Below are 70,734 nucleotides of genomic sequence, written 5' to 3' on the forward strand. Positions count from 1 at the left end.
GTGGCTTTGTCCATGGGGAGATTTCATTTCAGATGGCAGTGGGACCTTGGGCAAGTCACCTGTCCTTGCCACGACAACCCCACCATCTCCCTGTTCAGGCCAGACCCGCTTTCAATAGGGCTTTTATCCCATTTGCCTCCTGCCACTTGCCCCCTTCCAGTCCTTCCTTCTGCTGATGCAAACACACTATAGCTTATCACATCTGTCCTTCAGGTAACTGCCTCTCCCTACCTCCCCGTTTCTGGCACTCTGAGAGAGAGAATGCAAAACCCCTAACCAAGGCTGCCAGGCTGGGTGCTCTGGTTCTTGTGGACCTCTCTAGGCTTGCCTCATGTTTCCCTCCAGCCACACTGGCCTTTAACCAGCTATGTGCCTTGGACAAGCCCCTCACCCTCTCGGAACCTCTGAACCTCATCTGTTAGATAGATAACATGAGAATCCCAATTGTTCTGTTTGTTAAGAGAAGAACAACCATTCTGAAATGACTCTCAACTCCTCAGGGCCCTACTTCTCCAAAAGAAGTCACAGATTCCAAAGATCTTATTCTCAATAACCCTTTTCTTCTGCAAAAGAACAGCCTGCTTTTATTCTAAGCTCAGTTATTCCCAAAGAATGCTTTTTCTCTCAGTTATGTCTTGTTGTGTGTCACCTAGGCCAACCGTGTCTACAGGTGGAGAATGCATTTATTTATGCCAATTCCTGAATAAGGATTGTGTTGTCAGACCCATTGTCAATTGACATGTTTGTGGAATTAGAAGTATCACGCTTTGTCTCTGTCATTGTTTTCTCTCAGGAAGAATGGCCCATGTGTATGAATGACATGCTCCCTCACATAAAACCCTCCTGTAGCCAGATTTCCACAGAAATAATATTCTTGGAAGCAAGAGTCTGAGCCCAGTGATTAATTTACTGGGAGATGTTCTTGGGGAATCCATTAATCATTTTCTCAACACATTTAATGATAGGTATGTACAACAGGAAAGGTGATGGGTAAATATATTCCATTGGGGGCGCTTAGGGAAAACCCCTCCTCATCCCACTAAGGAGCGGGGCAGATGTGTTTTACGTCCTAGAATTAGGTTCTCAGATGGCATAGATCATCAAATTCCAGAAAACCAGAAGGATGAGATCTCAGAGAGTAGGTGATCTTGACCAGGCCTCTAATTTTACATATGGGGAGACCGAGATCCAGGGAGAAAGTCAGGATCACTTAATCCTCACCTGAGTAGTTTGTAACTTTAATCTGTAATTTGTGACAGAGACTGTTAATTAATGTTAAAAACAAGACAACAGACCTGCAAAATGGAGTTGTTTATGCAAAGCCCCATATCACCCAACCAAGGTTCAGTTCCAGCTCGCCCAGGGATGAAGTTTCAAACCTGTCAATCAGAAACCCCCTGATCAGCACTAGGGACTATCTGCTTAGTAGGCCCCTGCCATTCCCTGTAGGGAAAGTAACCTGGCAATAATCAGTCACTCTGTTGCTGAGCATGACTTGCGTGTTCTGGGGCTTCCTTCTGCCTCTAAAAATCTTTCATTTTTGAAGCTCCTTGGAGCTCCTTTTTATCTAGTAGATGGGATACTGCTCGATTCATGAATTGCTGAATAAAGCCAGTGAGATCTTTAAATTTTATTCATTTGAATTTTAACAATATTATGATGCAACTCCCAAGGGCAAGAAAAAGACAACTTCCAACTCTTCCCAATGTTGTCAGAATTCCCAGGCGTACCCTGAGACGTTCACTCAACTAGAACCCTGGGACCCGGACCGAGTGATGGTCTGTCCCTAGGATGTCCTGGCACAGGGCTGTAATTGTCGACTCAGGAAACGCAGTCCTTGGCTAACTCAATTCTCTCCACATAATTAAAAAAGGGAGAAAGGAAATGTCAGGAGGAAGAATGCATTTAAATTTTAAACAGCCTTGTTCATTTTTGAATCCTCACTTTTTTTTTTTTCTGGTTTAATTCTTGGCCTCTGTGAATCACTAAAAAATAAAAAATAAATAGCCCTGATTTTAGGATAGAAAAGGAGTTAGGAGTCAGAAGCAGCTGTCTTTAACATTTCATCTTCCTTTGGCATCATGTAGGATTTTAATTTCCAAGCACGCAAAGAGGCAGAAATGGCTTCTGGCCACAGACGAACAGAATCACTTTAAAATGAAGATGGATTTTTTTTGTTCTTTCTTGTCTTTTCTTGAGATCTTTCCCTAAAACTACCTAAAGAATAGGCCTCTGCCAGTGCTGGTTAGAACAGAAGGCATTTCTCATCCCTCCGGAATGGGAATAGGCACAAAAGTACTCCAAAGCAAGCATTTACTTGAATTCACTGCTAAATCCAGTTTATCAAGCTCCTGGGAGGGAAGAATAGACTCTGAAATTGACCTGATATTTGGGAAACGTCAGTTAAATGCTTTTGCAACTTCATCACCCTCTTCTCAGGGGGGAAAACACCGCTATTCAAGCCTCCCACTTGCCCGAGAGTGGAGCTTCTAAACCAAGAAAGGAAGAAACCAAGCGGGTTATTTACGAGCTCCTTCCCTCTCGCAGCTTCAAGCCGCCGTGAGTGAAATAAGGCTGCTGGTTAGGCTCTGGGGCGAACGTCCAGGCTGGCCCGGGTCTGGGGGTCGCGGGGCGGGCCCTCGGCGCCTCCCAGTGGCCCCGTGGGGCGGTGCAGGCCGGGCCCCGGGCTGCAGAGAAGCGCGCCCCAGCAGACCGCGCCGCATCCCGCCGCCGCCGGCCGCGCTCCCCGCTCGCCTCCTGTCCCCATCCAGGGGCCGGGTTAGCAGCGGGCGAGGGATTGCAGCCGAGGCCTCCCCCCCATAGGGTCAGCCCGGGTGCCGCCGGCAGCCATCCCAACCCGGGCCGGGACCGCGCGAGGCTTTGGAGCTGTCCGCGGCGGCGCAGCTTCCCCAGGGAGCCAACTTCGGGCGAGCTCGAGGAGCGGGTGCAGGTAGCTGGGTCTCGCGCACCGGCAGGCGGGCTGGCGGGGGCCGGTGGAGCCGCTGGACCCCGAGTGCGGGGGTGAGGCACGCTCCGGGTCAGGATGCACAGCCCGTAACTGTCGAGGGCCGGGACCGCGTGGGCTTCCAGGGGCCGCTGGGCTGCGGAGGATCCCCACGGGAGGGGTCCCCGGGAGCGGCAGCTGGGCGCCCTGGGGCTAGGAGGAACCGCGGGGTTGGGGTGGCGATGCCCCCGCGAGGGGATGGCCAACGTCCTAGAGATCGGAGGTTGAGGGGGATGGTGCTGAGCGGGGGATTCCCAAGCAAGTGGCTGTTTGGGGCAATCGCCGGGGGAAGGAACCCGAGTAAGGACCGATGGCTGTTGGGGCGTCTTGCGGAAGACCGACGTGCCGAGGCTCGGAGGGGGGCAGGCGGGTCGCCAGTTTCGGGATCTCCGGCTGAGGGGGCCTGATCAGGAGGCCCGGTCCCGGGGCGGGGGGGAGTGTTCCATTGGAATCCGCCCCCTCCCTCGGTGCAGGTGCCCCAGCATCTTAGGGAGGGAGCTGTCAGTCTGGTAGATTCCGGGGGCTCGGAGGAGATACCCCCAACGGGGATTTCGGGGGGGGGGCGCGGCTGAACAGCCTGAACAGCACCCCCGGGAGGCGACGGCGCCCCTAGTCCCAAAGAACTTGGGGTTCCTGGGGCGGGGACACCTGTACCGCGCGCGCGCCTCGGGAGGTGAGCGCTCGGTCTTCTCACGGCCGCGCTCTGGATCCGTTCCAGGTCGGGACCAGCAGATCGGCCGCCTCGGAGTCTCCGGGAGCGGACCCCCCGCCGCGCCGCCTCCTCCGAAGGGCTTGGGGGCCGGGGGCGCGGCCATGGAGCGCGCGCTGGCGGCCAACTGGAGCGCGGAGGCGGGCAACGGCAGCGAGGCGGCCCCGGCGGCGCAGGGCAACCGCACGGCCGGGCCCCCGCAGCGCAACGAGGCCCTGGCGCGCGTGGAGGTGGCCGTGCTGTGCCTCATCCTCTTCCTGGCGCTGAGCGGCAACGCGTGCGTGCTCCTGGCGCTGCGCACCACGCGCCACAAGCACTCGCGCCTCTTCTTCTTCATGAAGCACCTGAGCATAGCCGACCTGGTGGTGGCGGTGTTCCAGGTGCTGCCGCAGCTGCTGTGGGACATCACCTTCCGCTTCTACGGGCCCGACCTGCTGTGCCGCCTGGTCAAGTACCTGCAGGTGGTGGGCATGTTCGCCTCCACCTACCTGCTGCTGCTCATGTCCCTGGACCGCTGCCTGGCCATCTGCCAGCCGCTGAGGGCGCTGCGCCGCCGCGCGGACCGCCTGGCCGTGCTCGCCACGTGGCTGGGCTGCCTGGTGGCCAGCGCGCCGCAGGTGCACATCTTCTCGCTGCGCGAGGTGGCCGACGGCGTCTTCGACTGCTGGGCCGTCTTCATCCAGCCCTGGGGGCCCAAGGCCTACGTCACGTGGATCACGCTCTCCGTCTACATCGTGCCCGTCATCGTGCTCGCCGCCTGCTACGGCCTCATCAGCTTCAAAATTTGGCAGAACCTGCGACTCAAGACGGCGGCGGCGGCGGCCGCGGAGGGGCGGGAGGGCGCGGGGCGCGCGGCCCTGGCTCGGGTCAGCAGCGTCAAGCTCATCTCCAAGGCCAAGATCCGCACCGTGAAGATGACCTTCATTATCGTGCTGGCCTTCATCGTGTGCTGGACGCCGTTCTTCTTCGTGCAGATGTGGAGCGTCTGGGACGCCGATGCGCCCAAGGAAGGTAGCGAGCGGGGCGGGGACCTCGGAGGAGGGAGCAGGAGGGCGGGGGTGGGGGCACGGGGGTCCTCGTCCTGCCTGCGCTGCACCGACCGCGCTCTGGGGATCCCGAGCGGCTGGGTGGGGCGTGGGGGGAGTGGGTTTGGGAATCCTGCAGAGCTGGGGGTGAGTCGGGGCTCCATGGGTCCATTGGCCCAGGGACTTGGGGCTTAGCTTCCCTGAGCCTTGACTTCATCTTCTGTAAAATGGCACAATGAGGAAAGCATCTCACCAGGCAGTAGGGGAGTGAGAGGAGGAGATGGCGCCCGCACGTCCTTAGGTAGCACAGTCCTTGCGCTCCTTGTGGGGCATAACCTGGTTAGTGAGTGGTGGGAGAAACTTTCCAACCCGGGTACAAGCTCAAGCTCCCACCCCTCTACGTGTACTCAGTGTTGAAGTTCCCTTTTAAGTTCAAGTCGGCCCCGAACACTCCGGGCCTGGTTTGGATGCGGGCAGCAGCAGGTGGGCTGTTTGATTTGTCCAGCTCCTTCCGGGCGGAGGACATACAGGGCAGGGCCTCCTGGGGATGTAGGGTCCAGTCCCTGAAGCCCTCGCCTGTTGGAGGTGGTGAGTCTTGTAAGGTAGAAAGGTGAGTGCCACAGGGGGCAAGTGGGGAGAGGGGTGTTGGGGGGTGCCCAGGGCCAGAGATCTTGCTTGTGTTGCTTGTGCTGGAGGATGGGAAGGGGTGGGTGGAAAAAGGGAGGGAGCCCCTACACAAAAATTTCAATTTGACCTGGGAGGCTGGGTGATTTCTGTAGGGAAGGAATGTGCTCTCCTCATGGGAGGACTGGGGAGGTCTGGGCTGAGGGTGGCCTGTGTGGGGAAGACCAGGGGAAGAGAGAGGGAATGGGATGGTCTGTGGGGTGGGAGCTTGGGGGGAGCAGAGAGTGTCGTGGGTCCCGGGGCTTGTGGCCAGCCCTGGGCTGCCGTAAGCTTCAGGCAGCTCAGCCTTCATCACACACAATTCCAGTAGCTCCACACCTTTTTGTTTGGGGGTAAGCACATAGCACTGCACTGGGATGCAGGCGACTCTAATGCTTATAAGGGTAGATCAGGGGGTTTACTTTTACCCTTTTTGCAGAAATGCCCCATTTCTAGATGTGATCACTCCTGTTCCCAAAGGTCTAAAATACAACCATGCCTTGGAAGCTGAAATCTCCCTTCATTCAGCCGGATAACTTTGCTTTGCTCTCTTCCAGAAACCACAGAGTCCTGGCTTTACCCAGCCCTCCCTATTAACCTAGCGTTTTTTCTTAGTGGCCAGGGCAATTATCCTTTCAGTTCAGCACTCACTGATCACCTGGGGTGCAGCGGACTGGGGTAGTGTGGGGGGAGGACTGCTGTGCAGACCCAGCAAAGCCAGCCTGGTTCCATGGTGCAGCCTCTGGTCACATCTTTTTTTTTTTTTTTTTTTTTTTAATTTTTATTTATTTATGATAGTCACAGAGAGAGAGAGAGAGAGGCAGAGACACAGGCAGAGGGAGAAGCAGGCTCCATGCACTGGGAGCCCGATGTGGGATTCGATCCTGGGTCTCCAGAATCGCGCCCTGGGCCAAAGGCAGGCGCCAAACCGCTGCGCCACCCAGGGATCCCCCTCTGGTCACATCTTGTGGAAAGGGTTCAGGGGTCCAGCGTGGGGAAGGTGCTTGCTCCTGGTCATACAACCAATTGGAGACAGACTAGAGCTGGGGGTTCCTGCTCCCACCCCAGCTGTTTCCTCCTGTGCCAAGCTTCTGATGAAGGACACAGAGCTAGGGAGTTGGGTTGGGCATAAGTCAGCAGTGGGTATTTCTAATTAAGGCATCAGGCTACACCAATTTTCTGGGTGGAAAATACCAGACCCAGGGCTTGAGGAGTTCAAACACCAGTCCTTGAGGAAATGAGACCGATCCTGAGTAGATACTGGGGAGACATACTGGGGAGCCCTCCCTCTAGCCCTTACTAGTGTGGGACTTTGGGTGAGGGGTCGGTCCCCTTCTCTCCTTTGACCATTAGCATCTTGCTTTTAGAATAAGGACATTTCAGTGTTCAGTGCATTTTTTCAGCAGATACTCTGATTCTTCTGTCTTTCCCTCCCCTGGCCTCTCCCATTCACTTTTCCCCCTCCTTCTTTCCCCCACCCCCTCTTCACAGGACTCTCTTGTCCACCCCCCTCACCTGCTCTCCTTTTCCAGTTTTCCTCCCTAAAGAATGAGAGTATATGGTCAACACATATCATCATCGAGTGAGGTATAGATCTTTCCTACACTTTTATTACTTTTTCTTTCTTTCCTACACTTTAAAAGGCCACCAGAAAAAAAAAAAAAATAAAAGGCCACCAGACAATCCACGTCTCTGTCTTGAAAATACAGGAAGAGAGAGAGTGAGAGAGCGCCTCCAGCTAGAGTGGGGACCAGAGGCCTTTTAGGTGCACAGGGTCCCCTGAGGATTTCCCCGGTGGGCCTTCAGTACGGCCAGGCTCCTGCTCTCAGGCTCCAGGAGCAGGGAGAGAAACAGATTCTAAGAACCTCAGGTCTTCCATCTGTTCCTCTGCTTCTTTCCCAGCTCAGAGGAAAGGGTGGGTGCCACATGGAAAGCCCAGGTCCCCCTTGTCCTCCTCAGCACTCTGTCCTGAGTGCTCTGAGAAGGGAACAGATGCAGCCAGCAGGGGATTCATGATGCTGCTGCTGCTGCCAGTGGCAGGCACCCAGTCCCCGTGTGACAGGCCTATCAAGCCCTGAGGATTCGGGCTCTGGTCACCAGCCCAGCCAAGTGATGCCTCGGCCTCAGGGCTGCAGTGAGGGTCTGAGTGGACGTGGGCTCTGGGCCCAATTGGCATGAATTGGGATAATTGCAAGTAGCAGGCTGGACCATAGAAATAATGGTGTTTACGGTCACTTTGGAGATACGACTCCGCCTGGAGGCCATTGGCAAGTGGTAAAGAATAAAACAAATAGACTTGAGCTACTCAAGAGATTGGTCAGCACTGTGGAAGGAATGCACAGCCCTCACTTTCCAGGAGGAAGGGCATTTAGAAGCGATGCAAACTATCCAGATCAGGGCCCCTTGCTCCGCTCATCTCCTGGGGAGTGGAGACTGGAAGTTCAGGACTCACTTTGAGAGCAGCCTGACGTTCTTCAGGGAAGCCTGGTGGTGGAGGGTGGGTATAGATAGAGGTGAAGGGAATGGGGCAAATGTGGGATCTGTTCCTGCCAGTAGCCTCATCATGAAAGCCTCCGAGGGAGTGAGAAGCTCCTTACCACTGGCTACAGATCATGGGCTACCAGCGCAGCTGGAGAAGTCATGCTTGCCTTGGCAGCTGGCCTCCAGGCCCTTCGCAGTCCTCAAAGTCCCTGCCTCCATTGGGGTTTGTGTGCTCTGGCATTCTCTCCAAACCCAGGTGCTCCTTTCACACCTGTCTCCTTTGATGGACTTCTTTCCCTCCTACATCTTAGTTCACACTGAGTGCTGTCTTTACAGGACAAGCTCACCTTGTCCAAAAGTCATAAGAGGTTGGCCACAAAGATTTGGGTACTGTGGGGATCCCTGGGTGGCGCAGCGGTTTGGCGCCTGCCTTTGGCCCAGGGCGCGATCCTGGAGACCCGGGATCGAATCCCACATCGGGCTCCCGGTGCATGGAGCCTGCTTCTCCCTCTGCCTGTGTCTCTGCCTCTCTCTCTCTCTCTGTGACTATCATAAATAAATAAAAATTTAAAAAAAAAAAAAAAAGATTTGGGTACTGTGGCAAGGCAAAGTAGATACAAGGAAACTTGGATGAAGGGGAGAAAAGGATAGGAAAATTATAATATAATAATAGTAATAATAATAAAGGCTCTGTGTGTAGAGGTGAGCCACAGAAGGCTTCCTTTTTCTAAGAGCCAAAGCAAAGAAGAAAACTCTCAATTTCAATATTTCCATTGTTTAGAAGCAGAAACAGTGAGAGGAGAGAAAAGGAAGAGGAGCAGCATGGTAATAATTGAGCTCCTCCCCACCCAAAGCAACCACCTGCTGTTGGAGCCCTGCTTTAGAGAGGCTGGGGAGACTGCAGGAGGAAGGGTGAGACCAGACACCCACGGCAGGTTTGGACCAGCCCCCTATGTATCCTTCACAAGCACTTTCTGTTCCTAGAGGAGAAGCTTTTGAATTAAAAAACAAACAAACAAACAAAACAATCTCACACTTCATAGATGAGCCCTGTGCATCTTTCAGAATAGTCACCTTTTCTCTCAAACCCACTGATTTCCACGGGAGCAAGAAGATGCCCAGAGAACAGGGTGGGGACCTCCACTGCGTAGAGACTGCACAAGGACCAAGGGACCTGTTTGATGGACCAGGACAGGGGGCAGACCCTGTGGAACTGCATCGTTTGTGCAGGGAAAGAACCACGTGGTTGGCCTGTGTTTGGAGCTCGCTCTGCCTTTTTCTCCTGTGTGTCCTTGAGCAAGCTGTTAGACCTCTCTGGGCCTCCACTTCCTTCTCTGTATAATCAAGGAAGGGAAGCCTGCTTTTGGGGCTGTTATGAGAGTGACATAGTGCACCTTGTGGCACTTGGGGGCCATGTGATCTTCTCCTCCTCTTCCCCCATCCTACTTGTTACAAGTTTTGTTTGCATTCTTGAGATTGAGTCTGAGAATCTTGGCAGGTATTCCTGAGGGAGGAGATGGGTGTATTTCTCCTGAGAGCCGGGGCGGAGGAGGATAAGGGTGGAAACAGAGCGTGTCCAGGGAGGTTGGTATGTGAAGGAAACTTGTTAAGGCTGGACTGTGAGCTTTGTCACAGCAGGGACACTTTCTGTCAGGAAGGTGTGGGTCCAATGCCTGGCATAGGGCTGGACACTCATCGGGAGCTCAGCCTGTGGTGGTTGCACAAATATGAGGGATATGGGAGGAGAAAGGTACTGGAGACGGCCGGGATGGGTGTGTGGTATTGGACTCCAGAGAAATAAGGCTCTTCTAAGCAGCGCTCCAACCCTGGAACTGGCTGCCTGGGGAAGAAGTGAGCACCCCCGTCACTTGGAGGCAACCAAATATCTGACAGGAGTGTTGTACTAGGAGAAAGGTGGACATGCACAGGGGGCCTGGCTTTAAGTGTCTCTCTGTCTGAAAATGAACTTCCCAGCTCCTCCCTTTCTCTGGGGCCCTCTGGTCCCTCCGGCGTAGCCTATCCACCTCACCTTCTCAGGGATGTCGTGCCCCAGTTTTGGGTGGGCTGGGCACCTAGGAGAGCCTGCTTTTCAGGTGACCCACTGATAGTGGGGGAGGGAGGGCAGGAGGAGATTGATTGGACAGATCATTCTCTGTCTTGAAGAGCTCTTAAACTTGGCCCTTCTGGGTATAAATTGCAATTAGATGGACAGTTAACAACCACGCTCTTGTCATGAGGCAGTTGTGAGTTATGTTCTTGGCTGATGCTAATGTCAATGCTCTCCCTTCGGGTTTCTGTCCCAGATGACTTCACTGTTTTCCCCCAGAGGTTTGATTAATCACAGCAAAGAAACAAAACAAAACAAAACAAAACAAAACAAAACAAAACAAAACTCTGTTGGGTGAGGCGTTGCTGCACACGCTTTCCATCTACTGGATATTTGAGGGGGTTGGGAAAAGCTGTGGGGGGCTGTGTGTCAAGAGGTCAGCTGCTGGAGCAGGCCTGCCCCCAGCTGGAGGGCCTCTCTGGAGAGGCTGGGCTGGCTGATCAGCTGCTGGAGGGCTTGGCCCACCAGACGACCCCACCGCTTTGTGCCCTAGCAACTGTTGGAAGCAGAGGGAACCCCACAGGGCTCACCCCTAAGGGCAGGGCCTGGGGCCTGCTGGGGGCTGAACTGTGCTCCTCCAGACCCCATTGCATCAGTCCCAGGGGGCAGCTCTGGGCAGTGGTGAGAGTCCCCCTCAGAGACCTGGTCTTGTCGTCTCTGTGATTTGGGGCCCATCTCTGTGTGATCTCTGGGCCTCTGTCACTCCCATATGAAACGGTGGGGGTGGAACATGACACCCTCTCTGGGCATCTGCTTTGGTGACATAAGGAGTTAGAGTAGTTGGTAACAGTAGCCACCACTTGTTGAGTACCCAGCCCCACGTCTCATCCTCACCTGCACGTGGCAAGGTAAGGGGGGCTTTGACCCCCAAACCGAGGCTCAGAGAGGCAAGACCTGCTCCATGTCCTCTTACACCAAAGACTGCCCCACTGCAGGGCCCCTCCTTGTGGGGCCAGCATTTGCACGGTGGTCCACCACGCTTGGCCTTGGGATCTCCCGTAGAGAGTTGATTCCTGGCCTGGCCCCAGAGCCCTGCTCTCTCTTTGTGGCCTCACCATCCCTACACTTCTGGGCTCTCTTTGCCAACACACACACACACACACACACACACACACACACGCATGGACACACATGCACACACCCAGCTGCCTGTCCCCTCATGGCACCACCTTCTCACACTCCGGTTCAAAGCCTGCGCTTCTCAACGCCCCCCCCCACCCCCCCGCCCCACGCTCCCTGAGGAGCCCTCCATCTCAGCCGGACCACACCTCTGTGGGGCCACTTTCCTTTGCATCAGCAGCTTTCTGGTTGAGAGCAGAGTGTCTGGACTTGGGCACTACTGGCGTTCGAGGCCAGATGACCTGTGTTGGGAGGGCGGCCGCCCAGGGCACTGTGAGACGTTTAGCAGCATCCCTGGCCCTACCCACTGAATATGGCTGGCACCTTCCCCTCAGTTGTGACCACCAAAAGTGTATCCAGACAATTCTGAAAGTCCCCTAAGGGGCAGTCATCCCTGGATGAGAAGCGCTGGTTCCCACCCACTGTGTAGGTGTGGCCCAAGCTAACATCTGTCGAACAAGGGCACCCACCCTCGTCACCTCTGCCCCAGGCTCTGGCCAGTCTGCCTCGTGTACCTCCAGCCAGGCCTGACGACTTGCCAGTTCCCACAGGGTCCTTTTGCTTTGCACCCATGGTGATTCTGTTCCCACCACAGGCATGCCCACTCTAGGCTCTTCTCTGGAGACCCATCCTTCAAAGGCCAAATCCAAGTGCGGGTGCTTTGTGGCACTGTTCTAGGACGTGCCATTTACCTCATGGGCTGTGAGCATGATGCTCCCAGGAGCCGGGCAGGACACAGCTTGAACAGCTGGACATGGCAGCCTCAGCCAGCGTTCCCTTTCATGAAACCCCCAGTTCCCCCCAGTTAGGGGTCTCCTCCCTCTGCAGGCCAATGCATTCATTCTATAGTCATTACTACCTCCCAGGGGTCCTGTCCCCACAACCTCTGCTTTGATACCTCAGTTCTCCAGTGAGGAGAGTTTGCATGGAGCCATCCTCAGTCCCTCACTCCGGAACCCCAACCGTGGGATTTACGTAAACATGAGACAGTCAGGCCAAGGTGGGTTACAGAGCTCTGGGAGCAACAGCCCATTTTCTGTCTGGCTGCCGTCAGGCTCTTCGGTCCTGATATGTAGCACAATGGAGCAGCAGCAGTGACCTTGGGCAGTTGACAAACCTGCCTGGAGCCCAGTTTTCTGGAATTAAGATAGGGTTTAGGCGTGTGCAGGATGGGCTGTGGCTGCCAGTAGCACAGTGCCTGGCACATAGTAAGTGCTCAATCAATGTCTGCTTTAAAAAGCAGAGCAATTCCAAGACTCTCAGGTCCTGGGCTGGGTCGGTGCAGTTGGGTGGGAGCTGCTGTGAGCTCAGGAGCACCGCTCCTCTTAGCAGAGGGGCTGCAGTTGCAGGAGAGGACTGGTAGCAAGCCTGTGGGTACTTCGAACCAGTGTTAAGAGGTAAAGAGAGGGGGCGCCTGGGTGGCTCAGTCAGTTAGGTGTCTGCCTTCATTTCAGATCTTGAGCCCCACGTCGGGGTCCCCACTCACGGGGAGTCTGTTTCTTCCTATTCCTCTCCCTATTTGCGCTCTCTCTAATTCTCTCTCCAATAAATAAAATTAAAAAAAAAAAAAGGTAAAGAGAATCTAAAGCCTTACCTGGAGGAGGCAGCAGGAGGGGTGGTAGGAAGGTTCTAGTTCTGGGTTTTAGAAATCTCGGGGACCCTTGCATAAGGGGTGGGTAGGAAGGGGGTGTAATCAGGCCTTCGAGAGTCCCAGCCCCTCCTTCCTGCCATCCTGATTCCTGGCCACGGAGGGGCATCCTCTGCCAGAGTCTGCCGTCCTGCTCTGCAGGGAGCTGGCACTTCCTGCCTGTTGCCAGATGCTCCAGTACCACGGGCCTCTGCCCTCTGTGGCCCACACCTCACCCCATAATGATCACTCTTGCTTATTCCATTTCTCTCCACCAGAACTTGGTATCTGAGTGTGAGCCTGGTTTTCCTAGAGGGAATTGCATCAGAGTCCACTCACAGTGGTAGAGCCACCTCCTATTGTCAAGCAGGGAGATGGCCCTTTTGCCTGTCAGCCTGCCAGCGGCAGTTATATCAGGACTTCCTGTCTGCTAATTTCATGCTTCAGTTCAGTCCCTTATAGAATTTTTCCTATTTTCCATACATGACACGCAGTCCCCAGCCACAAGTCTGAAAACCTAAGTAATGACAACATGGAGGGATGATGAAGGAGAGAGGTCTTTACTATCGATATTTGTCACCCCCAGGTGTCACCCTCAGGAGGCATTAGTTGATTCTGTCTCCCTGGAGGAAAAAAATCAAGAGGGTTTCAGAGAGGAAGCAACATTTGAAAAGGGTTTCCAAGGATGAGTAGGAGCTGTCTGTGCAAAGTAGCACATCCCATGTTGAGATCATCCAGCAGTTACTTTATTATTATCTTTCTCCCTCCTGGAGGGATACTTTTAAAACTGCACTGAGCACACAAATCACCTGGGGGGATTTTGTTAAAATGCAGATTCTAGGGACGCCCTGGGTGGCTCAGTGGTTGAGCATCTGCCTTTGGCTCAGGGCGTGATCCCGGGGTCCTGGGATCGAGTCCTGCATTGGGCTCCCCGCGGGGAGCCTGCATCTCCCTCTGCCTGTGTCTCTGCCTCTTTCTGCATCTCTTGTGAATAAATAAATAAATAAAATCTTTTTTTAAAAATGCAGTTTCTGATTAAGGAGGTCTGGGAGGGAGCCCAAGAGTCTGCATTTTTACCAAGCATCCAGGTGATGCCTCTGCAGGTGGCCTGTTGACTACATACTGAGTAGGAGGTCTTTTATAGTTTACCTCTTTTTAAAAGTTTTTTTTTTTATTTTTTAAGATTTTATTTATTTATTCATGAGAGACACACACACACAGAAGGGCGGCGCTAAACCGCTGAGCCACCCAGGCTGCCCTATAGTTTACCTCTTTTATCAAAATGGCTGAAGTTGGCTGCAGGGCCTGTCATTCCCTGCAGAGTAGAGAAGGGCTGGTTGTTTTCCAAAAGGCCCCAGCTCTTCTGCATCTAGAATGTGGTCGGTTTTATTCTTTACATCCAGCCCAGTGAGCCCAGATTTGGGCAGGACATACTAGAAGCTCACCTAAAGCTCTGTAGCCCACAAATTTGGCTCTGAATCCTGGCTTTATGATACATGGGGCCATCAGACATCTGTGAATTTTTAAACAATTCCAATGTTGTAAAATGGTGGTCTTTTCAAAGAAGGCACTCTGTGATACATACTAGTATTCGATCTTTATATAAGTGCACTTTCAAAAAGTCATTAAACAAAAAGTCTTCTGTAGACTATAGTTTTCAAATTCTTACACAGCCCCTATAGGAATAAGGTACTTAGACCCAAATTCCCAATCCCCTGGTAGGGGGTTCTTGAACCGAGCAATTGGTTTCTGGAGTGAGGGCCTCTTCCAAAAGTTAATAGGCTTGATTCGATTCAGATGAGAGATGTTAGCTAAGCCATAGGTCTTTGAAGTGTATGTGAAATGCATTGGTTGCCTCAGGCACGACGTAGCTGAGAGGCCGTGGCCGGCTGCCCTGCCCGTCAGCTGTTCGGGCTAATTTGGGCCTGGGTGACACGGTGGAGGGGGTGCCGGGAAATCCGGACATGGGAGTTCTTGGGGCCTGAGTAAAGCCAGGCTCGTAGGCGGGTGGAACGCTTTGGGGCATGCCGTCCTCGTCCTCAAGTGGCCCTCTGCCCCCCACCCCTCCATGAATCACAGCGCTGAGTGGAAATACCGACTTGGTCCTGTCTCCTGGGGGTGACACTTGCCCAGCAGGGGATTTGGCTTTGGGCGGGTGGCCATATCTGCTCACATCTCTTGCTTGGAGCCTAGGAGATCTTGAAGATCAACCCTTGAAGATCTTGAAGACCGTGGTCCCCAGCCTTGGGCCCACCAGCCTATTCCCCAGTGCTGCACCTCTTTAATAGAGTGCCTGTCTTTTTTTTTTTTTTTTTTTTTTAAGATTTTATGTATTTATTCATGAGAGTCAGAGAGAGAGAGAGAGAGAGGCAGAGGCAGAAACAGGCTCCATGCAGGAGCCCGATGCGGGACTTGATCCCGAGACTCCAGGATCATGCCCTGGGCCATAGGCAGGCGCCAAACCGCTGAGCCACCCAGGGATCCCCCGAGTGCCCGTCTTATACGTCTGTTTCTCCCTCGAGGGCAGGTCCCCAGGGCTGGTGCTGTGGTAGCGGGCCCAGGGCATGAAAGGATGCTGGAATATCTGACCTCCTCTTCCTCTTCCTCCGAGAAAAGCCCTAAGCTGGTGGCCATGCAGGTGTGAGGACCAGTCCCTGGACCAGTGCCTCCCACCAGCCCTCACTTTTTGGCAAGGACCAGAGAGAGCAGTTTGCACCACTCAGGGCTCTGTGCTGGGGAGGGATGTTATTTTTATGGGGAGCACAGGGTGGAATAGATAGGGTCCCAGCAGAGACCCTGAAATCCTGCTCTCCATAGGTTGTGGCCACCTTCCCTTTTGGGTTTCTTAGTCACTGGCTGGGAAAGCTTTTCCAAATGGACCATCAGGAGTTCCTTTGGGGGTCACATCATCCAACCCCAGGGCTTTGATTTTTTTTAAGATTTTATTTATTTATTCATGAGAGACACACACAGAGAGGCAGAGACACAGGCAGAGGGAGAAGCAGGCTGCACGCAGGGGGCCCGACGTGGGACTGCATCCGAGGACCCTAGGATCACAACCTGAACCTGAAGGCAGACGCTCAACCACTGAGCCACCCAGGCGTCCCGGTTTTGTTTTTGTTTTTTTCTTTTTTAAATCTTGGAAGTCATGGAAAAAGGGGCAAAAGACAATTTCTTTAGTAGACTTGGGATCAGGAGCCTCCAAACTTTGGGCTCTAAAAAATGATGCAGTCGGTCATATCTCATATCTGTGAATAATGATACCAATCACGTGAGTAAACACTGCCATTCACAAAGCCCTTTTCACTTTTTCCTCCCAGTTTTCTCAGAGTCCTTGCAAGAGTCACCTCCAATTCACAGATAAGGATGTTAAGGCTCATAGGGTAGATGTGGCTCAGAGAAGGGTTAGGTGGAGGATTCAGACCCCAAGGGTTTGTATCTGAATCCCATGTCCCTGGTTCCTCCCTCCCATCTTTGGGGCGCCCCTGGGGCCCCTCTCTGCCATCCTCCTGGCCCAGAGGAGGTGCGGGCTGCAGACCACACCTTTGGAGGTATCCGTGGATTCTGACTTCCAGCTCCTCCTTTAATGAGTTCTGACTTCATTGCTCTGCTTCGTCCAAAGTGTGGGCAGGGACCAGTGTTGGAGCTTGGTCCAGGGACGGCCCTTCAGAGAAGGAAGCCTCAATTAAGGCAAAGGGGGTGGACCTTTGTACGTTTGCATGGACTGGTCATCGGATGTAGGCTGCTCCTGGGACAGGGTGTTCCTCTCTGGCCAAAGGCAGTGCCCTGAAAGGAACTCGGCGAGGAGCCTCACTGGCCAGCTCCCTGGCAGCTGGGGAATGAGCCCCTGGGTCCTAAGGCGGGACCTGGGATCCGGGCACCAGGGCATCCGCTGAGAACCTGCAAGACCCAACTGGAGGCAGCACCACTGAGTCACCTTTTTAATCAGTGCCTCACCAGCAGCTACCCCGTGGGCAGTGTGTTTTGAAAGAAGACAGTCCTGGGGCAACCGGGTGGCTCAGTCGGTCGAGTGGCTGACTCTTGATTTCGGCTCAGGTCCTGATCTCAGGGTCGTGAGATCGAGTCCTGCGTCAGGCTCTGCGCTCAGCAGGGAGCCTGCTTGAGATTTCTCCCCCTCCATCTCCCTGTACCTGGCCCCCCTGCTCACCCCCACCCCGCTTTCAAATCAATTAATTAAAAAAAAGGAAGAAAGAAGACAGTCCCCACGGTAAGGATTTCAGTATAGAAGAACCCCCAGAGGGCGGCATGACCCAAAGGCTGGAGCCAGAAGGCAGTGAGCAGCGAGGAGAGGGCAGAGACAGCAGCTTTCCCCAGCTGCGGATGTTTGAACAGATCTTGGCACTGGAATCTACAGGGCAGGATCTGGCATTCCCAGGACCCCAAGCAAGACGGAATAAGGCAAGAGCATTCTCTATCGCTAGTCCATTGTTTTAGGACACCTTTGACTTTGCGGAGTCCAGAAGCCCTCCCTGAAGATGCCCATTATTTCAGTCTGTTTAAATCCGTCAGGAAATCACAAGCTAGCTGAATAGGGCAGATAAGCTTGTTGGTGACACTGTGGTGCGGGCCTTTAGAGCCAGGAAACGAATCTACGCATGAGCTGACCTTCTTGGCCCCGCAGTCTAGCCCGAGAGCTACGCCGGACAGGCACTGCCATGTGGCAGTGCAGCTTCCAGAAGCTCAGCCTATGGGCCCTGTGTCCTGTGCCCCACCCTGGGCTATCTCAGATTCCAAGACACAGCCCAGCCCCGGGAGCAGCCTCTCCCCATTGTTTTGCGCAGGTTGTTATCCTTACTGGGCTGGGCGTGTACACGTCATGGTGTAGTGACAATAGCACTGGCTAAGTTTATGAAGTTTTTACTTTTATTGAGCACCAGGAATCATGATGAGTACTTGGCGTCCTGTCTAATGGACCTGGGGAGTGATTCTGGAAAGAAGTTCTTTTTATTACTCCCATTTCACAGATGGAGACACTGAGGTTAAGAGAGGTTAGGTGACTCCTCACCCTAGAACACACAGGTGCAAAGTGACAGAGCCAGGATTTGTGCCGTGCCTGGGTAACTTGAAAGCAAAGCCACCACCCAGTTCGTCTCGTGGTAGCATGTGGAGAAGTGGGCTGGGCTTGCTCTGTGGGTTTCCCCCTGACCTTCTGAGCCCCTCTCAATGGTTTTTAACATCTGACCTCCTACAGGCATCAGGGATTGGCTAATGTCCTGTAAAGGCCCAGGCAGTAATTGTTTGAGGCTTGTGGGTACAAGGTCTCAGTAGCGGGTACTCAGCTTTGTCCTTTTTGTACAGAAGCTGCCATAGACGAGGTATGATTGAATGGGTGTGGGCTGTGTTCCAGTAGAACTTTATTTAGAAAAATAAGCATCAGGTGGGAGCTGGCCCCCATAGGCCAAGCTATGTATTTTGCTGGTCCCTGGTCTAGAACAGGGGTCATTTCTGACAGGAATGAATGGTGGGGATCTGAAAGGAGGTAGTGTGTTTCCCATCCTAGATGTACTTAGATTATAAAAGAGCATCACTGGGAACAGCCAGTACCTAGTCTCCATGGACAATCATGTCTGTGTGGAAGAAAGGGTAGTTGCTCTCTGTCCTTCAAATCATAGCAGAAGAGCCATTGCCTGGCAAGCCTGTGTCTTTGCTTTGGGACTGAGAGGATTCATTAACTGGTACCAACCTGACATGTGTGAATGCTGATCTCGTTCGAAAAGGATTGACCTCATTAATTTCAGGTAGGAACACACAGGGGAACTTGTGTGTCCCTGGGGAAGTCACTTCCCTTCTGAGCTTCTGTCTCCTCACAGATAAAATGGGGATGAGGGGATCCCTGGGTGGCTCAGTGGTTTAGCGCCGCCTTCAGCCCAGGGTGTGATCCTGGAGTCCCAGGATCGAGTCCCACATCGGGATCCCTGCACAGAGCCTGCTTCTCCCTCTGCCTGTGCCTCTGCCTCTCTCTCTCTCTCTCTCTCTCTGTGTCTCTCATGAATAAATAAATAAAATCTTAAAAAAAATGGGGATGAGTCTGCTTTAAAAACCACAGGGTAGGGACACCTGGGTGGCTCAGAGGTTAAGTATCTGCCTTCAGCTCAGGGAGTGATCCTGGAGTCCCAGGATCGAGTCCCGCATCAGGCTCCCTGCAGGGAGCCTGCTTCTCTCTCTGCCTATGTCTCTGCCTCTCTCTCTCTATGTCTCTTATGAATAAGTAAATAAAATATTAAAACAAAAACAAAACCACAGGGTCCTGTGCAAGCTTGAGCGGTGATTTCAATGGTCAGCATTTTCATGTGCTTTCTTGAAAACGACACTGTGAATCGTGAGGACGATATGTTCCATGCTTTGTTCTGTTCCTGTTCTTCTGCAGCCTTGTGAAGCCTTTCTAGCCACCAGAAAGGGCAGCAGTGTGGTCTAAACAGGGTTCAGCAAGTGCAAAGAGCTGGTGAGGTGCAATCAATCATCTGCTCAGAAATAGTCAATGGCTCCCCGTTGTATATAGATTAAATCTCAGCCTGGATTCAAGATCCTCCTCAGCCTGGCTCTTTGCCGTTTCTTTTCTCGTGAAACTCTCCTACTCCATCTCTGGCAGCCCCTGAAAGTTCTTGGACATCCTCACTGGTGTGCCTTCGTTTCTATTGCTTCCTTCCTTTGAGATGTCCTCTCCAGTTTTTGATCCCCAGATAGCTGTCCTCCCTGCTGATGGTTGCATTTCCACCACGGGGGACGCATGGCCCTTGGATGCCTAGGATATTGCCAAATTTTTAAAAGTCCGGTTGTACCCTTAGCATTTGGTAGCCTGACTGGAGCAGGTTCAGCTTAGGGTGATGCATCCCCCAAGGAGCCGAGCCAGGTCGTCCTTCCGGTCTGCGGCCACCAGGTGGGGGCAGAGGCGCTGGCGCTGCTCCCGACTCCTCCCACTCAGGCTGGCCTCCTGGAGGTAGGAAATCTCCCCTGGCTCCTCAGCCTTTTTTTGCTGCTGATGTTTCTGCATGTTTTTTTTTTTTTGTTTTGTTTTGTTTTGTTTTGTTTTGTTTTTGATAGGTTAAGTAAGTTAAATGATCCAAACGTAAAGTCAGGCAATAGCTTAAGAGAAAAGATATGATTTTAACTACATGCAGTTAGGTGAAAGGTGATGCCTTCCTGTCCAAGTGTGAACTTCATTCCTACTATGTCCTTCTACTTTGTTTCATATCCTTAAACACCTTCATTCTTGCCCATGTGTCTGATACCTTACTCCTCAATGCCCTGTTAAAATTTTAACTTTTTATGTGTTGATTTTGCCTCCTTTATTTTACACATTTAATTACAATTTTGAGGACTTTCTGGGTTTTTTTTAGTCTTGGTGATTTCTCAGAAAAAAATTTCTACATTTTTTTAAAAAGATTTTGTTTATTTATTCATGAGAGACACACACACACACACAGAGGCAGAGACACAGGCAGAGAGAGGCAGGCTCCATGCAGGGAGCCTGACGTGGGACTTGATCCCGGGTCTCCAGGATCACACCCTGGGCTGAAGGTAGCCCTAAACTGCTGAGCCACCCAGGCTGCTTGAATTGCTACATTTAAATTCATCTTCTTAGCCATCCAAATCATATATATATATATATTTTTTTTTCTTCTCTTCTATAGAAAGTGAGTAGAACAGGCCTTTTTTTTTCCCCTCCAGTTTCCCACTTTCCTATTTTTTTTTAAAAAAAGATTTTATTTATTTATTTCATGAGAGAGGCAGAGACATAGGCAGAGGGAGACGCAGGCTCCTTGTGGGAAGTTCGATGTGAGACTCAATTCCCACATCCCGGGATCATGCCCTGGGCCAAAGGCAGATGCTCAACCACTGAGACACCCAGGCGTCCCTCCACTCTCTTGTTCTTTACTATTTTAGTTCAAGGATTAGATGCTCCTCCTTTGCTTTCCTAAATATTCTCTTTTGCAAGACTTTTGGTTTTATCCATTGTGGTTTGCTTTTGTGCCAGTAGGTGCACCAAATAATTAGACCAGTGGTTCTCACACTTCTGTGTGTGTCAGAACCCTCTGGATGGCTGTTTACAACACACTGGTGAACCTCACCCCCAGGGGTCTGGTCCAGTAGGTCTAGGGCAGGGCCTGAGAATTTACATTTCTAACAAGTCCCCAGGTGATCCAAGGATCCCACTTTGAGAACCAAACGTTTGTCTTGCAAACCAACATCGTTCTCCCTTTGGTGCTTGGTGACTTTACTGACAAATATCTCCATGCCTTCATCTGTGGTGGCTTCTAGATCTTGTGGCTCCACTGTCCCTGTGAAAAATCCTTTCTTGGATTTAGCTCTTGAATTCTGGAGTTATTTGTTAATTTTTAAGTTTTTATTTGTTAATTTAAGTAATCTCTGCACCCGATGTTGGGCTCAAAAATCAAGTCACATGCCACTCCAAGCCAGCCAGACACCCCAGAATTCTGGAGTTATTTTTTGAAAACTTTTTGTAGACAAGACCAAAGACTAGAAGATTTTTCAAGCCTTCTTGCAGGTGCCTTCACTCATAAGGATGTGGCTGAGAGCAGCTGTCTCGGGTACATTGTTTTCCTTGCGGATTTTTAGAGGGATTCCTCATTCTCTTCCATGGTAGGAGATGGCTACAGTTGGTCAGATTGAAGTCCATTGCAAGGAACTTAGATTTTTTTCCCTCCTTCTGAAACCCGGAGGTATATAGAATTAGGAGTTTTTCTTTGCTTGCTTGCTTTTTTTTTTTTTTTAAAGTAAGGTTGACACCCAGTGTGAGGCTTGAACTCATGACACCACGATCAAGAGTCATGTGCTCTACCGACTGAGCCAGCCAGGCACCCCAGGATTTGAAATTTTTCTTTCCTTTTGAAGCTTGAACTCGTGACAAGCAAAGTCTTGAAGTTGATCTTTAATTTTGCCTGAAACACAATAAATGCTCAGTGTAATAGCTTTTGCACGGTTCCTCAAATAATTTCAAGGTAAACTTTTTTTTTCCTGTGTAAGTCTTATTTGTCGTGCTCTTGAAGCAGTGCTCTTAGGGGTACAGAACTGTCAGTGTTCTCAACTGCGAAAATAGCAGCTCTTTCTTGCCACCGTGCCTTTTCCTGTGCAATTCCTTCTGCCTCGAGCACCCTTCCTCCCTCTCTGCCTGGAAAACTCATAAGCATCCTTCAGGGATCAACTCAAATGCCGGTGTCTGTGGGGCTGGCCATGATTTGCTCAGATTTGCACTCCTCCTTGGTGTTCCCTACCCCACGGTGCCCGCACAGTGCCCACCTCATGGAGCTACTCATTTTATTTTTGTGTCCCTGGTGCCTTGCCGGGTGTGTGGCACACAGTCACGATAGCAGCCACCATGTACTGAGCACTTACCGAGTGCCAGGCATTTTTAAAAAAATCCTTGCAGTATTCTCGTGAGGTTTGGATAGCCTTGTTATCCCTGCTGAAAGATTAGCAAACAGCAGTCTCTTGGGGAACTAAAGTAATTTGTTGCTGGCAGAACTAGGCTACAAACCAGGCCTGGCAGCTTCCGGACTCTGTGCTCTTGGGCACTCCAAGGCATAGGCACTGGATCCTTGCTGAGTGAGTTATGAATGAACAGGTGGCCGGGACGAGTGCAGCCCCTGCTGATGGAAGCTCTCGGCGGGTATGCTTTTGATGACAGACGGGATGGGGAGCATTCTAGGGCTAGGCTGAGCCTGGCAAGGCTGGGAGGTGGGCGGGGGGGGGGCGGGGGCAGGCTGAGTGCACGCCCAGAGCCACAATATGGAAGGCAGACAGACTTTGTCTCTCTAGTTCTCCATCTTGTGACTCAGCCCCTGGTACCTGGGAAAGGCCATTCTCAGGAAATGAGGGTGACTCCTCCAGTAGTGATGGCCTGTTCTCCTTTCTCCTTGCACCCCTACCCTCCCTTCAGCCTCGGCTTTCATCATAGCCATGCTCCTGGCCAGCCTCAACAGCTGCTGTAACCCTTGGATCTACATGCTCTTCACGGGCCACCTCTTCCATGAACTTGTACAGCGCTTCCTCTGCTGCTCCTCCAGCTACCTGAAGGGGAACCGTCCAGGGGAGACCAGCGTCAGCAAAAAGAGCAACTCATCCACCTTTGTCCTGAGCCACCACAGCTCCAGCCAGAGGAGTTCCTCGCAGCCATCCACAGTGTGACCAGGCTGGGCCAGGACTGCCTCCAAGGGCTTAGGTTGTGCCAACCTAGACAGTCCGCCCCTTGGTGGCTGTGTGCATGTGTGTGTGTATAAGGTACCTTTCAGTTTGCACTCTTCTGCACCTTGGGGTAGCTTGAGTGGGATAAAATCCTGACCCGGGTAGGAAAATAGTCTCCATGGTAGAAGATGATGGGGGACTCAGCCATCAGACAACCCCTGGATCTCCTCTGGCGTCCTATAGATGTTTATTTACCCTGCCCCTACTGCTGTCCCTGGCTGGTAGATGTTTTTGTTTTTGTTTTTGTTTTTTTTCTTCTTTTTTTCTCCTGGACCTATCATTTCACTCCAGTATCTTTTTACTCCTTTATTTTGGGATCTTGTGAAAAGTGGTAAGTAAAGGATTGGTAACACCCTGGGTGTGGAAGCCTAGTGTTCTAAGCTCAGAATAAGGAGCAGGAATGGGACCTCAGATGTGGAGGGTGGTGCTAATATCCTCCTGCCTGACTTCAGAGTGCTTTTACTTTTGCATGGACCCATTCTAGCATCCTTGGGCACCAGCATGTCAGAAGGTGGCCCTGGGAACAGAGGATTCCTTTATGAAACCATTTGGCATAGGCAGCCAATTAAAACTTGTGTTAAAAATGTTTAAGAAGCTAATATTTACATGAAGCAGTTAGGAAAGAAAAAGAAACAAAAGGCATCCAAATTGGAAAAGAGGAAGTAAAACCCTTTGCAGATGGCATGATTTTGTATGTAGACAATTCTAAGGAGTTCATGCATATATACAAACCTGTTAGAAGTAATAAATGAATTCATTGAGGTTGCAGGGTACAAAGTCAATTTGCAAAAAAACAGTTGTATTTCTTTATACTAACAATTAACAATATGAAAATGAAATTAAGGAATCTTCCCATTTATACTGGTATAAGAAAGAATAAAATAAGAATAAATTTAACAGAAGTATAAGACTTATACCCTGATAACTACAAAATATCATTGAAAGAAATTGAAGAAGACTTAAATAAATGGAAAGATATCCTATGTTCGTGGATCAGAGACTTAAATTGTTAAGAAGACAATACTATCCAAAATGATCTACAGGTTCAATGCAGTCTCTTATCAAACTCCTAGTTGGCCTCTTTGCACAAATTGATAACCTAAAATTCACACAGAAATGCAAGGGCCCCAGAATAGCCAAATGATCTTTTGAAAAAGAACAAAGTTGGTGGATTCATACTTCCTGGTTTCAAAATTTACTACAAATCCATGATAATCAAAAGAGTGTGGTACTGGCGTAAGGATAGACATAAAGATCAATGGGATGGGCCAGTGGAATAGAATGGAAAGTGCAGTTATAAACTCTCATGTTTATGGCCAATTGATTTTTGACAAGTGTGGCAAGAGAATTCAATAGGGGAGACAGTCCGCTCAACAAATGGTGCTGGGAAAACTGGATATCCACATGCCAAAGGATGAAGTTGGTGAAGGGAATTAAGAGGTACAAACTTCCAATTATAAGACAAATAAGTCACAGTGATAAAAAGTATAGCACAAGAAATATAGTCAATGATATTGTGATAACGTTGTTATGTGACTGCAGTTACCATGGTGAGCATTGAGCAATGTATGGGATTGTTGGAATTCTATGTTGTACATCTGAAACTAATATAACATTGTATGTCAACTATACTTCAATAAAAAAAAAAAGAATGAAGTTGGACTCCTACCTCACGCTGTATAAAAACTAACTCAAAATGCTTCGAGCCCTAAATGTAAGAGCTAAAACTATAAAACTGTTAGAAGAAAACATAGGCATAAATCGTTGTGACCTTGGATTAGGCAGTGATTTCTCACATATGATTCCCAAAAGCATAAGCAAAGGAAAAGTAGGTAAATTAACCTCATCAAAATGGGGTACAGAACTTCTGTGCTTCAAAGGCCACTGTCAAGAAAGTGAAAAGACACCTCACAGAATGGAAGAAAATATTTGTGAATCACGTACTCAGATCCAGAATATATCAAGAACTCTTAACACTTAAGAATAAAAAGCCGATTTTTAAAGGGGCAAAATATTTGAATAAACAAATAAATAGACCTATTTTTATATCCTCTCCAAGGAAGACATAAAAACGGCCAATAAGCCCATGAAAAGATGCTCAATGTTATTGTTCATTAGGAAAATGCATATTAAAGCCACAGCGAAATGCCACTTTGCGCCCACTAAGATGGCCGTAATCAAAAAGATGGGCAATAACAGGTGCTGGCAAGGATGTAGAGTAACTGGAACTCTCATACACTGCTTGTGGGAATAGAAAATGGTCCAGCCACTTGGAAAATACTTTGGCTGTTCTTCAAAAAGTTAAACATAGAATTACCATATGAGCCAGAAATGCCTCTCCTAGGTATTTACTCAAGAGAAGCGAGAGCCTATACAAATACAAAAAAATTGCACATAAATGTTCATAGCACCTTCATTTATAATAGCCTCCGATGGAAATAACCCAGATGTCTATCAACAGATGAATGGACAAATATGGTCTCTCTGTATGGTGACATATTATTTGGCTATAAAGGAATGAGTCCTGTCACTCTCTACAACACGGATGAACCTTGAAAACATTTTGCCGAGTGAAAGAAGCCATTGCAGAAAGCCACATACTGGATGGGTCCGTTTTTGTGAACTGTCCAGAACAGGCAAATCTATAGGGCAGGTTAGAGGACCATGGTTGCCAGGGGCTGGAAGTTGGGCTGAATGGAGAGGGAATGCTAATAAATGCTGGATTTCTTGGGGGAGGTGATGACAATTTTCTAGAATTAGTGATGATGGTATGTGAGTGTTTAGAATATGTGAAAACCACCGAATTGAACATTTAAAAGAAGTTCACAAAAACAAATGTTTACCAACCAAATTCGGAGACGACCGGCTGGAAGGATGAATTCCTTAGAATCTCCCTGAGCTTCTTCTATTTCTGTGACTTACCATGTAGGAGGAACAGTTACTCAGTTTTTCTGCAAGAGATGGTGTTTCCAGTTTGGCCAAAGCTACCAGCAGTGGTAATACTCCCATCCTGCTCTAGTACCGGCACAAGTGATGTCTTGGGCTGCAGACTGTTGTGTTTTATTTAGAAGGGCATTTCACCGAAGGTCTCAAAGGTTTTACTCACCTGGTAAACACATTCTCAAGTGTCCTGTCAGCCCTGAGGAAGGATATGACTGTGCCCAAGAAATACCTTTGGTTGTTTAATACACGATGTTCTAGATCAGAGGTTTTTCGATGGGGAGTGGCCAACTCATTGGTTCTTTAGTGCACTTAAAAAAAAAATGTCTATACATATTTTTGTGACTCACTGTGTTACAAGCAAAAGCACTTCCCAAAAGCCACAGATTCACTTTCTATATGCTCTGTCCTCTTCTCCCTCCACACTGCGTGTGCACACAACACAACACAACATTCTTGCACATAGTAGAAGAAGCTAGCATGGTTTAGATGTTCAGGGAGCAGAGAGGCATGCCCTGGAATGCCAGTATTCAGACTCGTACCATTTAATACAAGATCTTCAGTACTAACTGGACACTGTGAATACCAGGTAGTCCTCGCTCTTTGGGAGGCTAACAGGATGCTGATTTGGGGTCTTCGTGACCATGTATAGGACCACGGGGGCACTCTGGGTGCAGATGCAGCCATGATGGGGTCTGTTGGCAGTTGAGCCTCCCTGCTCACCAGCCAGAGTTGCCCTAGTCTCTGCTGTTCCCGGGGAAGTTGCTGCCCTAGCAGCTAACAGAAGCCACTGGGGGCCACGGGCACAGCAGATCAGTGGCATTCGGTTTCAGCAGCACCCATGGTTCTGCACCCCTCCCCTCCCAATCTTGTGCTAGAGACTATCTTCACCCTCTCAGTCTTTCTCGAACCGAGTCCTGAGCTCGGTTGTCTCTGCCCTCCTTCCCCAGACACCCCACCCCGAGGTCTGCATACACCTTCTCCCACCGCGTCAGACCCGTCTGCAAACCAAACACATGGCTGGAGCTGCCAATAAATTGGAGCATGTAGGTTTTCTTCTGCAATGTTTCATTATTCTGATGGTCAAAAGTGAAATGTGAACACTCGAAGGCTCTGAGCCTCATTTCCTTAGGCCCTGAAAGACATAATCTGTCATACAATCTGTGCTCCTTTTTGGATGGATCTGTGGGCTACAGCTGCACAAGGTCACCCTTTACAAATATCCTGGTTTCGAAAGTGCTTAACCTTTTCTATTCGAGTGCAGTGAAACACCACTAGATGCAAAATGTGAATTCCTCAGTTTTGTCCTACTGCAGTGACTTTCTCTGGTACCCTCATGGACTGTGCTAGCCGGTGCCTGATGTGGCCAAGAGCAAGATGTCTGCTTCATTAACTGCTTTATAAAAGGTGCACTGTATAAACATTTTTCCCCCCATACATTGCTTTGCCCTCTTTCTCCCTCCCTAAAATGGTGATCATGCCTGGTGGCTGGTGGGCTTGGATTCCCCTGCAGGGCTGCAGAGTTCTCTGCCTATGACAGAAGGACCCCAGCCGTGTGGCTGGGGTGGGGGTAGGGGGACCCGGTCCCATTGTTTGCGGTCATGATTTGTCAAGAGTTTTGTCGGAAGATGCTGTAAGTCCCAGGCACAGACCTCTTGTGTGATATACCACACCCACTGTGTGCCACTGTCTAACTCTGGAGAGAATAGGATTTTAGATCATCACCTCCAAGGGACCCTACCACTTATTTCTTCCAGTGAGATAAGGGGGCCACCTGCAGAACCACAAATGGGTTCGTGTTTTTCCTGGGCTCCACTGACTCACACTTTGGAGCTGGGACCTTCAACCTGCCTTTTGAGCAAGAATCCCTGATAAGCTGAATGTAGCATGTGAGAGAGAGAGAGAGAGAGAGAGAGAGAGAGAGAGAGAGACACTCCACCTCCTTGCTCTGGCCTCTTCCCATTATGCCCTCAGCATGCTGTTCTGCTATTTCTCAAGGAGATTCCTGGAAGACACAGAACTCCTTATGCATCTTAAATGTGTGTCCTTTCTCCAGTTCTGGGAACTTCATGGGTAAATGAGTACCTGCTGTAATCTGCCCCTCAAGAAAGAGAACAAGCTTGGAAAATTGGAGTTTAAGTCAAATCAGGTTATAGAAAGTGCCAAAGTGGTGAAAAATCTCTGCAGAACCCAAGATTCCAAGTCTTGGGACCTATTGACCTCAAGAGATGTTTGAAGGGCAGCCCCTTCGAGGAGGATGTAAATAATGCCGCCTCCAAACCTTTCCAGCAGGAGGAGCCCGGGCCCACAGGGTCCACCTGAGAATGTACAGAGCCCCAGCACAGAACAGAGACAGGTGGGCTGGAGCTGCTGTGCTCTAGTGATGGCTAGACCTCCCTGGGCTAAGCTAAAGGATGACAGCTGCAGTGTTTAGTAGCAAAAATATGGGTATCTGCAGCTTATTTTAAAATGCATAAAAAATAAAAGTGTGTAAAGAAAGCTGAGGTTGGTGGATGGAGAGAGATGTGACAAAGCAGGAGCAGTAAAATGGGCAATGTCGAGCCTGGATGGTGTGCATTCAGGTGTTCACGGCCGACCCTTCCAACTTCCTTCCTGTGTTTGAAAATTGCATAATAAGATACTAGAAAAAACAAAAATGAGTAAATTTTAAGGCTGAGATGGACATTAGAGATCGTTTTATGGATGGTAAAATTGAGGCCAGAGAAGGCAACTAGGAGGAGAGACAGGACCAGAACTGAGGCTGCCTGTGCCCTATCTCCCAATCTGCTCCACGACACTGCCCCCCAGTACTCCTTGGGTTCATGGCCAGGCACCAATGAGGCGATGCCTCTGAAAACCTGCTGCGGAACCATAATTTTATGAGACGAAAGTAAGTATTACATGGGGGGAAAAAAAGGTCAAGTGGGATTGGAAGACGTTGCCCTGAACAGTTTTCTTTCCTGCAGAACTTGTCAGAATCTTTAATGTACTGCTGTCTATTGAAAATCTCTGAGAGAAATATAGAGCATTTTCCAAACAAATTTAATCACAAAAGCCACCCCTCTTTTTTTCTGAGGACTAAGTTCTGGATAACACTCTTGGGAAAGTATCTGTAAAGAATGTAAGATTGCTGGTTCTTGTCTCCCCAGTGGGGTTAGGTGAAGAAGAGGTGGGACATGCCCTTGCTATTGTTTTTTATGTAGTGAGTCCACACCTGCACAGATTGGGCCATATGCCCTCATCACATCTCTGAAGGCTGAAGGTGTACACATACCAAGCAGCAGTGTCAGGGCCTTGGTATCTGTGGAGTCAAAGGGGAGGTTCAGAGAGTTTTGAACCCAGGCCCTGCCCTCGCTGGTGCCCAGGGAGGGACTCTTTTTTATTTTTTTTTTATTTTTTTTTATTTTTTTATTTTTAAATATTTTATTTTATTTATTTATGATAGGCACACAGTGAGAGAGAGAGGCAGAGACACAGGCAGAGGGAGAAGCAGGCTCCATGCACTGGGAGCCCGACGTGGGATTCGATCCCGGGTCTCCAGGATCACGCCCTGGGCCAAAGGCAGGCGCTAAACCACTGCACCACCCAGGGATCCCCAGGGAGGGACTCTTGCCCCTTCTGGCCCACGGGCCACTTTCTCCTGTTGGTGACTGCTGGCCAGCCCAGGGAACTAATCCCCTAAGTAACATGGGGGAGCAGATACCCAGCAAAGAAGAAGCCCAAGAGAAACCGAACTCTGTTCTGATTCTTGAATTTGGCCCAGAGGAGGGCCAACCAGCTTGCTCCACTTGTTTCTTAGGGCAGCAAACTGTATTTTTGAAGCTCATCAGGGCATGCACCTACCTTATGGACACACAGAAAACACAGCATTCCCGAAATGCAACCGAAACCGTTTATTGGAGCCACCCTTCTAATGCCAAGAGTCACTGGTAGCTTTCCCGGGCGGCATGCACGGATGGGTTGACCCCAGGTGGGAACCGAGTGCTGGTTTATGCTGTTACAGTACAAGTGAATGCAAAGACTTGCAGTAGCTGCCTCTTAGCAAATTATCGTTCCTCATGCCCGGTCACGGAGGCATCTAGGTGGGGTAGGGGGCAGAGTGAAGGGCCACTGTGCTTCTGTGGCAGGGCTCTTTTCTTGCTTGCTTCCCTAAACTGTGTGTCTTGGGGGGGAAATAGCAGTCCCTAAAGAGCAAGCGCTCACCAGCAGGCCCATGGAGCAGTGCCGTGGGGGGCCAGCCTGGCCTGACTCCCCCTGCCCGGCCACCCCCCTCGCCCCCACCTGGCTTTACACTTCCTTCCGCAGCATCACCTTGATGTTGCTGCAGATCTGGCCCAGGGCGGCAAAGAGCGGGTTGCAGAAGGTACGGATGCAGAGGGAGTAGATGTGGCTGATGCACTGGATCTCAATCAGGTAGCTCTTAATGCATGGCACCACCGCCCAGATGTGGCAGAAAGAGATGCAGGCGAACAGGAAGCCCCAGAGCAGGGCCAGCGGGACCCCCAGCAGCGTGGACAGCAGGCGGTAGCACCAGTACTTGGAGACGGTGAAGGTGGTGTAGCTCACTTTCCACACGCCGTCAAAACTGTACGTGCCCACAGGCTCTGCGATCACGTCTTCGAAATCCACCTGCGGGGGCGGGAAGGACAAGGCCTTAGGTCACAACATCCACCCACTTCTGCGCTTCTGTGGGCCAGCATCACCCTCTGGGCGGGGAGTGGGGGGGCTTGTCTCACCCAACGGCTGGGCCCCACCGCCAGGGATTCTGACCCAGCCCAGCCGGGGTGAGGCCCAAGACTGCATCCCTGACAAGCTCCAGGGTGATGCCAGGGCTGCCCTAGAGCAGTGAGGCACACGAGCTGGTCCATCCCCTTGTCCTGTGGGTGGAGAAACAGGCCTCGGGATGTTGAGTGACTTGCTTAAAGCCAAAGTAAGAGGCAGGCCTAGAGGCATGGTTCTTAAATTCTGTTCTTTTACGATCCGGTCCTAGTCATCCTGGGGGTAAGAAAGAGGCCTCTAGCTAGGCTGATCCTGAAGATAGCCAGGTGGAGGGAGGCCCGTGGCTGAAGAAGCATACTGGGCACTCCTAGGACCCAATGGGATGGACAGTGTGTGCCCTCTGCCAATGCAGGTGCTTCTGGAAGGCCAAGTGCAAGCCCAGAGTGGCCAGAGTGAGGCCAGAGAGGCCTGGCCAGACAGTCACTGGGAGGAGCAGTCTCTGAAGGCTTTTGCACACTGGATTGACCAGATCTGAGCTGATTTTTTTTAGAGGTTATTTATTTATTTATTATGAGAGACACACAGAGAGAGGCAGAGACACAGGCAGATGGAGAAGCAGGCTCCTTGCAGGGAGCCTGATGCGGGACTTGATCCCAGGACCCCAGGATCACACCCTGGGCCGAAGGCAGATGCTCAACCACTAAGCCACCCAGGTGCCCTGATTTTTTTTTTTATTGAAGTATAATTGATAATATAACATCATATCATTTTCAATATAATGATTGTCTGTATATTTGGGAGGTGATCACCCACTAAGTGTAGTTACCGTCCGTCACCACACATAGGTGACAAAATTGTGTGTGTGATGAAAACTTTTGAGTTCTGCTCTCTTAGCACCTTTCACATGTGTCACACAGTATTATTGTGAAGTATAGTCACTGTGCTGGAACCTACGTCCCTGTGACTTATTTATTTTATAACTGGAGGTTGGTTCCTTCTGACCCCCTTCACTCACCACCCACCCCCGCCTCTGGCAACCACCATTCTGTTCTCTGCTCTCTCCTCTGAATTTTGAGCAGCTGATTGGGCCGGTGGAGGCCGGGAGAGAGGACGCAGGTGGGGTCCAGTAGGGAGCTGCGGCAATAGTCCAGGTGGGACGTGGTGCCAAGCTGGTTTGGGGTGCTGGTGGCGGGTTAGAGAGGTGCGCAGGGCTGGGAGCTGTTGTGGGATCTGGCATGAGGCAAAGTGAGGGCCGTGCTGTCCTGGCTAGTAAAGGTGTCTGGTACCGAAGAAGGCTGAGCAGGCCCCAAGCACCCTAGTCCTGCGGCGATCTCAGACTTTCCTCTCTCTGTTCCCCCACCGGCCCACCTTGCAGCTGGAGGGAGCATGGGCGCTCACAGAATCCGGTTCACACGTTCCACTGCAAAGGTGGCTGAGGCCTCATTTGGGAAGTGGGAAAAAATAATCAGTAAACTCGAAAAAAAAAAAAGGTTACTCTCAGCCAAGTCATTTAACTGACCTTTCTTGAGCCCCCACTATGCATTAAACAGCATCATAGCTGCTTTCTTGTCTGCAACGTCCTTTAGCACCACTAAGCCTTAGTTGTCATGTCTGTAAAATGGGAACATGACCATCTTCCGTGCTCCTGGGCCATTTTAATAAAAGCTGGCTGAATGAAGGCTCAAAATCATCAGACTGTGGTGGGAGGGGTCACCTGTGGGGCCTGGTGGGGCCAGATCTTAAACACCACTCTTTCAGGGGCAGCCCCTTCCCTGCTTTTGTTGGGGGAAGGAGGTCCTCTCAATTGGCCACAGAATTACTTTTCAGATTACTTTTCATTATAAAATGACAGCCACGTTGCAGAAAATTCAGGAAATAGTAAAAATAAAACAAAAGTATCTCCAATTTATATTTCTCTAATACTAACAGTGTCATTGCTTTGGTGCTTTTCTTTCCAGGGTAACTTTTTTGAGGGGGAGAGAGTGGACCTAATCATGTTGTAGGTACAATGGGGCGTCCTGTTTTCGTCCCATGACTAGACTGAGCTCCTGCCCCATGCCCCAGATCCCTGGATCCTCCTGGAGGCAGCAGGGGATGAGGTCTCCCCCAGGGGGTGATATGTTTATGGGAAGCAAAGTTGACAACCTGGGATTTTGGGTGATGTGAAAAGCTGACTCAGGGAGTCAGGAGCGCCTTCCAGGACTCCTGTAAATCTCGGCCTCCAGCTTTCTCCGCTGGGGTTCAGCAGAGGTCATTTAACCTCTTAAAGTTCCCCTGGATGGAAGGCCAGGGCTGGAGGGAAGAATATAAATATGGTCCTCATCTCAGAAAGATGGTATTTATTCCTAGAGGGCTTCCAGGAGGCGGTGATGGGCTGGGAATTCGGTGGACAGTGAGGTTTGGAAGCAGAAATGGAAAACTGGTGTGCTGGACATTTGGAAAAGAAGGCCCAGGTTGGTTGAGGAACATCTCATGGCTGTGGACAGTGGATGGAAAGGGCTGGTATCTTCTCTATTTGGTTTAGATGGGGCAAAAATTCAGAGTTGCCGTTTCTTGGGGGAGCTTTCAAATTGAAGAAGCTGGAGAGGATAGGGCTGGGGAACCATCCTGACCCTGACCTGGGTACACCCGTAGTGGTTCCTGAGGTTCAGTTAGATCCCTAGGGCCTGGGTCCTGTCGATGGAGGAGTTCTGACCTCTGCAGCCTGCCCCTCCTCCACCACGGCCGCACCCCAGCCTGATTGATGCCTCTTAGCACCCAGGCTGGCTTCTGGAGCATGGTGCAGCCCCAGGAACTCTGCCAGCAGAAGGAGCTATTAGGGCAGAGGCGTGCCCCCCAGCCCTGGTCCCAGCAGGCGCTTCCTCCCTCCTGCACTCTCCTACTTAGCGCCTGTGGCCTCCCTGCCCTTCTTGTGGCTGTTCTCAGGATGGTGTCTCCCCGCCTCTCAGGGCAGGCGGCCCAGAGGTGGGAGGCAGGGCCCAGACTGATTCTAATCTAAGCTGTCCACACCAGCCCAGCCACGGTCAGACCTGGAGGCGGATGCTGGCTTTGCAGCATCTAAGGTCCAGTCCTTGTCCACCGAGACACCTGCCCCCAGGCAGGGCTCCCAGCCCTTTGTTTCCAGCCACCGGCCCTGCTCCTCTGTAGCCCAGCCCGCTTTGTTCATTTAGTCCCACGTACTCTGACTTCAACGCATTTGATTATTTGTGTCTGGCCTCTGAGAGGCGGCCGGGTGGGAAAGAGCCCTGTGTGAAGTCCCACTACTGAGGCTGGGGTCCAGCCCCCCTGCTTATTGGCTCTGTAACCGTCAGCAGGTGGACTGAGCTTTTCTGTGCCTCAGCTTCCTGGAGTCATCTCATAAAGTTTGTTGGAGGATTAAATAAGTTAAATAAATAAGTTCTGAATGCCTAGAACACTGCCCGGCCCAGAACAGCTGATTAATAACAACCGGTAACTGTTGTTGGTGGTTGTTACAGAATGTTGTCCCCAAGAGGACGTTAGAGCCCCAAAGGTGGCCTTGCGCACCAGTGCAGGCGCTGCTCTGATGAGTGACTTTGGCAGATGACTTACCTCTTTGAGCTTCACTTCATCTGTAAAATGGATTTGCTATTTCTTAAAACCTTGTTCTGAGAAATAGAAATAATCATCCATTCACCCTGCACCCTCTATTCACCCACCCATCCAATCTCTCATCATCCGTCCCTCCATCCATCAATCCAAAGATCTACCCATCCATCCATAGACATCCATGCATCCTTCCCTCCATCCCTTCAAACACAGATTTATTCAGCATCCACTCCGTGGCAGTGCTCAGCACAGTGCCTGGCACATGGTAGGAGCTCAGTGACAGGAATTCTTGGTTCAGTTATTCTCAAGTACCTATGAAAATACATCTCAGAAAATCTGTTGACACGCCAGATCCTGGTACATTAATTCTGCAGCTTCCCTCGGCATAATTGGGTGTGCGTTCACGCACACCTCAGCCTGCGCTGATGAGTCCTCTTTTCCCTCATTTTCTGTTTACAATAATAATCCCACTCCCAAGGACCTCTCTGCCGTGTCTTTTAATGAGTATTTCTTCGCAAAAGACATCGGCGCTGACATTTGAATTATTCCCCCTAATTGCCTTTGGGCACCGTGCATCGGGCGACGGCTTCGTTTTCTGGGAATCGGAAGATGTGCTCTCAGAGGGATGGGCTGTGCTGGCAGGCCCAGCTGTTCCCCCAACCCGGACTGAGCACTGGGACAGCTTTGGTCACAGTGCCTACTTTGGGGAGATATTTTTAAGACCCGGCTCAGGCAGGACTTAGGCCACCACGGCAGTATATCAAAAGCACACAGTGATTTCATTTCTTAATTTGTCTGGAGGGAAGATGACTTTTTCTGGGAGGGTGGTGGGACCGGAGCTGGATCCATGGCAGAGCCTCAGGGCTTGGTGTGCAATTGGTGGGAGGGTAAGGGGTGGGAAGGGTGAATGTGGCTGCTCATTCAGTTGGTGTCCCCTTCTCTGGCATATTTATTTTTGGAATAGCAAGAGAGCCGGTTGATTAAACAGAATCAGCCCCCGCAGCCCCCGCAGGCTCCCAGAGGGTGGGGAAGGGTGCTGGACAGCAGGACCAGGCGTTGCCGGAGGGTTCGGAGAAGGCCAGCAGCCACCCCCTGTCAAAAATACCTCCCCAGATTCCTGTATGACTCAGTCCTTGGGCATCCTGGGCCCTGGACAATTCAGATAGAGTATCTGTGGGTGGGGAAACTGCTCTAGGCAGAGGCATGGGCATCTGGTGCCAGCCTCCACTTGACCACTGAGTTACTAGAGGCTTGGAGCATGGTGCTTTCCCTCTCTGGGCCTCTGGTTTGTTTGTTTTTGTTTTTTAACTCTACACCAAGAGGATTGAGCCAAGATCCCTAGTGACTCAGAGTTTGATTTGGAGTCAGAACACCCGGGGGGTGGGGGGCTTAGTTTTGCTGGGATTTGCTTCGTTTTCTTGCCTAGTACCTTGCTACTTAAAGGGTGGCCCATCGCCAGTCCCCTCTTCCCAACAGGGTATGTATAGAAGTTGAGAGTAAGCATTTAGAAATAGTCACCGAAATCGGAGCCAGTGATTTTATGTCTGATAACTCATAGTAAGAAAAATTGGTGCTTACATTGTAGATGCCTATTTTTCATTCCATTTCCCTAGTAATTAATTTCTATTGAATTTTATAAAAGCATCAGTGTTCAGCAAATTGAAGTTATAATAATAAAAGTGGCCCTTCACCCAGATAATTTGAGAAGCACTGGCTGATACAGTAGGAAGCTAAAATGAGGCGATAGCTGTAAAACAGCTGAAAAATGGCAAAGCTTTGTTTTTTGTGTTATAATTGGTAGTAACAATAATAGAATTCTACATAACATGGGAGAACCAAAGCAATGCTCACAATCTGGCCCTTATAAGATGTTGGTTTCTGGCCATGTATCTTATACTTGGTAATTTGCCAGCTTTTGGTGGGTAGTCATCCAGAGGTGACCCCCAATTAAGTCATGGCCCTGAACATTTAAGCCCTTGCCTCTTCTTATCCTATACTAAGTCTGGGCTTGCCCTATGACTCACTTCAATCACCAGAGTGCAGTAGAAGGGGTGCCGTGCCAGGTTCAGAACTCAGACTTCCAGAGGCCTGGAAGTTTCTGCCTTGGGGAGCCCTGAGCTGCCATATTAGAAGTTCACTTTTATACCCTGATGTAGAGACTGGTGGCATTCGAAGTACATTACTATCCTCTGCTCTGGGGTATGGCAGAGAGGCCACATGAGGGAGAGTCCCAGTTGTCCCAGCATCCTGGCTGAGCCCCACCTTCCATCCATCCCTGCTGAGGCCCCAGGTGACTGCCACCTCTGGAGAGGCCACCGGTGAGAGCAGTGGAGCTGCCCAGCTGCCTCTTGTTGACCCCCACAACTGTGGGAGACCATCACATGGTGGTCGCTTTAAATCACTGAGTGTGGGGTGATTTGTTACACAGCAGTAGGTAACTAACACAGTGTGTCTTTAGGGAAAACTGGTAAGAACTCTGGATTCCAAGTTTATCATCTGCAGGACAAGGGGACTTGTTTGTACGTGCAAGTGCAAAACGTTCACCGGTCCCACCAAATAGGAATTTCTGGTGCCAGGATCCAGGAATCTGCATTTTAACCAGCAACTCAAGATAGTGGGACCACATTTTGAAAAGCTAGATTAGTTAACACTTAGGAGCCCCCATAGCACTGAATTATAAATACCTCCATGTGAGTTACCAATGCCGCCCTTCCTAGAGGTACCTGACAGAGGACAGGACATTTCTGAAAGGAAGAAACTGCCAACATGGGATGGGTGGCAGCTTGGATGACCTTCTATGACCGGTCTCAACCTGCCCCTCTGCTTTCTCAGATGCACTTGGTCCTGTCATTCTTCTGCAGACAGAGTAACAAAGAGGCTCCATGTGTCCCCATCTCTGCCTCACCAATATGACCCATGGCTTCCTGGAAAAGTGCTGTAATCCATTAGTAACATTTGCCATGGACGTAGGTCGGGGAGCGGCAATACCCATCTCTCACTTTTGCCAGTGACACCCAACATCCTCCATATCATGGCTTTTGCTTATCTTACTCCCTCTTCTTCAAAAGCCTTATTCACATTTTAATTTTCCCCCCATTTTTTTTATGCACCTGGGTTACTGTGTCCCCATGGAGCTGGCTCCTGATTTTCTCAGATGAGAGTAAGGTCTTCCTCTGTTAAACCCCATGACCCTTCATCAGGCACTAATTTATGGCGCTCAGCACCTTCCTCCAGATATTCACATTACTTTAGTCTCATCCTCTCTGTTAGGTTGGATTCTTCTCCAGAGGAAGTACCAGGTCAGTTTCATCTTTCTGCAACAGGGTGTCCAGATGGACCCAAATCTGGAGCAGAGTTTGCGGGACTGGTGGCTGCTGGGTCCTTTCAGGTGTTTCTTAGCCTGAGCTGATAGGCAAAGGGTGTGGTTTGAGTGTGTTTCTGAGGGGGGAGGGTGTTTTGTGGCACATGAAGGTTGGAGGTGGCACGTGAACCATATGATGGGCTGGGGTCATGTCCAGCCCCCTGCCCTGTTTGACGCTGTGTAGCTGAGGGGAAAGCGGCTGGAGCCTGAGGGTGAGGAACCCATGGGGTACTTTGGGCTTGAGCATTTCTGCTTTAGGGTCTGGGTGCCTTGGTGTGGGTTAGGGAGACAGCCCTGAGCCCTCTCCGAAAGAACTCAGAGGCCTTCGAGGTGGGGGTGCAGCCCAGCAGGAATTCATGGGCAGGAGGGCTGCAGGTTTACAATGTGGGTCTGAAGGGAATGGTGGAGAGCCCCGCAACTGTTGCCATAGCCTCACATCCCCCAGAGCCTGGCATGAGGGCTCACACATGGTGGGTCGGTCGTGTTTGTCACCGTCTCCTCTGAGACAGCAGAGGACTTGGCACACAGTAGGCACTCAGTAATGATTCCTGGAATCAGTGTTCTCTGAATGGCGGTGACCATCAGGGGTGGAGGGAAGGGGGTGGCTCACCCCAGATCCTCAGCTCTAATCCCCATAAGCCTCCCTGGTGCCCGAGACCCAGCCCCGAACCTTGGGAGCCACGGTTCAAGTCTGCTGGTCTGTGTAGGGCTCTCCCTCTGCCTTTGGCACTCATCTTCCATCCCGGGTTCAAGGGCAGTACCAGGCCTTCCTTGAGGAAGTTTGGGGAAGTTTTGAGTCTGTAAAGTCAAAAGGCAGTGCCTCTGGTCTGCTGGCGTCAAATCTACAGACACCGTGGGTCTATCTCCTGCTTCCCATCCTTGGCTTTCTGTGTGAAACCTCAGCACCTGCTGACGGAGGAGGCAGGCCTCCCTCTTCTCCACCCAACCTCTGCTTACCCCAGGACTTGGGCCAGAGAGGGAGAGTGATTTCCCTGGAGTTACACAGGGAGCCTGTGTCAGGGCCGGGACCAGAACTTGGGTCTCTAGCTCAATCTTATTCCAGCATCTTACTGTGTCTTGCACCCTAGCCTTTTCACCTGTTAGCACTGGTGCAACCACCCTGACGGGTCCCTCCTGAGTTTCTGCTTTGCTTGTCTTTCTCTCCCTAAGTCTCACCCCCTCAGTTCCTTTTCCTCCTGCCTCCCTCCATCTTATCTTTGCCCCAATTGGTTTAAGAAGCCGAGGTGCCCCAGACTCCCATTTGGACAGACTGCCCAGGCCCCCTCCTGGCCAGCTCTCCTGTCTCTTTTCTTTTCTTTTCTTTTTTCTTTCTTTTCTTTTCTTTTCTTTTCTTTTCTTTTCTTTTCTTTCTTTCTTTCTTTCTTTCTTTCTTTCTTTCTTTCTTTCTTTCTTTTTCTTTCTTCCTTCCTTCCTTCCTTCCTTCCTTCCTTCCTTCCTTCCTTCCTTCCTTCCTTTCCTTTCTTTTTTTATTTGTTTTTTTTTTTAATTTTTATTTATTTATGATAGTCATACAGAGAGAGAGAGAGAGGCAGAGACACAGGCAGAGGGAGAAGCAGGCTCCATGCACCAGGAGCCCGACGTGGGATTCGATCCCGGGTCTCCAGGATCGCGCCCTGGGCCAAAGGCAGGCGCTAAACCGCTGTGCCACCCGGGGTTCCCTTCTTTTTTTATTTGAATGAGCCAGCGAGCAAGTGAGAGAGAATGCACATGCGCAGGGTGAGGGGCAAAGGGAGAAGCAGACTCCCCGCTGAGCAGGGAGCCTGATATGGGGCTCTATCCCAAGACTCTGGGATTAGGACCTGAGCCAAAGGCACCTGCTTAACCAACTGAGCCACCAGGCCCCGCTTTCTTCCTTTTTTTATTCTTTCACAGACAGTACACAAACCTAAAGTCTACTCCAACCGGTTTGTGCTATTTATCTGACTCCATTTTATGATCCTCATTCTGAATTTCAAAAGTTTTTCATTCTTTAGTTATTGAAAACGAAAGAAAGTCCAATAACTCCCTAAACCAGAGAACGTCCAATAATATATATAAAATAATAATCTCCTCTCCACAAGATTATTTGCAGGGTCTTTTGCTTAGCCTTTGAGGGATGTTTTCTGGGGTTCAGGAAAGACAGCTCTCAGCCCCTAGCCCCCGGGGAAGTTGCATAAGCAGCTGCATCTGTGTGGCTGCCCTCATCCCTCCCTCGGATTATAACCTGGACCTGGAGCCTGGAGCTGGCTCACCCTGGGCTCAGTAGGGCCTGAGAGCCTCTCTACATTTGTCACCCGTTTTTGTTTTGTGTTTCTAAGATTTTATTCAGTTATTCATTAGAGACAGAGAGAGGGAGGCAGAGACAGAGGGAGAGTCAGACTCCCCACTGAGCAGGGAGCCTGATGCGGGACTCGATCCCAGGACCCTGGAATCATGACCTGAGCCAAAGGCAGATGCTTAACTGACTGAGCCACCCAGGCGCCCTACACTTGTCACCTGTTGTGGATCTCTTTCAGAAGCCACATTCTTCCTTGGGGTCTTCTTCTCCATCCAGCAGCCAGCTAGGGATCGCCAGAGGGGAACCTGGATATAAAAGCTGGCCCATGGCTTAGTTGTCCTGCCCTGCAAGTTCCTCCAAGCTCCAGCTCAGTTCACACGTGTCACACCCTTGCTGCATGCCAGGGACTTTGTTAGGCACTTTCAAAACCCTTATTTCATTTATTCCTCACATTATACTTTTATTTGCACAGCACTGCTCTGAGAGTCCTTTACCTGGTGGAGGTAAATGATATTGCACTCATTTTACAGAGGGAAACTCAGGTCCTGAAGACCTAGGTAACTTGTCCAGGGCTGTTGCTTTTAGGTAGAAGAGAGTAAACTTGAAACTGAGTCTTTTGGGATCCCTGGGTGGCGCAGCGGTTTGGCGCCTGCCTTTGGCCCAGGGCGTGATCCTGGAGACCCGGGATCGAGTCCCACGTCGGGCTCCCAGTGCATGGAGCCTGCTTCTCCCTCTGCCTGTGTCTCTGCCTCTCTCTCTCTCTCTCTCTCTCTCTCTCTCTCTGTGACTATCATTAAAAAAAAGAAAAAGAAACCGAGTCTTTTAAAGCCAAGTTTGGGACTCTTACTTCCAGACCACACTACACAAACCATGATAAATACTATTTTACATTTATATAGCAATTTCCCCCTTGTGGCACACTGGGCTATAAGTACCCTATTTCCACCACTCATGATACAGATAAATACACTAATCGCAATTTAATATGAGCTTTAATACGAGTAATTTAATATGGATAAATGCTCTGAGGGAAATTGGGGCACAGAGGAGGGAGCTACTATGCCTGGAGGAGCTAAGGAAGGCTTCCTAGAGGAGGTAACATTTGAAGTGGGTCTTGAAAGCTGAGCGGGGCATTCACCACAGGCAGGAGGGTGCTGCTGGTATCGACAGAGGAGTATGTTCTGGTTGGTGTGGCCTGCTCCTGGTGTTGGAGCTGGAAGGTGAAAGAAGAGGGTTGGAGCCAGATTGTGTTGGGGCTTGAAAGCCAAGGAGAGAAGTTAGAGTTTATCCAGCATGGGAGATATCCCACCAAAGGGTGACAGCATAGGGGCTTTGCCTCGGAGCAAGCCCGGAGCCACGCTGTCTAATCCAGTGGCCAGGAGCTTTGAGCACTTCACCTATGACCAGTGCAACAGAAGAACTGTATATCTTGTTTAATTTTAATTCAAATGTAAAAAGTGATACTTAATTCCGAGATTGGAAAACTTTTAAAAGTATTTGGAACTATTTGGGCACAGGAATCGATTTCAACTGTGTATATTATGAGATTTTAATACAGGACATGATTCCTTTTTTTTTTATAAGTATGGCTTTTTAAAAAAAGATTTTATTTATGTATTTATTCATGAGAGACAGAGAGAGAGAGAGAGAGGCAGAGACACAGGCAGAGGGAGAAGTAGGCTCCATGCAGGGAGCCCAACGCAGGACTCGATCCTGAGTCTCCAGGATCACACCCTGGGCTGAAGGTGGTGCTAAATCGCTGAGCCCCCCGGGCTGCCCCAGGACACGATTTCTAATACATTTGGAGTCTGAACTGATATGCAGCCTAAGTGTAAGCTACATGTTAGATTTCAAAGATGAAAAAAAAAAAAACAAAAAACAGACCGCATAATAGTGCACTGATAATTGTTTTATATCAGTTACCTGCTTCAATGATATTTTTTTTTGAAAATATTGGGTTAAATAAAAAAATATCTTGAGAATTAGTTTCTCCTGTCTGTTTCTCCTCTTTAAAATTGCAGCTTTTAGAAAATGTAAAGTGACATGGGGTGATGGTATCATGGGTCACATTATATTTCTATTGGTGGGGGCTGATCTGGGATTCGGATGCGTTTCATAGGACCCGGGGGCCCCAGGCACCGCCCTTTTGAGAGCCCTTCCAGTGACTCTAATGCTGGTGGTTAGGCCCTCTGCTTCCAGGAATTCTGCTGTAGAAGGACCCTGTGGCTAATGAGTGGAGGTTGAAGTGAGGGTGTGGGCCTGGAGGTGGCCAGGCTGCTAGTGGCATCCAGATGAGGAAAGAGGCCATGGGGGAGACTCCCCAAAGGCAGGGTGACTGTCCTCTGAGCGCTCCTTTCGGGAGCCGGGAGCCCTCCGAGAGGCCTCTGCCCCGGCCCGGCCGCAGGACCCGGGGTCAGGTGGGGAGCTGGCCCCACACCAGGAGCACTGGACATGGGGCGGTGCTCTGGGGAAATGAGTGCCCCCCAGCCGTGCCGGGAACTGGAAGCCACCCTCTGGAGATTAGCCCCGCGCCCACCGTGGAGGCCGCAGAAACAACCCTGGCGCCGAAGAGGACCCAAGCTGGCCACCCGCGGCCTTCACCCTGGGCCAGGCCAGGAGCTCCTGGGAGGGGCCTCGGGGGCTCCAGGCACTGCCCCTCGGGGACCTGCCTCGGCGCCCCAGGCACCCCCGCGTCATGTGTGTGCGGCTGAGGCTTTGCTCCTGTTTATGCCAGACGTTCTTCGGGGTGTCACCTGCTGCCTTTTGAGGGAGGATTTGGAGAAGACGGAGGCACAGGGCGCCGGGGCAGGGCAGCGGGTTTGGGCACGCCGCCCAGCAGGCCCGCCGAGCCTACCTTCACTATGTCCTCGTTGATGTTCTTGGGGTCTCGGTTCACCAGGTCGATCTCCTTGAAGTGGATGTCCTTGACGATCTGGGCCTCCAGGTCTGTGTGCTCTTCGGCCATCATCGCGGGGCTGGGGGCCGCAGGAGGGGACCTGTGCCGTGTGGCCGGCGGGGCTGAAAAGGCTCGGGCCAGGGACACGGTCCCGTGTCCCCAGACTTGTGCCCCTGCCGGCTAAACAGGCCCCACCCAGCGTGCCAGCTGACAGCTGTCCCGCATAACTCCGGCCTGCCTCGCGCTAAAGCCTCTGTGGCAGGCCTCCAAGCTAAAATTAAGACTGGAGCTCGGCGGGAAGGCCGGCACTCCTCCCAGGGCTCCCCCGGGGAGCGGGAGCCGCTGCAGTCCGCCCCCTGCCATCAGCCTGGGCAGCTCTGGCGGCGGGGGGGGGGGGGGGGGGGGGGGGGGCGGCCAAGTTCTGCCTCCTGCGGCCTGTGAGGTCGCACAGCTCCCCTCCCTGGTCCACTGTGCTCCCGGCCAGAGAGTAAGGGTCAGGGGCTGCGCTGCCCCTGCGGAGAGGAGCTGAGCTCCCCTGGGACAGGGCTTCGGGAACTGAAACGCTGCCTGTTCGGATTCTCACTGGAGGAGGTAGCACCTGGCCCTGCTCTGTGGTGGCCTGCAGCGGGCCCCTCTTTCCCACTTCTGGGGCTCCCCCTGGAGGGGAGCTGTTGGACTGTGGGGTGAGACAGAGAAGCAGACCGCTGATGGGGCTGCCCACCCTCCCCTGCCTTTTGATGCCACGTGGAGGGCACCTGAAGTCCATGTTTATGCTGCCCTTTGCTCTTCCCCCTGGTGACGGTTTCCAGGGTGCCCGTGGGCCCCAGACACTGCACAGGCATCCATGGGATGTACCTCTACCAGGTGCCTGCTCAGTTTTCCTGGGTCCTCAGGCATCACTGGAGGCCTCCACAGTGTAAAGGATGAAGACTCTGAGTCCCCAGGTGCCAGGGCTGTGCATCCATTCCCCCATCCTCCTGCTCATTCATTCAGGATTTGCTAACAGCTGGGGATGAACAGACCCATCAGGCTCTGTTCCAGCCTGGAGGAGCTCGCTGTCTAGGGGGGCAGACTGATTAAAAAATAAGTAATCACAATAGGGTGTGGCAGGTGCTCCAGATCAGCGATATTTTACAAGGAACTTGCTTTAAGAGGTCCACAGGAGGCAGTAGCTCACTCTGAGGGCATCAGGGAAGGCTTCCTAGAGGAGGTGGCTTTAGAGTTAGGTGTTGAAGGACAAGCAGGAGTTCACTACCTAGAATATTTCAGGTGAAAAAACCATAGGTGGGCAGCCCGGGTGGCCCAGCGGTTTAGTGCCGCCTTCAGCCCAGGGTGTGATCCTAGAGACCTGGGATCAAGTCCCACGTCGGGCTCCCTGCATGGAGCCTGCTTCTCCCTCTGCCTGTGTCTCTGCCTCTCTCTCTCTCTCTCTCTCTCTCTCTCTGTCTCTCATGAATAAATAAATAAAATCATTAAAAAATATATAAAAAAGAAAAACTATAGGTGTCAGAGGGCTGGTGAGAACTAGGATGCTGAGAGGTGTGCAGTGGCCAGGGCCTGATTGTCTGGGGGTGGGGGGGGAGGCAGGAGATAAGGCTCAGCTTGGGCTTGGGTGGAAAGGAGCCAATGTGTCATACTAAAGAGTATCATTTTTTTAAAAGATTTTATTCATTTCAAGAGAGAGAACAAAGCACAAGCAGGGGGAAGAGAGATACAGGGAAAGGGGGAGGAGGGGCCAGGGATAAGAGACAGGGAGGGGCAGAGGGAGAGGGAGAAGCAGACTTCCCACCAAACAGGAGAAGCCCTACTGGGGCCTCCATCCCAGGACCCTGAGATCACAACCTGAGCCAAAGGCAGATGCTTAACCATCTGCTTAACCAACGGAGCTACCCAGACGCCCCCTAAAGAGAATGGATTTTACAGACGTATCGGGACGCCATTGAAGACTTCAGAGCAGTGGAGGGTGTTCACTGGAATAGTGGGCCAGGAAGATCACTGGTGGTTAGAGCTAGGTGAGTGGGAGGCAGGAAGACAGCCAAAAAGCTCGAGGCAAAACACTGGGTTCTGTCAGTAATTGTGCCTGGCTACTATCTAATAAGATGCAAAATACTGGCGGCTGGTGCAAGGTAGGGGCGTCTGCCCTCTCACGTAATACAAATAGATAGCTCAGAACTACTGTGGCGGCCCCATTACGTTGTCAGACTCCCGACTCCTATCTTCCTGTTCTGCTACTCTCACAGCTGCCTCATTGGCACCAGGTGGCTGCCGCTCTTCCAGCCATCAGATGGAAGAGGAGGAGGGAGCGAGGGTGCACCAGAAAAGGCATCAGCCGGCTAAGTCAGCTCCGGTAGAAAGCTTTCCCAGGACCCCCACTCGCAGGTCTCTGTTTATTTGTCATTGGCCACCCCTCCTGGCAAACGAGGCTAGGAAATGCAGAGCACGTAGGTAGCCCCCCAGCGTCCCCAGGGGTAAGTGGTAGGCAACTAGAAAATTCTATTGCTAACTCTCTTAGGAATTACCTGTTTGTTTTTTCCTTCACCCCCCTGCCTGGGCCCCCAGGTCGCGGGAAGACGTACCTTCTCCTGTGAAGAGCTGAGACAAAGAACGTGTTGCTGCCCTTGTCCACGTGGGATACGGCGGGCGACCGAGCCTGAGGCTGAGTTCCGCCCTCTGCGGGCCCCCCTGTGTCTGGTGAGGAGCGGGGACAGCGGGCCATGGTCATTCACCGGGGATCAGGAGCAGCCCCAGAAGAGGGTCTGTGCTCCTCCCTTTTATTTTTATTATTTTTAAGATTTTATTTATTTATTCATGAGACACACACACACACACACACACACAGAGAGAGAGAGAGAGAGAGAGTGAGAGAGAGGCAGAGACACAGGCAGAGGGAGAAGCAGGCTCCATGCAGGGAGCCCTGACGTGGGACTCGATCCTGGGTCTCCAAGACCACGTCCTGGGCTGAAGGCGGCGCCAAACCACTAAGCCACCGGGGCTGCCCTGTGCTCCTCCCTTTTAATCTGGGCTGGGGGTTAGATTATTCTGACCCAGAGGGTACGGCGCGACTGATGCTACAGGAGTTTTGGGCCAGGCCGCGGGGAGGAGGCAGCTTCCGGCTCTCTCCTCTCCCACCCCTGCCCCTGGAGATCAGCCGCCGGAGCCGACGCGGAGCGAGCAGGTGCGGCCGCCGCCAGCCACCGAGGCAGAGCGGGCGAGGCTCCGGGAGGCGCCGGCCCCTGCGCGTCAGGCCGCCCCTCGACCTCCAGGTCTTGCAGCCGAAGCCCAGGCCGCGGGACAGACTCGCTGCGCTGCGCCCCGTCTCAGTGTCTGAACCACAGAGGCCACTGTGGTTGCTGTGACAATACTAAGGTATTGTGGTGTGAAGCGGTTGCTGCCTCGAGGTGGCAGTGGATGCTGAGAAGGCTGTGGGGCAGCTGATAGCCTTCTGGATCAAGTTGGAGGAGGGAAAGGCTGCGGCCTCAGGTGCCCCGGGAGTCCTTTCTGGAGGTGGGGGCGCTCGGGACCAGGAGGAGGCGTGGACTTAGACAAGGCTATTTACCTGCCCGGTGCTCCCACCTGTCAGCCGTGGGCAGCGGTCCTCGCACCCAGGGACACACCTAACGGGGCGCCCGCAGGCCCACGTAACCACGGAGGACACGCGGCCAAGAACATAGCTGAAGCTTTCAAGTCGGCCCTGGGGCGATGCTCCTGACATGGGGGCACAGTAAAGGAGACAGAGTGACTTTCTGAAGCCCATTTGGGGCCTGGGGTTTTATGGAGCACTCTGTGTTCTTATTTTCAAGGCATTTTGTGGTCGTCGTTTGTCTTGCTACGGGAGAGGGAAAGATCTTTGAAAATGGGATGTGCAGGAAGACATAAATCTGTGGCGTGCAAAAAAAGGAGAAATAATAGGAAAGATGATATAGACCGACTCATTACGAGAGTCCTAGCGCTGCAATCTGAAGACTCAATTAACTGCCAAATTTGAGGCTGCATTAACCAGCGAGATTTATCACTGATGCAGAAGTCTCCAAGAGACGTAAGGCTAGGATACGTGGAGAAGGAAATACCTTTTTGCTTTTTGTCAGAGTCTTAGATCTAGGTAGAGAGCCTCTACTTTCTGTTGGCTACTTGGTTTTTGGGGTCTGCATTTAGAAGACACATCACAGGATTCCAGAGCTGGAAGAGATCCAGTCTGTGCATTTCACAGATGAGGAAACTGAGAGCCCAAAGAGTGTTGGTTGGTGGAGGGGAAAACTAAGGATTTGGAGACAGAAGCAGGCCACTCCTGTCCAAGCTTCAGTTCACACTTCTGTATAATGAGCTTAAGAACACCATCCTCTGTTACCAGATTTTGGTACCTGATTCCTCCCAGAGATTTTGGAGATTTTTGGAATGCTTTCCAAAAAGGGCAATGTGATCACAGGATGCATTAATAAAGATATACCATCCAGAATGATGGAGGTGACTGATTTACTCAACTCTGCACTGGCCAGACTACAGTGGGAGCCTGGAATGCTTGGGCTCTGTGCTCCAAGAGAGGTTTTAGGGAAACTAGATCCTGTCTAGATAAGGTCAGTGAGATGGTGCATGTCTTATGAGAAACAGAGCAATGTCAGTTTGGAGGAGACAAAGGCTGAGGGGGAAGAACAGAAGAACCCTACTCAAATCAATGAAGCTTAAGGGATGAGATTTATTCTGTGTGGTCCCAACAACTGGTAAATAAATGGCAGACTTCGATTTCATTCAACCCAGTGCTTGGCTCATATAGGCCTCTTGATCATGTTCACTGATAGGATTACTGTCAAGGGTACCAGGAACAACTGGCTCTCAGTTGTCCAGAGAGTAAAAAGGAGTCAAGGATTGGAAAAGTAGGCCAACCTTGGGGCCAGACAGAAAATAATCTAGGTAGGACCAGCTATAAAATTTGCAGGACCCAGTGAAAAACAAAACATAGGGCCCCTTGCTAAAAATAATTACAAACTTCAAGACAGTGGCAGCAGAGCATTAAACTAAACTTGTGGCATCTTCTAAGCCTGGGGCCCCGTGGGTTGCATGCCGATGAATGGCCCCTGATTTTAGGCTCTATGGGCCATAGCATGTCACAACAATTCAGTCTGCTGTTGTAGCACAAAAGCAGCCACAGACCAGATGTAAATCAAGGCGCATGATTGTGTGTCGGTAAAACTTGATTTATAAAAATAAGTGGTGACCAGATATTTGCCTACAGGCTGTAGTTTGCCAGCTCTGCTGTAAGGTGCCGAGAGGCTCTGCTAACTCAGCGGCAGGGTGGTGAGAGGCTCTGCTGGTGTAGAGGCTCTGCTAACTCTGCTGCTGGGGGTGAGAGGCTCTGCTAACCTGGCTGCAGGGGGTGAGAGGCTCTGCTAACCCTGCTCCAGGGGTCCGAGAGGCTCTGTTAACTCTGCTGCGGGGGGGTGAGAAGATCTTTTAACTCTGCTGTAGAGGGTGAGAGGCTCTGTTAACTGCTGCAGGGGGTGAAAATTGTTAACCCTGCTGTAGGGGGTGAGAAGCTCTGTTAACTCTGCTACAGGGGGTAAGAGGCTTTGCTAACCCTGCTGCAGGGGGTGAGAAGATCTGTTAACCCTGCTGCAAGGTGCTGAGAGGCTCATGAGAGCCCCGGGCAGGATGGCGCCACACCCGAGTCTGTCCATGTTTGGGCCGCCACGGAGCTGCTCTCTTGCCTTCTCCCACCCAGGGGAAGACTGTCTCTACCTCGAGTCCCACACCTTACTAGGATTCCTTGAATCCTTATCTCCCTTTCCATCAGGGAATGAGAATAACTAAATGCACCGAGGTCACCATGTTCCCTGCTGGGCTTGTTGCCTAAACAGGGGAGACTGGCCCCTGCCGTTGCTCAGGTGGCATCCACTTGGCCTCCCTGGTGAGAGAAAAGGGGTGGAACGTGTGCCAGCCTCGAGGCCAACAGCAACAGCACTGTCCAGAAACCACACGGGAGCAGACTCCGGGGAAAGGGGGCAGTGTGTGCCTGTGGATAAGAATGGTGTTTGCTGGGTATTTTTGTGGGTTTTTTTGTGTGTGTTGTGTGTGTGTGTGTTTTCAGATCCAGAGTAGGCCTTGATCTCTGAGAACAGCAGGAGCTTCTGTGGTCAGCACAGCTTCATTAATTCATAGAGACCTGAAGCCAGGAGGGCTTCTGCAGGCAGCAGGCCGGCGTCTCTGCGTCTCTTTGAGCTGACCCAAACCCCACCGATGTTCTAGAGACTGGGTGCCCTGAAGGTGACGTTTCTGTCTGAAGCACTGTGCTGCGCTCACGAGGGGCTAACGCGAGAGAGAAGTCTCTGTTCCTCACCGTCTGCCTCCTTATCTCCCATAGGATCTCCGTCTCTGCTTCAAAGAGGGATTGGCTCCAAGTTACTCCTGCCTGAGCAGCGGATGTGAACTGCTCGCAGAGTCCTGGTGACTCAGAGGATGTCCCCGCTGCGTGAACCACGCCTTGTTTGAAAACAGGTTGAGTTCAGCTCCTCCGCGTCCATGGGAAGCTTTCCTGGGGCCAGTTTTTTCATTTAACACACTTCGACTTGGTGCTGGTGTTTTTGCTGGGTTCCGCGGATGGGAAACAAAGGCGAATAGTGCATCCCTCCAACACACACTCACTGGCGTGTGGCCTACAGCAGGTGCTGAGGACGGGAGGCCAGTATTGCAAAGACGGAACCGAGGAGGCTCCCACCTGGGAGGGGTTCACTGTCTTGTAGGGGCAGAGGCACCACAGCATCTGCGGTCCCCACCCTGTGTGATGAAGTGATGGGGAGCGGGTGGTGAGCACTGTCCCTGGGTGTGGGGCGCTGGCTTCTCAGGCCAATTGCAGTGAGCTAGAGCAGAGCAGCAGCAGCACTGCTGCAGGGGGTGAGAGGCTCTGCTAACTCTGCTGCAGGGGGTGAGAGGGATTGCTTGTTTTTGCAGAGAAGGAGCTGTAGCCCTCTTCCCCAGGGTTTTGTAAAGGACCACAACTTTTAGGAATAACGTTGTACAGGTTGAACTGTGTGTTCCCCCTAAAAGATGTTGAGGTACTAAGCCCCAGCCTTCTTTAGAAATGGAGTCTCCGTGGGCGATCCAGTTAGGAGGGTAGGCGTTCATCCCATATGACCTGTGTCTTTATAAAGAGGGAAAATGTGGACGCAGAGACAGACGTACAAGGTGGAGGGGGTGGGCGGGGGCTGCCACATGCCAAGGAACTGCCAGCTGCTAGGAGAGCCGCCTGGAATCCATCCCGTGAGCTCACACTGGGAGGCGGCCAGTGTCTGCTATTTAAGCCACTTGGTTTGTGGCGCTTTGTTAGAGGCCTAGGAAACTGACACAGGGTGCAAGGACCCCAACTTTGAACCACATTCCTTGTCTTTTGTCTCTATCGTAAAATCAGGCACAAATTTCCCTCTTATGGTTCTGGAGGTCAGAAGTCCTAAAAGCAGGTGTCAGTTGGTCAGCATTTTTTTTTTTCCCTTTCGGAGGCTTGAGGGGAGAATTTATTTCTTCCCTTTCCTAGCTCCTTGGGGCCATGTACATTCTTTGGTTCGTGGCCTCTGCCTCCATCTTCAAAATGCATCCCTTCAGCCTCTGTACCAAACCACCGGCTCTTGCCTGCCCCCCTGCCCTCCGCGGCCCCCTCCAGCCCCACACTTCTGATCTCCAGGGATCTTTTGCTTCTCGCCTGTCAGCCTGTGAACACCTAGACTCCTCTGGAGCCCACAGCATCGGGCCCTGTGGGAATTCCGGGGCCCCACGTGCCAGGACAGTCTTTCCAGATAGCAGACACTGGCTGAGCAGAACCTCCTGGTCAGCCAAACCACGTCTAACCCTCAGACTCTCCTTCCCTCACTTTCTTTTTACCTGAATGTCATGCTTGCAGATGAAGATGCTTGCAGATGAAGAACAGGTTTGGGATTCCATCGAAGGAAGGCTTCTTGGCAATCGAGTAGGGTAGGCTACTGAGGTAGCCCACCTGCAGAATGCAGAGTTCAGTAGCTCTTAGGAGCTTGGGCTTGTGAATCCAGTTGACCCCAAAAAGGTCTATCAGTCACAAGTTGCATGACCCCCAAGCCTTAGTTTTCTCCTGTGTGAATTAGGAATGGTGATAATCACAGGACGAAATGAGGACAACGCCAGAGTCACAAACTTACATGCCCTCCAGGTGAGCGGATGAAGCAGGCCCCTGAAAGCAGCACAGGGCCTGGGTGGTCGCCCCCCCTTGATAAGCCTGGGGGCAAGAAGCATACCCCTTCCTTTTTAGCTGTAGGAAAGCTGGCAGGGCAGACATGAGTGATGACCGAGGGGTGCTCAGCCTCAGCAGGAAGACAGCACGGAGTGGCGGGGACTGTGGACAGTTGGAGACAGTTGGAGATGGCGTGCCCTGGGGCCTCAGGGGGACTGGTGTGCTAAAGTTGGGGTTGGTGCTGAATGGCCCAGGCTTGTGTGAGGAGGGGCTGAGTGGGCCAAGCCTGGGGTCCAGTCCTCATGGGCTGTGAAGAACCCCAATGCCCAGGCTGTACCCCAGACTAATCTTGGCAGTACCTCTGGGTTAGGTTCTGCCGTTGGTAATTTTATTGATTGATTGATTGATTGATTGATTTACAAAATTTTGTTGTTCGCTTGACAGAGAGAGAGAATGAGAGAGAGAGCACAAGCAGGGGGAGCAGGAGAGGGAGAAGAAGCCTCTCTGCTGAGCAGGGAGCCTGATGTGGGACTTCATCCCAGGAGCCTGAGATCATGATCTGAGCTGAAGGCAGATGCTGAACCAGCTGACCCATCCTGGTCTCCTGTCATTGGTAATTTTAAAGCTCTTCCTCTCAGTGAGGCCCACTTTTATTTTATTTTATTTTATTTTATTTATTCATAGAGACAGAGAGAGGGGCAGAGACACAGGCAGAGGGAGAAGCAGGCTCCATACAGGAAGCCCGACATGGGACTCGATCCCGGGTCTCCAGGATCACACCTCAGGATGCAGGCAGCGCTAAACCGCTGCGCCACTGGGGCTGCCCGCGGCCCACTTTTAGAAGCAGCAGTCCGGGGTGGTGGTGAGGAGATCGGGGCCATGGGGTCCCCTGGTGATCGGGGCCAGAGAGAGAGACCGAGGAAGAGAAGGAATTGGTGGTGGGGCCTGTGGGGTGAGGGCCGTCTGCACCATGACGTGGCCTAAAATGACCATTGTGAATGAGAAGAGCAGCTGACTTACGGAGGACCAAAGGCCGATACTCTCGGGCAGTTGCTTAGCTGTGGTCAGTCTTCTATGGGAAACAGTACAGTCTCCTCTTTCAGAACTCAGGCAAGAAGAGTCACGGGAGGTATGCCTGCAATGAGAAAGGAGACTTTCTTGGCTTGGCAGATGGGGATTAGGAAGACAGCCCTTGGGGGTTGGTTACAAGGTAAATGGCTGGTGGCAGGATTGGAAGTGCAGGTTAGCTGCTGAGGATCCAACATGAAACAAAAGTCCTGACTCCTCAAGTTTGTTAAACTCTTACCTAAAATTTAACCCCAAGTCGAAGGAGACAAAGATACTGGACTTGGGGAAGTATCCCCAAGGATACTTTTGTAGGAAACAGTTGTCAGGAGTTTAATGGAGTTAACAAAAACAATTGTTTTTGTTAGGAAACAAATGGCCAGGAGTTTAATGGAGTTAACAAAAGAAAAAGAAAAAAAAGTCTTTCATCATCTCAAGAAAAACCATTGTGAGACTTTCAGTGGGATCATTAAACTGGAGCCAAAGCCAGAGACGGCCTCTTGTGGTTGCATTTATCTGCTGGGCTTGAGCTGCTGTGAGGTGAATAAAAGCCATTTTTACTGAAATAGAACTTTTGTGGTTTGTGATCCATCTTTATTTTGTTCGGATACACGAGGCCTTTGTTTTGCTCTGCTATGTGAAGATAATCACTGTACTATTTCATTTTAATGTGTGGTAGAACTGGCGGGGAGTCGTAAAGAGAAGATTCCGTTTCAGGTGACATGCATATTCAGGTCCACTGTTTGTGTGCCCTGGTGCAGGAGGCATTAATTTCATCAGGGGAAATGGGAAGCCCTTTGGACAGACCTTAATTTTATCCCCATTTAGTAAAACAGGTGAAGAGTGGTCTGGTTGGTTGGTTCACTGGAGCCAAGGATGTTGGGGAAGAAGGAAGTAGCTAGAATATGGGAAAGGGACAGTGTGGTGGTGTGATTTTATAATAATCAATATATGTTTGGTCTTTTGTCTTGTTCCTGCTACAGAGCTCCTAAAACTCCTGGAATTTCCTAAGTGATAAAGGTGTCCTTTGTTGTGTTAATGAAGTGATTTTTGGAAAGCCCCAGGTAAGCCAAGGATGAGGCCTGGTTGCAGGAGGGTCAAACTTGTCTTCATAGGATTGGAATTTCCAGGACCCTATCCCCACGCAGAATTTAGTCACCAATGGCCAATGATTTAGTCAATCATGCCTATGTAATGAAGCCTCCATAAAACCCCCAAAGGCTGGGATTTGGAGAGTTCCTGGGCGGGCCAACACAGGCAGTTGCTGGTAGGGGGCTCAGGAGCTCCGTACCCTTCCCCCACACCCTTCCCTACACCCATGCACCATGCATCTCTTCCATCTAGTTGCTTGGGAGTTATATTCTTTTCTAATAAACCAAAAATCTGCTCATGTGCCTCTGAGTTCTACGTTGTTCTAGCAAAGTAATCCAACCCAAGAAGGGGGTCCTGGGAACCTCTGATCTATAGCTGGTTGGTCAGAAGCACCGGTGAAACCTGGATTTGTGATTGGCCTCTGAAATGTGTGTGTGCACGCGCAGGCATGGGTGCAGGCTTGGTGGAGGGGGGTGGACTCATCTAAAGGGGCTGAAAGAGGATAATCTTTTCCTTTAATAAAATCAGGTTACCTGGGGAGTTACTGAGCCTACGTACGGGATGGCCAATGTTGGGATTGTATTGAGTTAACAGTAACGGCTCCTCCAGAGACCGGGGGACTTGTAGAAGACATTGATTCACGGGAAATGAGTAAGAACTGGGAATAAGTTGTTTCATGAATTTAGCTTTTTGGAGAAGAGTGCCTGGCACCTAGTAGGAGCTCTATAGGTATTTGTCGAGCAAATAAATGGAGGGAACTCCACACTGATTCACGTCTGGAAAGAATGTAAGAGCAGAAATGCTAAGCCAGGAACTTCTGTGAACGGAGGATGAGGGAATTTGTGCTTTGCTACATATGTTTGTGTGAGCTCTGCAGGTTTAGGACCTGGTGTCCGTGGGCTTGCTTCCCGTGGGGCGAAGGGAGGATGGTGAAGAGGGGGCCAGTTGCAATCAGGCTAAAGTCTGCTCGGGCAGGAGGAAAGCAGCCGGCAGATAATCAATGCTGTGCTTGCCTTCCACTGTCTGGAAGCTACTAGGAGTGGCTATTGCTGTGGGCCTGTAATGAGACAAGTCGGAGCTGAGTCAAGAAATCCACGTGGCTTTCGGCTGGATTCCGAGCGCAGTCTTTCCCCTGGTCCGTGGGTCTGCCTTCTGCAGTTTCAGCCACCTGTGGTCCCCCAGGTCCTCAAGCAGAGGCTCCCCCTTCCGAGGCATGGCCAGAGCAGTAGTGCCTAACGCCACGTCATGCACTTCACTTCGCCCCACCATGCAGGCATCTGAACTCCTATCATCACTGTTGTGCCCAAGATTGCGAATCCGAGAAACCACCAAGGAGCCGACGCCGATGCAAATACGTGAGGGTTTGTTTACAAGCTCGAGCTTGGGTCCAAGTGTACTCCACACAGCAGAGCAGGGACTTGGACCCCGAGACTAAGAAGCACAGCAGTGTTATAGGGGTCCATGGCCAATGAGATGGTAACATACGTAGAAAGTTGCACAGTCATGTCGGTCCACACGCAGGTGGCCAATTGAATCACGATTCACCCTATAGTGACCATTTGAACTAGCCTATTATTCTGGTTAGAATTGGCGCGCAGGTTTGGCGGGCAAAAGAGGGGTTTTCATTCGTTGGCGGTTAAAGGTCAGAGGTCCCGCATTCCTATGTGTGCTGGTTTCTGATAAGGGTGTGCTTAATAGCTAAACTAGGGTGAGGGAGTGCCTTAAACAACAGGCAGGTGTCGTGTGGGGGGTTTTACATGAGATGGCGGGTGTAGCACAGAATGGAGTTAGTCCTGCTCTGCTTGTCCAGGGGTAGGGGATTTTTGTTAGATTTCCTGGGTCCCACAATCACCAGAAGGGTGCATACAGGGCACCTGGGTGGCTCAGTAGTTGAGCGTCTGCCTTTGGCTCAGGTCGTGATCCTAGGGTCCCAGGATCGAGTCCCACATCGGGCTCCCCTCAGGGAGCCTGCTTCTCCCTCTGCCTCTGTCTCTGCCTCTCTCTGTGTCTCTCATGATAAACAAATAAAATCTTTAAAAAATTTTAAAAAGAAGGCTGAATACAGTATAATAAGATGTTCTGAGAGGGACCACAATCATATAACTTTTATTACAGCATATTGTTATAATTGCTCTATTTTATTATTATTGTTAATCTCTTCCTGTGCCTAACTCATAAATTAAACCATCTCATTAAACTTTCTCTCATGGCCCAGTACTATTGGAGGTCTCAGGCATCCCCTGGGGGTCTTGGAGCCTATCCACCTTGGATAAGGGGTGACCACTGTACTTCTGAGTTGACATTCAAGGCCGTTGTACTTCTATTTAACACAGAAAATCTTGAGATGCATATTTTTTGAGAAGATGAGATATAAATTGGGCTGTATAAATTCAGATTCATCTCGGCTCTGCTCTATACCCAGTGTGATCTCGAGCAAAGTAATTTTTTTAAAAGATTTATTTATTTCAGAGACAGGGAGTACATGCATGCAAATATGAGTGGGGGGGATAGGCAGAGGGACAACAGACTCCCCGCTGAGCAGGAAGCCCAATAAGGGGCTTGATCGTAGGACCCTGGGATCATGATCCGAGCCAAAGGCTGATGCTCAACCAACTGAGCCACCCAGGCACTCCTCGAGCAAGTTAATTAATCTCACCATGTCTCAGTTTCCTCCTCTGGAAAATGGGGTAATTATGTTTTTCCTAACTCCTGAGATTAAGGGAGTAAACGCAGGAATGATTGCAAGGAAGGTACAATAGCGCGTGGCACATGAGAGAGCTTGATATCTTAGCTATTAATCATCAGAGATAGTCATGTTCATTCAAATGGAGGGAGGGGTAACATTTGTTACTTGGGTCGAACGAGTGGACTCTGGGGATTACACACCAGGCACCGTGCTAGGCACATCCTACCCACTCTTGCTGGATCGCTTCCATAACTCTCAGAAAACAGTGGAGCTGCTGAGGTTCAGACAGATGCAACAACATGCCCGGGGCACCCAGCTGCAAAGTGGTGGTGCTGAGACTGGATTTCAGTAATGCCACAGATTTCCCTTGGGCCACAGGGTGGCTCTGAAAGAGGAGAAGACCTGTGGTTTGCAACCAAAGATGGCCTTTTGCTGGGGCGCCCGGGTGGCTCAGTTGGTTAAGTGTCCAGCTCTTGATTTTGGCTCAGTCATGATCTTGGGTTGTGAGATGGAACCCCACATTGATATTTTCTCTCCTCTCTCTGTCCCTCCTCTTTCTCTCTCTCAAATAAATAAATCAAATATTTTTTAAAAAGATGGGTCTTTTGGTAAAGAGTGGGGACCACCGGCCTGTGCAGAGGGGCTACGTATGGCTCTGGCTTCTATTTTCGCAAGGGGGTTGGCGAATCCTCGTGGCATGAGAGGTGAGAGATCCTGGGTCTTCTTGTGAGAACACTCGCTGGACTTTCACCTTGTGAGTCAGTCCGCTCTTGGGGCTGCAGCTGGGAGGAGAGGTGCTGGGGTGAGCTCCTGCTGGATGGAGCCGAAGCCCATGTGGTCAGCAGCACAGGAGGCTGGCAGCTGTGTCCGAGCTGCGTGTGTGTCACACAGGCTCAGTGGGCGAGCCTGAGGCCAGGGAGGGGACATGAGTGAAGTAGCAGCAGTGGCCAGCAGGTGTCCAGAACTTTAAACAACCATAACAGCAGTCAAACCCTGCAGAGCCCATGTGTGGGTTGATGGTAACACTTTTTTGGACACAAATGAAATTTTTTTCTGGGGAGTCCTAGAATAAAAGTGACCAGCCTCAAGGTCAATCTGGTAGAAAGTGGAAGAGTCAGCTTTATTTAAATCAAACCCACAATTCTTTCTTCTCCTCGAATTGACAGTAAGTCCATTCAGCAGGGCTGTGACCTCAGATTGGTGTGTGGATCCAAGCAGGGTGGGGGCATGTGCCGATGCAGGAACCTCAGAGAAGTAGCATCAGTACCAGCTAAGTCTTGGACGCCTCCATGCACAGGTGAGAATGGTAAACTCGAGAAATTACAAGTTACAGAAAGGAAACAGTGTGTTCTTATATATGGAATGGTAAAAGAAAATTGGCTGTCGGAGCAGCCACAGTGGTAATGGCCCCACCAGCGCGGATCCCCCCACCACAGGAGTCCACATTCGGATTTCTATGGATCTGAAGTCCTGAAGGCAGAGCTAGAGGGGGTGGGAGACCATCTGGAGGGGGCTGGTTTCTGCAAGAGCTGGACCAGCCGGGTACATTCTGGCGCTGCTTGGTTTTCTTTCCCACCACTCCCTTTGGAAGACGTTGCTGGGCACCCCTCCCCTGTTGTTGACATCCTGGGCAGAGCCGCCAGCCCCAGGTTCTCTTTGGGGAATTCGCCTGCTGGGGTGCCTGGGAGATGATGCACATGTGGGTGGAGGGTCCTTGGTTGTGTCCATATGTAAACATTCCCCAAGCGGGATGTATGTGATACCAGTGCTTCTCCAAACTTCCATGGGCACGCACGTCAACCAAGACTCTTGTCAAAATGTAGGCTCTGATGCAGCAGGTCTCGGGTGGGAGCTGAGACTGTTTCTGACAGGCTTCCAGCTGATGCCCATGCCCCGTCTGGGGACCAGACTGTGGGTAGCAAAGTGTCATACCTCAATTAAAAAACAAAAACAAAGAAGGCCCAGAATAAAGGCGATTTTAATTTTATTTCTAATGTGAGCTTCTCTCTTCCATCCAGTTGAGGTTGACCCTGGCTGGGAACCAGAGTGGGAAAGGGGATGCGGTCTGGCTTTTCAGGGCACCGCTCCCCTTTCACCGGATCACCAACACGCTGGACGTCAAGATGGGCTGTCAGACCAAAGCCCCAAAGGCCTTTTTTACAAAGCTAGTGCTGCCTGTAGCTGTCCTTTCTGGGCCGACAAATGGTGGACACCCCAACGCCTTCTCTCTCTGGAGAATGCTGTGTAGGGGCCTCTGCTCTGGCCTCCCCAGCTCTGCCCTGTGGCTGATCTTGGGTCCTGCCCCTCGTACACGCCCCTGGGGCCCCCCCAAGCAGGCAGCCCTCCAGGGTCTCCTTGGTGTCTGGGGATGTGCAGTCAGCCTGGGTGTCTTAGCACTAGCTGCCATAACAAAATGCCATAGACTGAGGAGCTTAAACAACAGACATGAATTTATTTCTCACTGTTCTGGAGGCTGGGAGTCCAAGATCAGGGTGCTACGTTGATGTGGCTTCAGGTGAGGGCTCTTTTCCTGGCTGGCAGATGGATGCCTTCATGCTGCATCCTCCCATGGTGGAGAGTGAGCTCTCTGGAGCCTGCACTCCTAAGGACATCCACCCTATTAGATCAGGGCCCACCCTTATGACCTCATTTCACCTTTGCTACTTCCCTACTCCGAATGGTCCCACTGGGGAGTGAGGGCTTTGGCATATGGAATGGCGGGGTTGGGGGTTGGGGGTGTGGGTGTGGGTAGGAGCTACTCAGTCCAAAGCCCTGGGCCCACCCTCCATGTGGACTGTTCTTGCTCCGCACCACAGGCTGCTCCTGGTGGCCGCCCACCTTAGGCTTCTCAGACGGGCTGACCTGTGGCCTGGGTTCACACACCCTCAAATCCTTGGGAACTCTTGGGAGTCTTGTCTGGTGCTCCTAGGAACTCCCTTAATGCTTAGGGTCAGAGATTTGAGATTCTGCAGCTCAGCAGAGATCCAGCCAAGGAGGAGATGACCAAGTCTTCATCCTGCAAGACTCCCCAAAAGGCTCTCCTGGACTTCCCCACACTTGGATTGGGAGGCCCAGAAAGAACCCCTTCTTTTCTTACTAACCCTGGGGAAATGCCTTGGTACCTGCTACTGTGGCAAATCCCACCCCAAAATTGTCACCCTTCCCTTAGATAGGTAGTGGTGGGTGGTGAGTTTGCAAAATATCCTATTTGTCCACCTTTTTTTTTTTTTAAGATTTTATTTATTTATTAATGAGAGACAGAGAGAGAGAGAGAGAGAGAGAGAGAGAGAGAGAGCTGCAGAGAGTGAAGCAGGCTCCATGCAGGGAGTCCGATGTGGGACTTGATCCAGGGTCTCCAGGATCAGGCCCTGGGCTGAAGGCAGGGCTAAACCGCTGAGCCACCGGGCTGCCCATGTGTCCACCTTTTAATGAATAAGCACTTGCGTAGTACTTGCCAAAGCAGAGGTTGTTCTAGGTGTTTTACTCATAGTACCATATTGAATTCTTACAGGGATCCTGACAGACATGATTATTAGCCTTATTTTACAGATGAGGAAATCAAGGCTGAGAGTCACACAGCTTGTACGTGGCAGAGCTAGGAGATGAATCCCGGCAGTAGGCCCAGACCCAGAGCCTCTAACCACTGTTCCTACTGCCTCTCAGCAGCTAGGGAGGGGGTGTCGGCATCTCTCTCATGAGTGAGGAAATGAGGCTCAAGAGAAGGAATGACTCTACCTTGGGGCTCATGATTCCCAAGTCTAGTGCTCTTCCCCTGGGGAGAATACTTGCATTCTTCTGTCATTTGAGTTTCTGGAAACTTCCAAGCTCAATGACACAGAGAAGAGAACTAACTGCTCTCAAGCTGACCGTGAACACGCTGTCCTTGACAACAGAGGCTGTCTTGGATGGGCTTCCCTAAGAACCAACCCCAATTTGCTCCACCACTCTCTTGGAGTCTAGTGCAAAATCAGCCAGGGGTCTGTCCAGGAGTCTCTTCTCCAGACCTTTGTCAGAGTGAGCATTTTTTTCAGGAGTGGGAGCCCCCAGGCCACCTGTGCCCCCTGCAGCGTGCCCCCCAAACCCACAACCTGCGACTCACGTGCCCCCCTCCTTTGGCTTGATACTTGTCATGAGGACTCTGGCTCCCCAGGGTCACAGAACCCGTGGACACCTCTGGGCCAGGCTGGCCTCTCCGACGGGTGCCCCCATTCAGAATAACAGCACCATTTGCACTAGAATGAAAAACCCGGTGCACCAGGGTGTTAATTCAGCTCCCTGCAGCTTCTCTCCTTGATCATTTTAAATTACAGAAACAAGCTGGCGGACAATTGGACAATTAAAACCCGCTAAAGCTGTTAGCCCATGGCTGGCTAAAGGTTTTATATCTTCACACCTGGTAGATGGTCTGTAAATATTTGTTGAGCTAATGGGCAAGCCGGCTTCCAAGGAAGGACCTTGTAACAGAGGATTCTGGAAGATGCTAAAGCCTTCCCTCTAGGAATTAATTTCCGGTAGTGGGTCACAGGCTTCATGCCAGCTGCCGTGGTTCAGAGTCCCGGTTCGGGCAACCAACCCATGTCAGAGGGTGCTGCAGCCATTCAGTGAGATCATTTTTTTTTTTTTTTTCCAGTGAGATCATTGTATGCACATTGTACTCATAGATGCATGACAAAAATATGCTGGTGCATGAAGGCTGTCCTCTTCATTAGTTAGTCTGATTTCTGCGTCAGCTGCCTCTGCCCACGGGAGCTTTGGGACATATCCTCAGTCCTCTGATACCAGAGCCTTGGATGTCCCAAGCTCTCCCCACGAATTTCCGGGAGGCTGGAATCCAGATCGGCAGCCTGTCCATCTGGCTGTTGCTGGCTACGTGTCCCACCCCTGTTCCCGCATGACATTCAGTCACTCGCCCCCTCAATGTCCACACCCTCCCAGCTGCTAACACTGAACACTCATAATTCTAATCTCTATAACGAAGGTGTTGGTGGAGTTGTCAGCAAGGCTACTTCTCCAAGCCCACACCTTCCTCCCAGCTGCTCCCTCTGCTCATTTCACTTCCCTACTGGGAGCAAAAGGACAGTTTCCTCCTTGGTTTTCATGCAGACTATTGTCCTCTTCTGCCCCAAGTACACCTACCTCAAGTAAGGTTCAGTACTTATCAAGACTTCCAGAGTAGTGGTTCTCAAAGTCTGTTGCAAAGACATCTCCTGGAGGGTTGTCCCACAGGCAAGGTCTTGCGCCCCACCCATACCCACTAACTTGGAAACTCTGGAGTGGGGGCCCAGCAATCCATATTTCAGTGCCCCCCACCAGGTGCGGCTGATGCATGCTCAAGTTTGGGAACCTCTGGTGAAGACAACCAGTGTTCTTTCCCTCGGGAGGGAATTTCACCTCCTTGTTATGAAGGTTTCAAGAGGAGTTGGGCTTTTGGAGAGGTGGCTCAGCTTCTGCTGGTAACCTCGCAGGCCCATAGGACGTGGCCTTTGGAGTCAACAGGCCTGGGTTCTTCTCTCTCTGCCACTTACAGGCCGCGCAGTCCTGGGGAGGATGGTTTACCCCTCTGAGCCTCAGTTTCTTCCTTAAGTGATATTCCCATGCTGCTTCCTCCTAGGATTCTTGTGGGTTTCATAGGAGACCTAAGATGCAGAGTCCTTCATCAACTATAAACCCTGGGGGAGTGTGGGGCTACCTCATGATTTGCAGGTTTCCTCCCTGGTGGGAGCTCCAGTGGTCTCTCTTCTTCCCACAGCAAGAATCTCTGCAGGCTGAAAGCTCAGGCCTCCTATTGACCAGAACAGTATGGGGAGAGGGACACAGGGCCTGTTGGGAAACTGGGTTTAAGACAGAGGCACGTGGAGTGTAAGAAGCACTGGCCAGAGGGTACCCCCTGTATTTGACTCCCCATCCCTGCACATCACAGCCTCCTAGAACCCTGAGCTGCAGGGAGAAAAGAAGAGATGCATGTATCTTTCAATGTATGATCTGATACCCTTCATTTTTACAGAGAGAGAGAGAGAGAGAGACAGAGAGAGAGAGAACACCACCCGAAGTCCCTAATAGGAAGGTGAGGCTGAAAATCACCCATTCCCCACGGCCCTACTTTTTGTTATTCTGAACCGTTTTTATTCTTGTACCTCTGCAAATAGAAATTTTCCACAATTCTAACTCTGTACTCTGTACATTTTTCTTTTTGTGCTAGGCATATTAAAAAAAATTTCAAAGTTCTTACATAATCCTATAATCCTCATCATTGTCAACTTAAATGGCTCCAGAATAGTCCATTAGGTGGACATATTATGATTTGTTGGACTAATTCCATACTGTGGACATTTGGATTGTTTTAAAACTTTTTTTTTTTTTTTGTGGTGTGCCATTAAATTATGTTGCAGTGCCATCTGTGGACATTGGGCTTTTGGATTCTATTAGAAATATTTCTGTGGAGTGTGATCACTGGGTCATAGGGCATCAATAATCTTGTGGCTCAAGAAACATTTCCAAATTGCTTCCCCAAATACCCTGCCACTAGTAATATTTGAAAGTAGCAGTTTTCCTGCACCCTTGTCATTATTGTTATTTATTATTTTTGCTAATGTAATAGGTGTCGTATCATGTGGTTTCTACTTACATTTCTTTGGTAATTGGTGGTGCCAATTTCTATGCTACTTTATTATTTCTGTTTTCTTCTGGGGAATTTCTTCCTCACATCTTTTTCGTATTCATCTTCACATTTTAGTAATTTATAGCAGCTCTTTATGTAGATATGAACTCTCTGATGTGTTTATTTACTTATTGGTGGTTAATCTGTATTCCCCAGCTCAACCTGTAATCATATAACTCTAGGTGCCTCTAACTTATGACACTTGATAAATTCAGGATATTGCCGGGGGCTGAGTACTTGGAATACTGGAAGTTTAATTTGCAATAAAATGAATTGGCTTAAGATTCCATCTGCAGTCTAGGCAGGAATGGATTTCTGAGTGCCTGAGGTCTCAAGTCTGGTGCCAAATGCACAGTGTGGCATTCTCCCTCTCTTACCCCGTTTCCCCTTTTTTCCTGTCAGTTCTTCTAACTCTTTAGCAGAAGAGAAATCCAAATAAACATCCTTCAAGTGGACACTGAGCTTTGTTGCAAAAGAAACAACCCTAGGGGTCTGATTTTCTTTATGACCTACTGGCACATCCTCAACACCCCCCAAGGTATTCCTCCCAGGTTCCCTGGGATCCAGGTAAGGCCTCCTCTGTCTACTCAGTTGCTGGTTTGGCCAAGGAACCTGTTGCGTCAGGCAAACGACAACCCCAAGTGGGTGGCTTTCAAAATAATCACTCTCTGATTCGTGCCTCTCGTCGGTTTGTCGATTTTTCTTCCACCAGTGCATGGTCACCTGGGCACCTCTTTTCTTCTTTGAGGTTCTGCTAGAGTAGAAGGAGCCCTGGACTTTGAGTCTGTAGCCTGACAGTGAGACCTGCCTGTCCTTATTAGCTGTGTAACCCGAGAAGTTACTGATGACTTCGCAAGACCTTGGCGTCTGTCTCGTCTCAAGAGTTTGGGTTATAACCAAGTCATCAAATATTCAGGCTGAAGGATTTTCTGTGTTATTTCACTGAAGTCACACAACAGCCCTGTGAAGCTGGTTTTATCCTTGTTTTTCAGTGGAGGTGATTCAGTTTCAGGGAGATTAAGAAAAGCAATCTGAACAGTTGTGTTAGTACAAACTGGCTGAATGTTGGCTCCACCTTACATTTCACATGACTGCTTTTATACGGATATTCCCAGAGCAATTCAGAGTGTAACCTTTCTAATCATTGATTATGGGCAACTCGATAACTCACACATCTTTAATTTGCATGTTAGTCAAGGATTTTATGAGAAGGAAGGGGACTTCGTGGGCTCACATGCTGGGAAGGGATATAGGGTAGCATGTAGAAACCAGGGCCTTGGGGACCAGAGCAGGTTTTTTTTTTTTTTTTTTTTTCTTCTTCTTTTTTTTTAAGATTTTATTTATTTATTCCTGAGAGACACAGAGAGAGAAGCAGAGACTTAGACAGAGGGACAAGCCCTGATGTGGGATTCGGTCTCGGATCCTGAGATCACACCCTGAGCCAAAGGGACACTCAACCACTGAGCCACCCAGGCACCCAGAGAGCAGGGTTTTGATACTACAAGGACACTCTTTCCATCTCACTCTGCAGCTCTTTCGTCTCTGCCAATCTCCAAAGGGTTCTATATTTTCCCACAGGTAGTAGGCTTTCTCCCCGGAACAGGGAAGATGGTTGCTGGGCCTCAGTTTTAAGTTCTTCTGGCATTAACAGCCCAGAGACAGGGCTCCTTCTGTCCCAGCTCCAAACTGGGAAGCCCCAAAAGAGGGACTGATTGGTTTGGTTTGTGTCACACTAGTTGGGTGTGGGCAGTGGGTTCTGTGGTTGGCCAGATTGGTGCTCATTCCTAGCCGTGAGGCTGGGGATGGGGTGGGACTCCATAACTCCCTCAGGAGGAGAGGAGAATCAGGTGGTTGCTGAGGGGAACCTGGGTTGCTCAGTGGTTGAGTGTCCACCTTTGGCTCAGGGCATGATCCTGGGGTCCCGAGATCAGTCCCACATCAGGCTCCCCAAAGGGAGCCTGCTTCTCCCTCTGCCTGTGTCTCTGCTGCTCCCTCTGTGCCTTTCATGAATAAAAAAAATAATAAAATCTTAAAAAAAAAAAAAGGAATGCTTTCTGGGGAGATAAGCAATCAATATATCCACAATTCAGCCCCTTGTGCCTGTGTCCTGTCCGCTTGAAGTGGAAACTGGATTCTAGGAAGACTTGCAGGGTAAGGTTTACATCTAGGAAGTGGTTTTTATCTTTCTGAATTGGAATCATCTGTTTATCCCAGTGGAATGAAAATAGTGTTGGGTTTTGGGTCCTTATTAAATTCATTTTGGTTCACCCAAATGGTGAACCAATGTGCCGTGGAACGCATGTGTAACAGTTCTATGTAATGCTCTGTAGTGCTTGCAAAAACTGATAGATTGTGGGAAAGCATCCTGGCCTTCCAGTATTATAGGATCCTGGTGCTCCAGAATTCTGGAATTCTGTAGCTGAGAGAAAGCACAAGAGTTCACTTGGCCTAGTTCCCGGCCTTCAGGTGCATCTCTCCTCCCAAAATCCATCAGGGCTGGAATCCTTCTGGTCTCTTTTGGAGAACACGTTGGGCATTTCTCACTCTTCTGGACACTCGGAATCTGAACGTCCTATATTTTGGAGCATCATGTCCTCCCTACCTCATGGCCAGAGGCCACCATCCTCCTCAGAGGGTGATAAATTGTCCTGGTTTGCAGGGACCAAAGGAATCTCAGAACGTGAGACTTGCTGTTTAAACACTGGAACTGTCGCAGGCAAATCAGGATGACTTGGTTACCTTGTGCTAAAAATAGCAGCCACTCCCTCCCCAGCTTCCCTTGCATCTAAGGGGGTTTCTGTGCCTGGTGGCAGCTGTAGTAGCACCTCTGTTGGCCTAGTTTTGTGACATGATTTCAAACACTGATCCTGGCTGGGCAAACCTAATTTTCTGACCCTCCTGGAGATTCCGTGAGCCACCAAATAATGTGTTAATATATACGTTCTCTGCTGAAATCTCTCACTTGTGCTTACCTAGTCTTTTCTCAGCGCCTGTGGAAGATGTGCTTCCTCTTCTCTGGCTGTAATCTTTTCCATTTGTTCACCTCTCTGGGTATCTGGAGAAAGCAACTGGCCAGTGTCTTTTCCACTAAAAAAACAAACTGGAAATGGTGTTTGCAATGGAAGATTTTCCTTTCTCTCTCCTTCTCACTCTGCAGATCATATCAAGTTGTCCTTACTGGACTCAAACCTTTGTTCCTCATCAGTCACTGGTGCTTCCTAAATTTCATCCGGCCCCTTAGACCTCCATCGGGATTCGGAGGGTCAGAGAATTCTACTTGGCACTTCCTGTCACCGAGAAATATGCCAAGAGAGCTGGATGCAACCTGCCTTCCTACATTTGGATTTCAAGTCTGTAAGACATGGCCAAGCTGACGGTGGGTCACTCTGAGCCCAGTGGCATCTCGGGACTGGTAATTTCCATTATTTTTTCAAAATCTTCTGTGAGCTTGTGTCTCCTGACTGCACTTCTTAAAGTGTGTCTGTTCAGGTTGCCCCTTGGCTTTACCCCTTGGATTCCGAGTGATTCCCTGTGCCTCAGTTTCCCCATTGATGATATGGAGATGAAATGCCTTCCTAACTGGCCTGAGGAGAACCAATTGCAATGGATGATCATCATAATTATTATTGTTTTATTATGATAGTATAATCGTATTAATAACTATGATAGCGATATTATCACTTATAATAATTATTACAGCAACATGGCTAAGAATGTGGACTCTGGAGGCAAATTTCCCAACTCAGATCTTGACTCTGACACTAGCTGCATGGCTTTGAGCGAGTTCCTCAGCTTCCTTGTCTGAAAAATGGGAGTAGTAATCACGGTACCAACCTCTTAGGATTGTCAGGAGGCTTACATGAGACAATTCGTGCAACAGGCTTGAACAGGGAGTGGCGCCCGTGTGTGTTCACTTGCTCCTCACACCAGCACCAACAGCACCACTACCACCATCATTCTTTAAAGGTTCCACTCAGCCTGGAGCATGGCTGTTTTGCTTTTTTTTTTTTTTCTTTTTAATATTTTATTTACTTATTCATGAGAGACACATAGAGAGAGGCAGAGACAGAGGCAGATGGAGAAGCAGGCTCCCTGCAGGGAGCCCGATGTGGGACTCGATCCCAGGACCCCGGGATCATGACCTGAGCCGAAGTGCCCCCTCTTCATGCTTTTTATCTGTTTCCAGCACATGGGGGACGTTTACAACAAGGTCCAGAGCTTTCCCCAACTCTTTCCTTCATTCTAGTCACCAAGTTGGAGGTGAATAGGGGGCCACAGCTTTCGAGCCTGCCTTCTTGTTACTACTTAAAACACCACCATTCTATGCTGTGGCTTCACTTTGGAATTTGCTTTGACATAAGGGGAGCACACATCGTCATACCTGTTTTACAGAAGAGGAAACTGAGGCCGAAAGTGACTTTTCCAAGGTCACTCAGCAAAGGTGAGGCAGGGGTCGGGTGAGAGCACATACTGATCCACCTAAATCACTCTCTGATTTTGAAGTCCTGCTTGGATGTCACCTCCTCAAAGACACCATTCCATCACTCACCAAAACATCCAGCAGTTTTCTGAGCTACTACTCTTAAATTCCCGTTTCTCCTGCAGATATGACATTTATGTACACTTAGCCTCAAAAGAGGTCCCTGAGATACATATCTATCCGTCCCAAGTGCTGTGCTGGAATCAGGGTGGGGGATTTCTCCAGTGGACAATGTGCAGAATTGGAGTCACAGGGACTGGTGAGGCTGGTGAGGCATAAGGAGACCGTCTGACTTGGTGGTTTATGTGTTTGCTTTCTCCAGTCCACGTTGAAATCATCCAAGAGTCGGTGATCCTTTGCAGAGTGCCTTGTGCCCAGATCTCAGGTGGGGTCCCCTGTCCCTTGTCATGGAGATATTAACCTGGAGCCTATTTCCACCCTCCCTAGGGGAGTCTAAACCCTTGCCCCTACACTATAATTCCAGGTTTCCTATTTGATAGAGTAGCCAGCTAGTGTCTTTTTTTGTACTTTTCTTTTTACTGTGTTAGAACAAAGCTGGTCTAGCATGCATTTGTCTCTGAGTAAACTCTCCAGACAGTCCCGCAGGCTGGCTAGATGACTAAGTGCAATGAGGAGCATGATCCTGCTTTTGTGAGCCTGCAGGCCCAGCCTTTCCCCACTATTGTGCTGTCGACCCACACAGCAGCAAGCTCACATGTTAACAAATTTAATCTTCGCGATTGCCCACAAGGCAGGTGGGACAGGGGCTAAAATCTTTACTTGATAGCTGAATGGACGGTTTAAAGGGTTAAGAAATCCCCTGCTCCCCTCTGCCCCAGTCAGGCTGTGGGTGGAACCCAGGACTGGATGGGGAGCCAGGGGTCCTGGCTGGCTCACCATTGGCTGAGTCATGTTCTCTGACCCCCCAGGTCACAGGGATGTCTGGTTGGAATGTCAGCTCCTGTGCCTCCTGCTCCTCCCTGTGGGGCTGCCCCAGCCCATTTGCACCTCTAACCATGACCCTGAGTGTTGCTATAGCCAGTGGTTGGGGATTTAAGGATTCACCCTTAGCCCTGCCTCCATGCCACCTGCTGTTTGTCCTTAGGCAGGTCATCTCACCCCTTAACACCTTGGGCAGTTGAGAGTTGGCTCAGTCTTGTGCTAGATGAAATTGTGTGCTGGGTGGTATAGCAACAGATAAATGATTGAAGCCTACATCTGAAACTAATGATGTACTATATGCTGTCTAATTGAATTTTTAAAAAAGAAAAAAAAAAAAGAAATTGTGCTCTGGATCATTCCTGGGCCTCACTCCCTTTGGTATTACTTTCTTCCCTACCCCATCTCCTCAAGGCATCTAATGATGCCTCTATTATCATTGGAGCCCAGATTGCCTTGGTTTATGAGTCTTTTGCTTTTAATAGCTGTTCCCTATCTTTCCTCACTGCCAACTGCCACTTCTTTTTACTATCAGCTACCTCTTCAATTTCTGCCCCCTCTTAATTCATTATTTCTAATCCTCCTCTGTGATCTGGAATATTAGATAACTAACCTGGTTAAGATTCTGTCTCTAATATGAATCCTGGCTATGGAGGAGGGTGTGTTGGTGCATACACTCAATGATCAGAATAGCTTTGACTTTGCTAAGGTCCTTTTGGCTTTTTTTCTATATTCTGAGTCATATTCTAAAAGGTGAAATTCACAGAATAAGGGATATTTCATCACAGTGGGTAAGTGTGAAAGTGTGGCTCCAAGGGCAGATGAGATGGGTCGTTGCCTTGTGTTCAGAGGGAACATGATGGGTGGAAGCTGGTGGCCCTGGAGGCCCAGGCTTGGCTCCTTTCTGTGCAGCACCAGGCCCAGGTGATTCCTTCTTTCATATCTACAGACAAGTAGGTACTTTAACTCTATGGAAAACCACTGCAGGCCTTGAACTCAGAGTTCTGACACTTGGTGGTGGGCTATTAAGAAGCAGTAGCCACAGTAGCCAAGCTCATAGGTCACAGGTGGCATTGAAAAGAGACTGATTAATCTCAGAACTGGAGACTTCCAAAGGGAGTATTCTGATCACCTAGTGTTCACACGTTTTCTTCTTAAATCTAAATTTAAATAAATAAATAAATATTTTATTTATTTATTCATGAGAGACAGAGAGAGAGAGAGGCAGAGACATAGGCAGAGAGAGAAGCAGGCTCCTTTAAGGAAGCCTGATGTGGGACTTGATCCTGGGACTCCAGGATCATGCCCTGAGCTGAAGGCAGACGCTTAACCGCTGAGCCATCCAGGTGTTCCTAAATTTGCATATTTTTAAAAAGATCATCACAATTATTTATAATGACGAAAAGGTTGGAAATTAATGAAGGGAATGCTGCACAACAGCGGTAATACTTAAAATTTCTTTTTTTTTTTTTGAAGATTTTATTTATTCATGAGACACACAGAGAGAGAGAGACAGAGACAGAGACAGAGACAGAGACAAAGGCAGAGGGAGAAGCAGGCTCCCTGCGGGGAGCCCGATGCAGGACTTGATCTCAGGACCCTGAGATCATGACCTGAGCCAAAGACAGGTGTTCAACCACTGAGCCACCCAGGTGTTCCATTTAAAGATTTCTAATGTGGGAAACTGCTAATGATACGAAGTCAACTGAAAAATGCAAGTGAAAGAATGTTATAATAAGATGATCTCAAAGCAGAAAATTATTTGCACAAAGGACAGGAAAGATATACTCAGTGCTTATAAGTTTGATGATTGCAGGAACTAGTGGTTGGTAGAAACTAGGACCTCAGGCCAGGTGTAAAACAGTAGGGAGAGGTGAGGCCTGAGGCAAATTAGAGAGAGTGTGCCCTCTGAGGAAAAGGGGCTTTTGGCCAATTGTTACCACACACTGCTAACTCTTTAAATTTTTGAAGGAAAGCTGGAAATCATATTTATGTGAAATCCCCCACATTTTAAATGTTAATGCTAATTTATATATATATATAAAATTTTATTTATTTATAAATAAATAAATGAGAGGCACAGAGAGAGGCAGAGACACAGGCAGAGGGAGAAGCAGGCTCCATGCAGGGAGCCTGATGCAGAACTCGATCCCGGGACCCCAGGATCATCTCCTGGGCTGAAGGCAGGCGCCAAACCGCTGAATCACCCAGGGATCCCCTAATTTATATTTTTAAAATATTTTTTAAAACACTGTTTTAGGGGCGCCTAGGTGGCTCAGTTGATTAAGTGTCCGATCCTTGGTTTCAGCTCAGGTCGTGACTTCAGGGTAGCAGGCTGAAGCCCCATGTTGGCTCCATGCTCAACAGGGATTCTGCTCCAGATTTTCTCTCTGCCTCTGCCTCTCCCCCGTCCTCTCTAAAATAGATAAATACATCTTTAAAAATAAATAAATAAAACACTGTTTGGTTGTTTGGCTTTGACCTTTGGTCCGCCAATCTGTTACCTTTGGAATATACCAAGATGTTGATACCAGCTGTCTCTGAGGAGCATGCTTACTGGAAATTTTAATTTTCTTTATCATAGCTTTGGGAATTGCCCAATTTTATAAATCAATGATTTCCATAATTAAAGAAAAAAAATGAGCTTAACCCCACGGGATTGGGGTGACTAGGTGCCCATGCATGCATGCATGCAGATGAATGTTGAGGGAAAGGTATCCTGAAAATTCTGGGCAACGCCCAGAACCTTCCTGGGCTTGAGTTTAGTTAGGTGCTATTGGGGATAAGATGAAGTTGGTGCTTATATGAATGTAGGCAAAGAGGAAGGAGAAGAGGTGGCAAGTCTCTGCAAAGTATGGGAAGTATACAGCTTTAGGAGTCAAATGTGTGTTTGTAAAACAGCCTGGCTC

General features: G+C 50.3%; 2 protein-coding genes across 2 annotated transcripts; one reads left to right on the forward strand and one right to left on the reverse strand.

The window, feature by feature from the left end:
* Positions 1–3,202: 3,202 nt before the first annotated feature.
* On the forward strand, positions 3,203–22,902 carry OXTR (oxytocin receptor). The gene is given in 3 exon segments (NM_001198659.1): positions 3,203–3,227; positions 3,723–4,724; positions 22,655–22,902. Coding segments are annotated over 2 exon segments (1,155 nt in total). The 5' UTR covers positions 3,203–3,227; positions 3,723–3,817.
* A 6,866-nt stretch (positions 22,903–29,768) lies between these two features.
* CAV3 (caveolin 3) lies at positions 29,769–42,871 on the reverse strand. The gene is given in 2 exon segments (NM_001287073.1): positions 29,769–30,528; positions 42,679–42,871. Coding segments are annotated over 2 exon segments (456 nt in total). The 5' UTR covers positions 42,793–42,871; the 3' UTR covers positions 29,769–30,186.
* Positions 42,872–70,734: the final 27,863 nt, after the last annotated feature.

The sequence above is a fragment of the Canis lupus genome, chromosome 20 (genome assembly GCF_011100685.1).
Source record: "Canis lupus familiaris isolate Mischka breed German Shepherd chromosome 20, alternate assembly UU_Cfam_GSD_1.0, whole genome shotgun sequence".
NCBI classification, from domain to species: domain Eukaryota; kingdom Metazoa; phylum Chordata; class Mammalia; order Carnivora; family Canidae; genus Canis; species Canis lupus.